The sequence below is a fragment of the Styela clava genome, chromosome 7 (genome assembly GCF_964204865.1).
Source record: "Styela clava chromosome 7, kaStyClav1.hap1.2, whole genome shotgun sequence".
NCBI classification, from domain to species: Eukaryota; Metazoa; Chordata; class Ascidiacea; order Stolidobranchia; family Styelidae; genus Styela; species Styela clava.
In genome coordinates, this window is record NC_135256.1 from 16542876 (window position 1) to 16614964 (window position 72089).

The following is a 72089-nucleotide window of genomic DNA, read 5'->3' on the forward strand; positions in this document are numbered from 1 at the left end:
TCCCAATTACTTCTTCAAAATTTGAGAAAATTTATCTAATTTTTTTTACAGAACTTTTTGCTGAAACCACTAATCATCAACGTCGTTTAAATAATGTCCAGCACTTCTCCAGCACCATCACACAGTGTTCCACATTCACCGTTTGATATTCGTTTCCATATTCGTACGGAACATTACTTACGCAAATGTCTACACATGCCGCGCACTGGGTGTGGCGTTCTCTGTAAGACTTCCCAATGTGCCCCTCCCTGTAAACAATATTTTTGCTATTGACATGCCCAGGTAGCAGGAAGTGCGCTTCAGCCTAAAACCAATAAACCAAGACCACAAAACCAAGACAATTTTGCGCAGCGTATACAATGCTGTCCCCAACATCATGAAGATAGTTTAGATTATATAACATATATATATTCTAGAATCTAGAGCAGTGGTTCTCAAACTTTTTTAGTCCCAGAGCCGCATTTCAAACCTCAAAGTTATCAAGAGCCGCACACAAACAACGTAAAGTAAAATAGAAACAAACCTTAAGCGCGTATCTAAAATACCAAGTCTTCGTAACAACAACATGCGTAACAACTAGGGCTGGGCAAAATATTCGAATATAATAAAATATTCAAATGACATTGTACTATTCGAATATCCGGTAGAACGTGACCTGTGCCGCTCTGCTTGGACACCGAACTCGCTCGTCTCCAACTCAATCGTGAATTGTGTGAGATTTCCCTACGGCGGTCACTGTCAGGAAAGAACGACAAATTTGAAAAGTCGTTGTCTTTGCGTTATGCAATTAACGTATCGTTTCAATTCCATATTTTGACCGTTCCGTAAATTTGGAAACGTCAAACCAGATTAGGTATTTAAAATAAATTTCTCAGATTTTGAACTCCGCATGCTTGGTGACATGTCATTAGCCATTACTTGCATTACCGAACATAAAGTTGATTGAAATTGAATGTTAAAATGTCTTTTCGGCGTTTCATTGTAAAAGAGACGATTTTAGGTCGTTAGAAAACTCTAGTTACATAAATAGCATGGATTCAATAATGACCAAAAGTTTTTCCATGGTATGAGTTACTTGTATGAAAAACACTCATTAAGTTTTAACCAGATAAGAAATGTCCTACTCCATTTAAAGCACTTTGTATTAGCTCTTTAGTGATTCCTTCCATCCTTGGCCAAGTAATGTTTCGAATATGTAAACATTTTACTCGACTATGCATGGCCGTTGAGCCAAGAGTAGAACGTAAAACCAATCGTGAATTTCGTTGTAACAATGCACACTGACTCGTTCACGAGTTGCTGCATCTATTATCATCCAAAATGATTACCATTGTTAAATTTTGAAGCATTTGGGCAGTAATAATTACGGTAAGCCTTAAGGCATGACATAATCAAAATCATTAAGTGAAGTGCTGAATTTGCAAATTCCGTGAAGAAAAGAGAGCATTACTCAGTAAGTATTTTAGCTATAATAACCATCGGGGTGTTGTTTTGTTGAAAAAAGAAACTTAAAACTTGAAGAAATTAGTTATAATTAGCGTTTGACCTTCTATTAGGCACAGAGGTCTAGGAATGCTTTTAATGCCAATTTATTAATCAACATTCAGAATTCACGCAATCGTAAATTGGCTAGGTTTATCTATCTAATACTAAAATAACACGAACACCATAGAAAAGCATGAGAAACTCAATTATCATTTTAATAAATATCTGCATCTCGGTTACCGTTCTCTTCAAACAGGCACGGTTAATTTACAAACGGTGATAAGGGAAATCAAATCCAAGGCAGAAGATCAAACTCAGAATAAAATTAATTTGGTTTTGAAATCAGCCCTTGTATTCAACAGCTGTCGCTGATGTAAACCGCAAGGGTATACTAGAAATATGAAACTTCGATATCCGGCGACACCTTATTCTTGCAAAAATCGAGAAAAGGGCGGGAATATCAAATACCAAGTTTAGGATATCGCCGCCGAAACGATCGCGGTGATAAAGACAATCAGCGATTATGATGAAATTAACCTTTAACCAGTAAAAAAACGCTTTATTGCCGACTTTTCAATGTTTCTATGAATTTCACAATGGAGATCGACCTCCGTCGTTCGGGACCTCTGTTATGTATGAAAAATATTTATTATTCGACTATTAGGTATTCGTTAAAAACATTCAAATTATTCGATTCGAAAAAAGATTCGATTTTGCCCACCCTAGACTAACAGCCATTTAATTTGGCTTTGATTTGTAATAAGTTTGTCAAAGAAGGTTATAATCGTGGAGGATGCAAGGTGCAGTAGCTGCTTGAGATAGTCGCCAGATATTTCGGGACTATTTTCGAATACTGGAACAAAATTAAAATGCTCTAAAAATTGGAATAATCATTGAGGTATTTGATTTATACATGATATTCGGAAATACGACAAAAACTGAAAATCCACGAAAGCAAGCCAATGATTACAGCCATGTCTAACATTTTTCCACGTGAAAAGTGTCCGAGTGGCCGCAAAAACGCTTACTGTTGCGTCACTATTGCACCTTGTAGATTAGTCAACGCTACGCAAATAAACACGGGGGAATCCATACGACTAACTAATACAAAATAGACAATGATTAGTTTTCAATGAAAATTTTTTTTTGAAAGTAGGTAATTTCCAAAGCATTAACAAGAGCCGCAGGAAAGGTTGTTGAGAGCCGCATGCGGCTCTCAAACCCTAGTTTGAGAATCACTGATCTAAAGCAATGGTTCTAAATCTTTTTTCATTCGTGGCACATTTTCTCTGCACAATAATTCTGTGGCCCACTAACTTTTTCATGCTGGGGAAAAATTTCACGAAAAACATAAAAAAAAATTCTGCGAAAATTGACACTTTCACTTTAATAATAATTAGGTGGAAATTACCAGGTACCAATTAGCAATTTCTAATAGGTCTGTGGCCCACCTTTAAATGTTCCTGTGGACCAGTGGCCATGGTCCACTGGTTGAGAACCAGTGTTCTAGAGCAGGGGTCCGCAACTACGGGGTCGCGACCCAAATTTGGGTCGCAAAGCCCTCGGCTCTGGGTCGCGAAACAATTTAAATTTTCCATAAATATGAGCATCGCGTCTGTGCAGCGTATTTATGTATAACAACTTTATAAATCTCTGATTATAATTATGAATGTTCCCCCGAGTATACACTTCCTTATTTACTGCCGTAACATTGGCCTATCAGCATAAGTGCAAAATTGAAGTAACAATAAACGTTTCAGAAGCGCTCAGATACTTTTGCCATTCAGACAGTCCTTCGCGGTTGTGATATTACCTCGTTTTGTCGGTTTTGATAAATATATAAGTCCTAAACTCGCAAAACCATTCTTGAAATAAGTACCAATAATTTTGCAATGGTAGAGTGTAAAGAGAAGAATTCAAGAGATCAAAAGTCGGGAAAACATTCGTTACTTAGTTATTCGCATTGTTATATCCAACTACGTAGACTTTGGGTTCTCAAAGTGCTCCGTACGGAGCCTCATGACTCTGTTGAAGACACTTGAAACTGTCCTCGACCCACTTCCCTATCTCCATTTACTTACCTATACTCGACCCACTTCCCGACCTCCCTCAACTTTCCTATCCTCGACCCACTGCCCTATCCTCAACCCACTGCGCTATCTCCCCAACTTTCGCATTCTCGACCTACTGCCAAATCTCCCTCAACCTACCTATCCCCGGACCCGCTGCCCTATCTGCCACAACTTACTTATCTTTGACCTACGGTGCTATACTACTCGGTACCTGACCTGACGGCGCTTTATTCACGACACGATCGCTACACTGAACTTTACTATCTTGCGACCAACTTTCATGGGATATACTGGTCGTGTATGCCAATGAGATGATTCAATCGTACGTCGACAAAACATGATTGACAGCATTCGTATATGTAGGCTGGAATCTCAAATAGTAAACAATAACCTTAATTGGCAGTTTAAAAATGTTTTACTAATTGGGCTACTGATTGTTTTTTTTGTTGGGAATAACAGTTTTCTAAATTCTAACAAGCCGTTTTATGACCTTAAAAAAGATAAAAAATAAAAAAAAAATTGGCCATGTTGTGAGTCTTGTGACAATATGATGCTGATCCGAAATAAGCAATAGTGCTCTGGTCCGTATAAAGTATTTTTCCTCAACATTTTATAGTAAAAGCGATGCCAAAGATTACGTACTAACTGCGTCCTTTGCAACTTAATTAAGTTGTAGATAAGATAAGCACAATTTTGGGACTATACGCTGAATTAAAGGGCAGTTGGCAACGCTAGCTACGACAAAACATTTCATGGCTTAAAAATAGTTTGGAAGGGATTACACTCACTGAACGACTTATATTTTTGACTGTTTTTGACTTTTCAGCCTTCTCAGTCACGTAAAAGAAATTTGTATATACAACAGAATATGGCAGAACATTCGTTGAAAATGACCAAGCGTGCAAATATTTGATTATTTCCTCATCGTTTCGCCTTACACGGAAATACAGGCGACATTGAATGAGTTTCTGAAAATGAACTCAGGTATGTCGATATCGAGTGGCCTTTCAAAATTTTAAAAACAGTCACCTCAAACCCGATGCCATCAGTAGCTTAATTAGTAGCACATTTTTAAGCCACTAATTATGGTTATTGATTACCAATTGAGATTCCAGCCTACATTTACGAATGCCGTCAATCATGTTTTGTCGACGTACGATTGAATCATCTCATTGGCATACTCGACCAGCGTAAGACATGGAAGTTGGTCGCAAGACGGTAGAGTTCGTTTTGACGATCGAGTCGTGATTATAGCGCCGTTAGGTTAGGTGCTGAGTGGTATAGCGTCGTGGGTCGAAGATAAGTAAGTTGAGGGAGATCCGACAGTGGGTCGAGATTGGGAAATTTGAGGCAGATAGTGCAGTGAATAGAGGAAAGAGAAGTTAAGGGAGATAGGGCAATGAGTCGAGGATAAAGGGATTGAGGGGCATAGGACGGTTGGGGGAAATAGGGCAGTGGGTCGAGGATAGGACGGTTGAGGGAGATAGGGCGGTGGGTCGAGGATAGGAAGGTTGAGTGAGGTGAAGCAGTTGGCCGAGGCGAGGGAGACAGGGCAGAGGATCGAGAATAGGAAAGTGGAGGGAGATTGGGCAGTGGGTTGAGGATTCGAGTTGGGATGACTGTATAACTTCATCGGCTCTAAAGTCTAAACCAGAAGTCGGCAAACTTTTGTCGTTTGCGGGCCGAAATTAAACGTTGCAAGTCATTGGCGGGTAGCACGTATTTTAGAAAGTTAAAACCAAAGGAATGGCCAATGGATCACATTTTTTTACTCGGAAATTTTAAGCAGTGCGCGAAGACTGATCATTTGAATATTTTCAGCGTCATTTAACCATTTGCGCTCAGCATCAACTTTTTTACGATCTGTTGCCATTTCTCTAATTATAATCAATTACAGGCTCATTAAACGAGTGATTGTGAATTATATACTTGTTAGGTTATAGTATAATTTAGTTTCTCAAAACAAATTTTGTCACGTCAAGAATATATTCGTCAATAAAGCTGTTTTGTTAATATAATTCAGTGAAGCGTCGCGGGCCGAATCCGGCCCGCGGGCCGTAGTTTGCCGACCCCTGATCTAAACCCTTCAATGAAAGTTTGATCATTTTACCGAGTCGGCCGATGTTTGTCCCATCACTGCATCTAGAAATCACTGATACATTTATGCATAGACCGAATTCGATATGAAGGTATCAAATATAATTGGCTTCATAACTGCAAACTCTCCCTTAACAACGAAACATTGCGATAATCCTAAGTGCTGAAAAAGCAACTCAAAAATACGATTTCAATCCATTCATTGCTAGTAGACGGTTTAACAAGTATTTCATGGTTGCCGTAATATATTAGTTAACTCAAAGGCGAGCAACGATGAACACAATTGAATTGATATGACATGACATTTTAAATTCTCGGGTTGGCCATGGATTGAGTGATGAGTGTTGCTCGAAAATTTTCTATTCTGAACCCCCTCCATTTTAGAAAACCATGGCTGCTGCGCCCTTAGGTATAGATAATGTTATATTTGAATCACTATCACATTACGACACCATCATCGTCAAATTTTATTAGTGATAGTGACGTTAATGCTTCTTCACAAATACAAAATTAACCAAGTCAGGTTTTTAAGTGAGCGAATAGCTCGCGGAGCCCTGAGGCTCCGTACGGAGCACTTATAGCAGTGGGGATCAACGCCCGTCAAAAGACTCTTCTTCTCGCCCTCATCGGATAGAAATACATCACTCAAACCATACATATAAGCGGAATAACAGCGAATAATGTATAAAGATTGGTTTCACGTGTAGCTTACAGGAAAGCATCTAAAATTCATTAAAAAACCAATACATTTTCCCCGCCTATCAGCGTTTTCATACATAAAATACAATTACAGATCAAGGTTAGAGGTAGAAAAATATCTTATAGTTGCCGTCTCCCAAATTAAACCTCGATTTGATATGTATTATACACAAAGCTTATAATTTGCATTAGTCATAATAAACGCTATTATTCACAATTTTATGTGATAAGTTTCATATAATTTTTTGCAAGAAAAATGCTAGTGTCGACAATAGTCTTAAAATCGATAACTAATTACATGTTTACCAAATGTTTGGGTCGCGAGAAGTTAGAATTTATTTTGGGGGGGTCGCGCTAAAAAGTGGTTGCGGACCCCTGTTCTACAGAAAACCTGTTTTTTGTGCAAAGCGTCCTAGACTACTGTAACTTTCTGGTATAATCATACACAAACGGAAGTTCATAGGTAAACAATGTTTAATAAATTTACTTCATTTTTGTACAAGTATGTGTTCTCGCTGCAATATGGTGCTGCAATGCGTGCTCAGTCTCACAATCATTGAAACTATAAAAATATGTTAATTCTGGGAGACAACAAAAAAATATTTTAATTAAATATTTGTTTTAATAGATTTCATTGTCAGATTGGTATCTTTCATTCAAATCATCAGATGAAATATTTTCGAAAGTTGTCAATTGTCAAGTGGTAAAAAAATATCACAAATGACTTCGAAGTCATGTGAAATTGCATTTTAAGAACTATTATTATTCTGGGTAGGTTACTATGATAATGATATTGTTGAGTTTAATCGTCATTTTGATATCGCATTCCCGCGGCTGCAACATTCTGTTATTAGGGCGCCTAAGCATATAGATTGTGCAGATAAATAAATTTTGAGTGTATCCTGTGAAGGATTGTGCGAAGCACATTAACAAAATTGGATGTTCACCTGCTATTTCTTTTCAAGTAGATAATGAGAAACATTGTTTTAGAAAGCTTTATATAAAATGAATCTAAAGCAGCTTCATGATTGTATTTTGACAAGCAATCTACTACACGTTATTTATATTTTTAAACATAGATCTGAGCCTAAAGAATTCGTGGTCGCACTTTCAAAACCAAGGAAACAGCAACATATCGAGGAATTCGTGAGTTCTCAGTCGTTAAACACTACCTGATTTATTAGTTGTAAATTGTAACTATTCCTATAAATACATAAGACGCAGAGAATAGAGAAGCCGACTCTCGAGCTTCTTCGCCCGTCCATGACACAGCAGCTGCGCAGGAAGGTATTGTGTTATTTTCAAAAGGAATTCATCAGGATTTAACGGCGATTATGTTTCTCAAACTTATAGTTATCATGAGGCATTTCAAATAAGTACACAAAATATATACATGTTCGAATGCAGCAGACGGGGTAGCTGAAGAATGAGCTTTTTCGCGAATAGAGCCTTGCGTGGAAATGAATATGTGAAAATGTTGTATTGGGACAACGGACGAGATACTAAAATATTCGACGTATTTAAAAAGTAACTATGCACTGGAATCCATTTTTAGCAAAAAAGCAATATATGATATCTAATAAACCAAGCAACTCATTAGTCAACGAGGGCAGTTTTAAGAAATAACATTTTATAATCTGATTGATTCAATATTTCTATATAGTGTGAACAATTACTTCGATTTTGATCACTATGGTAACACAGCCGTTTGTATAATCCATGTGTGTACGTACGGTTACAGTTGAATCTATTGAAAATGGCGACACGGAGATCATGGTTGCAACCGACTATTCAACATACATCGTTTGTATAGATTGTAATATATTTGAAGGTAATTTGTTTATGATTTGGAAGTGGCAAGAAACGAATTAGTTTTTTTATTCATACACAACCGTAAGTTTATGAAAACGAGTGAAGCATCTTATTTGTAAATTAACTGTTTCAAGTTACAGCAAATGCGTTAACTGAAATCGAGGTAAAACTTTGAAATGTGGTTTTGAGTATTGTGCTGCCAGGGCAATCAGTCATGCACAAGATAAAAGCTGCCATTATCATCTACTGCTACATAATATCTGAAATGGTATGCCACTTATTGTTGATCAATTCATACCAATATAAAATATGTGATATTTTAAAAAACAATGTCAATAAAAACATAGTTAATATCTTGCAGGGATTCGGTTGATCGGAGTGTATACATCAACACCATATCCATCAGCAAAAGACCTTCTTGACATTAGGAATGCTTTGATTGATTTGAACGTGACATCACGTCTAAATAATTCTCAATGCTCAGATGTTATTGTTGCTTCCGACCAGGGTTGTCCAAAACGAATCGAATATTCGAATATCATAGTATTCGAATACCTTTTCGGATGATTTTCGAATAATTCCGAATAGTAGCCACTTTTCGACGTAAACGTGGTGTTTCGTTTTACGGGAATCTTCAAACGTCTTTTTACGCTGTCTCACGTATTGTAATGACGATGAAATAGAATCGGCACTTTGATTGTTTATATTCTGTGCGATCGTACGTCGCATAGTGTTGCGACACATTTGCACGTTTGCGTGGGTGGACATTGCCGACATTCGTCTACGAGGCTTTTAATTTACAAATTCATTTCCATCACGTCGAAAAATTGACAATTACCGCTTTTCTAGGCCCAATTTTTCGGCCTGATTTTTTTGGGGGGGGAGGCGTCTAATTGAGAAAGTATGTTTATTTTATTTCTATGTGGCCTGCTTATTAGTCTTCTCAAGCATGATTTGTGTAACCGTATATTTGGGTCTTAGGGTCTGCCAATCATGATATTTAATCGCAGGCCGGTTATCGTTACTTTAAAGAGAAACATGGCCACCGAGTGAAAGTGATTTGTGACCCTTTCGATTTGCCGATTCAGCAGAACACGACAGGGACAGGAAAACACAGCTGTGAAATAACCCGTGGACGTACAGTGTAGTAATTATCACATTCCAAAATTATTTTAACATTCGGGTTAATAGGTTGTCCAAAATGATTGCCGCTTTACAACTTAAATTTACCGCTCAACTGTTAAAAATAGTTAATTCTGTGAGTATGATTCTACCAAACTAACATGATCTGGTTCTAAACATATAAAATTATTAGCGCATATCACAGGGACACAATTTTTCTACCAGTCTTATTGGAGGCCTATATGGAAAAAAACCTTTTTTGAGTGCTAAAAATAGACATCGTCCTATTTGCCACGTGTACTCATTAGCCGGGAAATACGGTATTCATAGCCGTCATTGTTACGATATCCAATGAATTGGCACAAGTTGGAAAAACAAGTTGATTTATTAGAAAATAATTACTGGCAAATAATTTTGATAACGATAGTTAAAAGTATCGATCCTTTACCAGGATGATTTTTTGTTGCGCAAAATAATCCAATCCATGACTGGTACCAGCATTTAAAATGTCATGTCGTATTAATTTAATTCCGTTCAACGTAACTCATGGTGTTATGGACAATCTGTGGACATAAAATGTGTGGTAAACTGACCGATATTATTAAATATTGATTCCTATTTTCATATTGATAAAATATTGAAAGTATTTATACCAAATACCACGGGTATTTGTGGACATGAAATACGTGGTAAACTGCCCAATTATATTCAATTTTGGATTCGTATTCACAAAATAATAAAACTATTATAATTCTAAAATGCAACGGCGATCTGTGGCCTTAAAATGTGTGGTAAACTGCTCGATTTACCAACATTTGAGTTATGATTATAGAACTAAATTAACACGGTAAGGCATTTTAAATAGTGGTATCAGTCATGGATTCGAATATTTTACGCAGCACAAAATCATCCTAGTAAAAAGTCCATACTTTTAAATACAAACCAATGGCAACCATTATCCAAATAAGTATAAATTCTTTCTCCGACTTGTGACAATTTTTTCGTGAGTACGAAAATAAGAATCAAAAACTAATTATATTCGGCACAATATCACGGCAATCTGTAGACATAAATTGTGTGGCAAACTCGCGATTAATATTAATTTTTGATTCCTATTTTTGTATTTACAAAATACAACGGCGATCTGTGGACTTAGAAAAGTCGGAAAAATAACTCATACTTTATCCCGCTTTTTGGCAAATAATTTGGATAATGGTTGATATTTAAAAGTATGGGCGTTTTAATAGGATGATTTTGTGTTGCGCAAATATTCAAATCCATCACCGATACCCCTATTGCCGTATTAATTTAATTCTGTTAACATGACTCAAGGTATATAAAATATATACTGCAATAATCTGCAAATATGAAATGCCTGGTAATATAACTAGGTTGTAACTTGTAGATAACAGTTATTCCATTGCTTATTGTATGGAAATTCCTACATACATTTAGATAAGCTTCAATTAGTGAATTTTATTTTCGAAGTATTCGAAATTTCATATTCGAAAAAAATAATTTCGAATGTATTCGAAATAGTGAACTATTCGGTATTGGCCATCCCTGTTCCGACATCTCAACAAAATAATGCATCGACACAAATATTACATTTTCTAACTTATAAATATCAACTTATTTTATTATTTTAGAACAATGGAGCAAATGAATATTCAGACGTAGGATATAGTAGAATGTTTCTTTTGGCCTGGGAAGCGTTATTTTTACCTTTTGTATAATCTGATGCGATCGCTTGATTGTGGAAGTGGAAATAAGTTGAGAGCCAACAAACGAAAGACGATAACTCGGGAGAGGTAACAAAATTTGTCGCAATACCACAGGAACTCTAATTAATGCTTTACATATTATCAATAATTCGCTATATCACAATGCGAAACATATTGAACATAATTGCTTTTGGGTCACCAATTTAAATGCTCGTTCGATATACATTGTTTAGAATAGCCTAATTTCCATATTTCAAAGAATTTGATTCTATTTGATTATCTAGGAATTTTGGTTTACATAAAGTCGATCAAGTTTCCAAGTAATCAATTTTTAAGGAACACTGAGGGAAAAGTGTGCGAAATGAACTAGAAAGTGCTTTGTTATATTTAACAGCAATGGTCTAGGTCTAGGTGAAGTATAGGGTCCCATAGTAATCGAGGAAAAATTTGAAAAAATGAATAAATTTAATAAAGCTGCTCATGCTGCTGCTGTTGACCATCTATGTTAGGGTCGTCAAACCCGTGGCCCGCCGAAGGTTTCCGAGTGGCCCGCGTGGTATCATTCAAATCCCAATGTCTTTCACAAATCTGAGCCTTTATTGAAACCTCTAATAAAAAAATATCGTTCAAATGCACGAGAAGCACCACCTAGCTATCGAAAGCTTCTTTTATGTCCATTTATGGTCGTTATTGCTAGTGAGACATGTTTGAATTTATTTTTATCGTCTGCCATGTATTTCAATCTGTTTCCTGTATTTTTTCTGTGAAGCTAGAAGAGGAAGTTTTATGACCTCAATATTTGACAGCATTCACTTTTACGAGCAATTTTTTTCACGAATGAACCAAGTAAAATCCCCCGTGAGACACTAATTTCTGACAGCTACGTGAAAAATCCGCTCCGCATTTCTACATTGTCCATTGCACCTATGATTGACAAATCTGTCAGATAAACGCAGTGCTTCCCATAAATATTTATGTGTGGTTAAAACTTTTGACTTTACTGTATCTTCGTATTTTCGTTGTTCTTATAATATAGGTGCTTTGTTTGTTTTTTCTTCGATCTGTAGTCGGTGAAACTAGAATATAACTACCATGTCAAGTGGACCGCGCAATCACTCGTAAACTAAATGTGGCCCTTCGTCCAAAAAGGTTGGACAACCCTGATATATGTTATGAGCTTATGTGCCTCAATGATTTATGTTACATAAGCTGAGTGAGGCCACACTTCAATGGTGAAAAAGATGATGCACCCCGAAACAAGTTTGAGACCAATCATATTCATAACTCATTTGATATTGGTCATGAAGGTTAATAACAGTACTGCAAGCACCAGCACAAATGGGGCAACAATACTCCACAATACACTCCATCTTCAGATTGGTATCTTTCGTTCAAATCATCGAATGAAGTATTTTCGAAAGTTGTCAGGGGATAAAAATTATCACAAAATGACCTCGAAGGCAGTGCAAAATTTTAAGAATTATTATCATTATGGGTGAGGTACTAATCGTCCTAAGCGTTAGGAATACTCTAATCATCTCTAATTACTCTGTATGGGTTCCCAGGTTCAAATCCCATGCGGGGATAGTTATGTGCGAGAGGATTGCTGGACTCCTAGCCACCGTAGGATGATTCACGTTACCGCTGATCGGATACGCCTTCCTGCACCAGCAAGTCTATGGTACCGAAGACAAATAACTAGCTAATCCCATACCCGACATGGAATAGTAAGCGGACGAGAGGCCGTGGTTCGCCAAATGGTTTAAGCTTATTTTAAAAAACAATGTTAATAATGACATAGTCAACATCTCGCATGGATTCAGTGGATCGAAATGTACACACCAACACCATATCCATCGGCAAAATACCTTTATGACATTAGGAATACTTTAATTGATTTGGACGTGACATCGACACTAAATAATTCTCAATGCTCAGATGTTATGAGTGCTTCTGACTTCTCAACGAAATAATGCAACGACGCAAATATTACATTATCTGACGGTTCTTAGGACTTATAATTATCAACTCATTTTATTATAGAACAATGTAGCAAATAAATATACAGACATAGGCTATAATAGAATGTTTCTTTTAGAATAGTAACGTAGATTTCGGCAGGCCTGGAACGCATTGTTTTTAACTTTTGTATGGTCTTATGCGATCGCTTCATTGTGGAAGTGGGAATAAGTTGAAAGCCATCAAATGAAAGTCGAGCACTCGGACGAAGTAACAAAATTTGTCGCAATGCCGCAGGAACGCTTATTAATGCTTTACATATTATCAGTGATTCGTTATGTCGCAATCCGAAACATATCTACCGTAAATACTTTTGGGTCACCGATTTTATTGTTCGTTTGATATACTTTGTTTAGAATACTTTCCATATTTACTATCTATTTTGAAGGTAGGTTACCACGGAAGATTTATTTTCGAGAATTTGATTCTATCTAATTATCCAGGACTTTTGGTTTACGAAAGGTCGGCTAAGTTTTCAAGAAATGAGGGATTTTTGAGGAACACTGAGGAAAAGTGTGCGAAATGAACTAGAAAGTGTCTTACTATAAGTAAACAGCAAAGTTCTAGGTTAAATATCGAGTCCTGTAAGAATCAGAAAAAAATTGAAGAAATGGATTTATTTGAAAAACGTTGCCTTAACTGCTGCTGCTGTTAACCATCGAAGTTTTAAGTCAATGTGACTCAACACTTCATTGGTGAGAAAAATGACGCATCACGAAACAAGTTTGAGACCAATCATATTTACAACTCTTGATATTGGTCATGAAGCTTAATAACAGTACTGGGAGTCACAGCTCAAATGTTGTAACGATACTCCATACAGCGTCAATTAAGTGAATAGTTCAAGTAATGCTCTAATTTCCAATCATTGTTCTATTTGGCTTAAAAAGGCTCTTTGATTATAATCTGAACCAGACCTTGTAATATCTTTCATCAAATTATGCGAGGAATTGTTTTTACGACCCATATATAAATATACAACTTTTAATGATATGTCAACAATATATTTTATATAAAAAGATGTCTGACATGAAACGTTACTAAACTTGAGATATATGAACATTGACAGCTTTTATCCCGAACGTTATTGACATCGATATGAATTTATTTAGTCCGAAGAAATGAGTAAATTCATATATTATGGTTAAAATAAAAATAGCTTCGGGAATGAAACAACATTTTTCACGGCGTGACTGGGTTTTCCTTTAAATTATATTCGTGCCAATTGTATACCGTCAAAATATCAAAAACTTGCTGCGCATGTTATCGTTGTTTTTGTTTGATTTTATGAGCATTACGCTTTTTTTTATTCATACAAAGCATATTGAAATATCTAAAATAATATTCTTTCAGTTGTGATTTTGGAACCTAGTTTTGTAAAGTGGGACCTCGAAGAAATATATCTTGGGAAAACCCGAAAACACAATTGCAATTAAGATTTATGGTACGATTCAGCGGGTTCGTGCGAACCCGTTATTGGAATGAACGCGTTCTTGTTTTAGATGATAAACTAATGCAACACCGTAGTTAACGATTACGATTATATTTGGCGTTCCGTAGAACCTGTTGTTGGTGAGTCGATACACGAGAAAACCCATTTTTAAGTTTTCGAACCCAGCACTGATTAAGATTCAATAATATTTCAACTTCTTTTAAAGGATTTATTTCTCAGTGGTATTTTTCATCTAAATCTTCAGATGAAATATTTTTGGAGGTTGTTAATTGTCAAGTAATAAAAATTTTACAAACGATTCAATAGGTGCTTTGAAGTTTCATTTGACAAATTACTATTATTCGGGGTGAGTCACCGTGAAAATAAGATTGTTTAGTTTGAAGGACATTTAATCATCCCACTTCCGTGGCCGGAACATGCTTTTGCTTAGTTCCAGAAACAGATCAAATGTGCTAATAAATAAATTTGAGTGTGGATATAATCAATATTGCAGGGGAAGATGGGCCACGTTGGGACATGGGGCACAGTGGAAAATCAGCTCTCGCACTGATACTATATCCGCAATCCCGTCCGCGGTTCGATGTTTCAATCCGCCCTTCGGTGAGTTACAGCGTCCTCGCGAACGGACAACGGACGGGTAGAGCGGCGCAAGCTATGAGGTGAAATTGGTTTTGGGAGGTTGAAACTAAAATTTCACCGTTCCAGTTTTTTTTTCTACTTTATTTAGCCTTTTCAACATGACAAACCACCGTCTGATAATTTTCAGCTTTAGTCCACTGTAAAATATTCATAACGTTGGCGAGTGGATGAGCCTTCCGAATTTCGCCGTGGGATAGTCTGAAAATATTTGTTTCCTATGGGGAACAATGGACCGGGGTTCAGTGGGACATGTCCTACAAGGCACAACTCGAGAGTGTTTGATACAATAAGTGCTCAGAGACCTAGAGATGCGGTATATTTTGTGTAAGATTATGATTTCTTTCGACCCATGGCCCAATATGGAATATATTCGAGAATCAATAATATTTCCAGATTTAGATTCGAGAAAGGAAATAACAAATTTGTTTGCGAAATTTTTTTTTTAAATATTTGAACTATTTCAGTTGAACCTTGATTTTAAAAATATTAAATCTTCAAATTTGAAGTCTCCCTGTTCTTTAGACGATTATGCTGATTAATTGCTTATTGCTTATTGCTTGTGCCCCAGGGTCTGTCCGAATGTGCCCCACAAGTGGGGTACAGTGGGATATTTGACATACGTTTTTCAAAGCATTTTGGTAGTAAAGTGTGTGTCGCAAGGGAATTTCTTAGTCGCTGAATAAAAACTACATTTACCCCACTATGCATTAGTCCCGTCAACTTAACTTTTTATCACCAGGTGTACCCAAACAAAACGTTGTAGCTCATGATTAACTTCAATATCAGGTCTCTCATCAACAAGTTCCAGTCAGTCATTTGCTTAGTTTATAATACAAAATATCGAGTTAAAATAAACTCAAAATGGACCAAGACCAAGAAGAGCCGGAACTCGGGCACATAGGAGAATAAATTGCCTTTCCCATCAACTTGTCGTTATTCAGTGATAATGCATGTATTGATCCAAATTTTTCAACTAGTATTGCATTGTATTTTGCAAATTCGAGTCCGTATACAGCCACCAAATCAGTGGGCGCTTTGTCTATGATTCATGTTTTTTTGAAGAGAAATTATAACAGTTCGATGATTGAAATCTATCCATCTTGATTTTTCTCAAATACCGATGGGCCGATTATAGAGTGCCTTTTATTTATTTTTAAAAATAGCACATTGCTCGCTTGTACGTATTGTGCTATAAAATCTAATCTATTACCCAATCGATTCCCCTACTAGTTTAGACCCGCTTTATGGTGGCCACCCGTTATTACCCGTTGCATATTCATTTATATATAGGTGAGGTTTAGAACATCAATATTTTCTTAGATATTTGTACCAGTGTATGAACAATTGTTACATTGATGACAAAATAATTTTAATGACGACACTAGGGGTGATAATCTGTAATATATTTCGAATTTTGAACAAACATACTTATTCATACTAGACTTAAACCAGGAGAAATTTTAGGCGTTTTTGGATATTGAGATGTGACGTTAAAACAAAGTAAGGCCTGATATATTCGAATACGAGAAAATTGTTTGCGAAACATCTAACCTTCCATGGCCATATAATTCCGTTTGGTATCCATGTCTTGCAGTTGCGTTTCGTTCTTACTATCTAGCAGAAGGAAATGAAAAGTTTTGACTTACGGATTCCGGTTCTTCTTTAAACGACATTTTCTGTCTTTGAAATCGTCTTTTTCTAAAGCTTCCGGTTTTTAAAGTATACTATACCATCACGATTGGAGACAACACTGGTGGTTTGTTGTTGTATAGATGTTATAGATTCCATTTTGACATATTATAGTAATTAGACGTATTGATGTACTGCCTAATTCTAAACTGCTCTCTGTGTCCTAAAGTACCATTAAGAACGGGTATATAAATGACATCCTCCATCACTCAATGCTGTATGCATCAGTTGAATGCTTGATCAAATTTAGCTTTCGACCGATATATCTCGAAACAATATGAGCTAAGAGGTCACTGATGACACACTTTTTTATACAACCACGAATTTCCCTATAATTTGCATTTACGTTGTTTAAATTATAGGTGAATTTCAAAAAGCAAAATATATGAAGTTACAACACATTTTATCTAATAAAACAATATTCTTTTCTTTTATTCGCAAACTTTTCAAAGTTATTTGCTATTATACTGTATATATACTACGTTGTCGAGTTTAAGGAAATGTTAGGTATAGTCATAACATAAGGTGTTTATTAGTCACTACTCAGCTACATTCAAAAGGCGGTAGACATAAACGGTAAAGTGTTGAAGGTACCGACTAGGTATTTTCCATATGTTAGTACTCTAGATATAAACTCTGCATAAGTAACAATTAAATTAGTAGATATGTATATGTCAAAACATATTTAAACTTCACCTGCTGTGTACCAGTATATCATAAACCTAATTGTTCATTAAAACACATAAAGACGCAAATCTTTAAAAAGGTATGGCTTTTAATAGACTAATACTCAAAAATCTGAATTCGGGTAAATTGAAAATGGTTTGAAATTAAAAATTAAATTCCGATTCCGAATCGGACAATGAAATTATTTGAAATAAGCATTAAGGGGGACGAAATAATTTTGATAACAAATTCACTCGAACAATGTGTATTTGGCAGCAGAACCTTCTATCACCAACTTAAAATCATTTATAAACCAATATGTTTGTTTGCTTATTCACAATATTTTTTCAAGATAAACTCAATCTGTGCCCCGACCTGGAATACCTTGTGCGACTTATAACTTCGTACCTGTTCTCACTTCCTTATGCACTTTAAAATAATTTCTTTGGATTATCTTATAATTTTAATGAATTTCTGCAACAACAAACGTTTCTTTACGACATTCTGGCACGGCTTATTTTATATTTACCTGAGACTCGCAACAATTCTTTAATCGCTCGGTTTCTACCTTTCATATGGTTTTGACCTCGCAACCAAATGGCTTTACATTCCATAACTCAAACCTATAGACAATGTTTTGATATGTAAGGCCGATGAAAATTCTTTTTTTTAAACTCCAAGCAATTGCAGGTTTCTTACTTGGTTAGTCATAATAATTTGTCTATGACATGAAAGGTAAGGTGATCACGAGCAAAGGTAAAATAGATTTAGCATGGTTTAGGTTATTTATGCATCAAAACTTGTATACTCCACGCTTGGTATATATATATAGTAAAAAGATATCACCTATAGGGAAGTTGATTAAGACGTGGGTTCCTTCGTGTTGTCATCAAATTGTTACAGGCTGATATTTAAATTTCTTTCCCGGTCGTTGCTAATATACTTAACCGACAACACAGTTGCTGATGCATCATCGGCACAGTTTTGAAGACAATAAGTTATAGTAGGGAATACAGAATTACCGTAAGCACAATTACCTGACCAAGGTAGCCGCTGACAGGTAGACCGAATGGTCATTTTGCGGTTATCCTGTCTATTCTGGGCAAAGTCATGAAAATGTATATATATATTTTCAATTTCGCTTCAACTTTGTTGTGCCCGTTTGCCTGCATAGATGGCTAATAAAAAACGGTTTGATTGATTGATTGAAATATTCGTGATTATGATTATTTCAAGTTACAGTTTTTAGTTGTGATAATTTTGATCCTTTAAGAAATCATATAGCACGGGTAATATTATTTTTAAGATGCAAAGAATTTCAAAATAGCGTAACACACGCATTTATAAGCAGGTTTTGTGGTATTAACCATGATAACAAGTAACCTAATTTAAAAGATTCAAGTCCCGTTTACTAAGACAATTCAGGAAAATGTAAAATGCCATTAAGGTACTAGATCAGACCTGCACAACATACGGCCCGCTAGATACTTCTGTGCGGCCCGCGGGTGATTTGGAAACAAATATTTGTTATTGTTTTTTTTGTTACATTGTTATTTATGCAAGCGCGCCGCTACTCCGATTATATTAGAAATCATGAGATTTATGGTTTGCACTAGTTTCAAAAAATATTGAACTTGGTGTAAAATTGGTGTGCCCTTCGCGACCCTTAAAATTCGTCGCTCGACCTCTCGACCCCCAGTTTGGGAAACCCTGATTTAGATATCTCGGTATTCAAACTGAATCAAGCTCAAAACAATATCGGTATACAATCTCACACCCATTAGTGCATATTAGCAACCTATTAATAACCCCACTATTTTTTACTAGCAGTTTATGAAACTGAAGTTTCTTTTTCAAATTTAGAACTTGAAAAACAATTTTTTCATTTATGAATGCTGCAGAAATTCTCGCACAAAAGATATTGCTATTTATTGTAAAACTTCAAAAATTTGGAGCAGATTTTGTAGAAAAATGTAATTTAACAGTCGAAAAAGTACAACAGAGAAAGATCTATCGCTACTAAACGGATTGTTTGTCCAGCCTGCAATGGAAATATCTAAAAATGTTAGATATGACTGAATACCTATATGTTGGACGATTTTACAAAACTGAACCTGAGTAAAATATTTTCCTGCAGTCAGTTTATACTGCAACACGCAATACCTAATTCTAATAAAAAAAAAATATTGAAAATGAAGGGTGGGTTTTCAAGGTAGATGAACCACTAAATACTCAAGAAAATAGGATTCTTCATATTTTTTTTAAGCTTTCCAGTAATGAAAGTGTTTCATCAAATTTAACTGTTTCACAATATTATTCTGATTTGAAGTTCATCTTGTGAAATATGTATGTGGCAAAGTTGGCGGCCCGCCGGGCCTTCAGATTCATCCTTGCGGCCCTCGTGGTAATTTGAGTTGTGCAGGCCTGTACTAGATCCTCAGCTCTAGCTCCTTAAAGGCAACACGGCTTTCGCCACCAACCCAATCAATGTATGACGCCGGAACATTTATATATATATATGACTCACCATATTCCTTGTCGACGGTGTTGGTAATCGAGCAGTAGACTGCGTTTGAGTGGAGTTGTAGCTCATTATACTTTCATCGAAGAAGAATATCACTGGGCAACTGTATTTTACTAAATAGGCTATGTGTTTCAGATGATGAAGAAATGTTGTCTTTCAATCGTGGGTTTACATTATCAAAATAGTGTATTTACCAATCAAAATCATATTAAAATTAAGAATATATCGATTTAGAGGCGGTATTTTTTATATAAACAAAACCAGCTACCCAAACTAGTAAATATCTGACATGTGGGATAGTATGAGTTGGACCCTTTGTACAATGCTATTAGACGTACGGTCATTTACATACAACAGATTGAAGAATTTGGGGAAATGTAAAGGACAAAGAAATATTTTACATGTCCTTTTGATTATAATTTTACGCCACGATTTAAATCAGATGCTAACCACAAGTGTTTATGTGTTATACGGCTATGATAAATTTAGCTTTCAATAACGCACCCAGAATAATAGTAGATTTTCGAATCATATATATTGCACACCGTCTTCGAGGTTATATTTATGACTTTATCATTGGCACGTTATGAATATACCTCACCTGAGGATTGAAATGAAAGATACCAGGTATCTATCCAAAGTGGTGTGCTCTGTTGCAAATAAGCTAAAAATAAACACGCAAGCGAATCTATCAATATCGCGATGGGTAGGAAATGAGGCTTTTCCCATTTTCGATATCTGTCTTATTTATTTGGATATATTTGTACATGTATCATGTGTATGGTGTTAGTTTATTTTAATTTTTTTTTTACAAATCAAAATAGACGAATAGAATTAAGAAGCAATTTGAAAAGACTTTTCCAATGGTTCTGGAAAAATTCGAGATGAATACAATTCAGCAGCACTAAAGTGGTACTCTGTCCACCATTTCATATAAAACTTGTTTTCGCATCTGGTTGGTACGCTTGCACAGAAAATCGTTTGCAAATTGTCATTTGCTAACGAGCCAATTGCTTTGAAATTTTCAGTGGTTAAAGATTCTATTTTTGCTAGAAGGCTATTTATTACTTTTATTTGTTTCTTAGTTTTCTGTGAGATCTGATATTTCATCCAAATTGCGCTGTATAATTTTAATTACGGGAACACGGTTTTATGACATCGGGAAGACTGGTACAGGTAGTCTAATGTGAAAGATTGCATACCCGTACTACGGCATTTTGGATTTCATGTCCATATATATTTGGGCATCGCTCTCTCGATCTCCTGTTGATAGTGTAATGGCCACATTGGGACAGATGACGTGACATCGCTGTGGGTTATATTTAAATAAAAGAAAAAAAAACTATATATATGGTTTGAATTCAAATAGTTTGTTTACTTTGGAATAACAATCAGTCACTTTAATTTGATGATTAAAAGACGTTGCACTTTTGTAACTGGCATTTAGTACATTCAGGAACCCATTGCTTCAAACTTTTTAAGATCCCTTTGTATTCGATCCGTTTTTGATTGACTGTCGAGACTGAAAATGCTATTAACGCTGATGCTGGGAAAATTGAATTAATTTGAATGCGAGATACAGTATTCGGTGAGGCCTTCAAATGACTAAGGTCATCAGTATACTCGGAATTTACGGTAACTTCAAATGCCGTGCATGTCTAGTAGGGCTGGGCAAAATATTCGAATAACGAATATAGAATATCGAATCAAAATATTCGAATGGCATTTTACTATTCGAATACCCGCTACCACGTGACCTGCGCCGCTTTGCTTCAACACGGAATTCGGAATCGTGAATTGCGCGAGAATTCACAAACGGCGCTCGCTAACATACAAAAGCGACACATTTTCTTTGCGTTATGATGTTATTTGTTTTCTTTTATGCCTAACGTATCGTTTCATTTCCTTATTTTGCAAAATAGGTCCCCACCGTTGCTTTACGTTGCTTCAATTTATGAACGTTCTGTGAATTATAAACATATGACGATGTATTTAAAAAATCGGAAATTCTCATTGCCGTCTGTAACAGTCACCGCGATTACGCGCTCGTTAAAGAGACGTTTTTTCAGCGAATAATGATTTTTCTGTTGCGTAAAATGATAAATCCATGTTAACTACGGGATTCCAAAATTTCTTCATATATTAATTTAATTATGTCAAACGTAACTCGCGGTTGCTTCTTCCTAAGTCGAAATTAAAACATTACTTCACTGAAATGCCACGGCGATCTGTGGACATAATAGTATGACATAATTTGCCGGGTGTATAGAATTTTATTGCGTATTTTTGGAATCTTGCGAACTCGTTATCGCCGTTAGAAAAATCTCAATAACTGATATAAAATCCCGTAGAGTACATTTCATTTCGTACAATGAAAATACATGTAAAGTATATCGTTTAAACAAAAATACATATTTCTCGCCGCGATTAGGCCACTTGTTAGAAGAGCAGACTTTTGCAATGAATAATGAGTTTTTTCAGGACTTGTAACATCATAAAATTCATAAATCTGCTGTAATATCTCAGATTAAAATTTATTTTAGCACAATAAAAATTGATTGAATATACATTAGATTGATTATCTTATATATATCATCACAACCCGGGGAAAATTGTCCGTTTCAAACCTTATATAATGTTGAAAAAAAAAATTTCGACGGCAATTTAAAGTAATGGATAATATGGCCAATCCCGCCCACAATTACCAGTGCTTCGATTTTAGTGATGATATGTTTTCTAAACGCCGGCCAAACATAATGTGTGCGAGAGGCACACGAAATTTTGCGATTTTCAATGTCTATAAAGGCGTTTTTAAACTGTCGCAGGCCTCAATAAAACTCATATCGTTTAAAGTTTTATTTTCAGTATTTTATATTGCCGCTTGTCAATCAAAAATTTGGCGTTGTCCTCAGAAACTCGCCGCCGATGAACGTATATCAATTAAACTATATAGCCGGATTCGCAATTCCGCGTGTGTACAAAAATAAAATAATTATCATCGTTAATGTCGCACACATTGTGGAAAATTTTTGATTTAGATAAGATAAAACCAACATAAAGTTGTTTACGGCCTAAATACCACGGCACGCTGATAATAACAATCGGCGATTATAGCAAAATTCTATTGCACGCGTTATTGGCGACTTTTACAGTTTTAAAAAAATTCAACGGCAGCGAATTTATACTTTCAAAAAAATGAATCGGGCGGGAATACAGATTACGAACTTTAGGATCGCGGCGACAAAAATAATAAGCGATTTTGATGAATTTAACCAGTAAATAAAAAACACTTTGTTGCCGATTTTTCAAAGTTTCTTCTAATTTTCGAAGGGAGTATCGACCTCCGACGGACCCCCCTTTAAAAATATTCGTTATTCGACTATTCGGTATTCGTAAAAAATATTCGAACTATTCGATCCGAAAAAAATATTCGATTTTGCCCACCCCTAGTGTCTAGAAACAAATCGTTTGGTTGAAATTTTTTATGGCTCTGACAAGAGCATCGTTCTCTATGTTACAAGTTGAAATTTCCACTGTTTCGTCGGTGTGCTAAAATGAATTATTGCAGTGTACGCTGCTAAAAGCTCAAGATCAAATGTTGAGTTTGTTCAGCTGTTTCGACTGTGTGCTAAAATGAATTATGCCGTGTACGCTGCTAAATGCTCAAGATCAAATGCGAAGTAGTTGCTTGTCCTATATTGAATGGTTTTGAAAAAGAGGTGACCAGTATTCTTCAGATGGACAAGCATTATTCCAGATGCTAGTTCTGAATTAATCCTTTGGAACGACTGACGCGTGTTCTTGCTCTAACAAAATAGTGGGGTTACTGGTTCAAAAATCCCTCAGAGCAGATGAAAGCAGCCTTGATGATATGCTTTCAAAAGGTCGCGTTTGCTAAAATATTGTCAACCATGAAATATATTAGTGAAATTTCGCATGTGGGGAATAAGGTTGCTAATTATGACTACTTACAACTTACAAGTAATCGATTCTTATCCGATTCCTATATACCTCAGAACCCACAGAGACTTTTAAAACAAATTCTGCCATCCCTAGTGAGGAATTGATTATCTGTCTGTAATCGTATGATTTCATGGAGCTCTATAATCAACGCAAATACCCACCGCATCGCTAACCTTTTTTGATACAATCTATGGGAGACGAATAAGAGGAAGCGGAAGGAGCTGTTTCTCAATATTTTTATGGGTTTTTAAGTTGGTCCCTGACTTTTTGACGTAAATAGAGCGGGAAAGGTGTAGCTTTAGAATGCACTGGTTGCCCGGTTGTAATATTACGGTGGATCGTGTTATGTTTTGCTCTAACATCTGTCAGGGCGAAACATGAAGTTGAAAGAAATGAATGAAGTTTGCTATTGATTTATTGTTCTGACAGAGAATTCCATACAAAATATGGGGGTATTAGAGTTTGGGATAAAGCAAAGTGACTATAAACCGCCTGTTACTTTTTTCGCCTGTTACTTTTTTGACAGATGAAGTTGCTTGAAATATAATTTCCCATCTTGCCACAATATCGCTTTTAAAACTTTGAAACGTTTTCCCAATTTAAGTTTAAATATTCTCGCGAAAGAGGAGACAAATAAAATTATTGAAAAACGGTATGCTAGTAGACCTGCGGCAAGAGCTCAAGTCAAATAGATAATATATTATTTTATACACTCCAGATTATTAGATGTTCGTGTAAACTTGATATACGCCGTTATCATTCATTCCATGCATGTAGTATATTTTTTTAATATTGTTTTGGCAATGTACACCTTGTTGAAAATTTGCAATACGCATATTTTAATATCATGACGTACCGCAAAATTGTGCAAGTTTCTGTAGTATAAGTTGTATTGCAGTTCTGTCAGTTTGTTAAAATAGGTTTTGTACAAGTAGCGATACTTACTTTTATAATAAAATGTGTATCTTTTGTTTAATAATTAGGTTTTATTGGGTGGTGATTTATCGAGTGAAGTTGGATGACTTTAACCTTAACTCCGTATATGCTCACCATACCGCCGAGCCGAGTTATCCGAGAAACATCTGCGGATAATTAATTTTTCAGAAGAATGTTCATTCGTTTTGCCGCTGCGAAAGTTTGGTCCAAATTATTGAGCATCGTTTTTTTTATTCAGCTGTCGATCGCAGGTTTAAATCACTTAGTTGGGATCAACGACTAACATACCGGTTGGGATCATCAGCGATAGAATTCTGGACACAAAATGGCTGGTGTGACGTCACACGAGCGCTTATAACGTTACCAATGTATGTCCTCACTTGTGTTATAGTCACTTTGGGCTAAAGAGGCGTAAGTTGCGTAAGTCGACCAAAAGATCGTGTTCTGATAAAAAATCATCTCCCAATGTTGGTTGCGTAACACGTGCTATTTAGAAAATGGAAAAATTTGTGATATTTCCATATATTGAGAGAGTCAAAACTTGTTGACCCTACCATGTTATTGGTGTATCGTTGGTCGAGAACGTTACAACTTTCTAATGTGGGGGATCAAAGAAACTGTTGCTCCTGTATCAAAAGGAAATTTTCGACCGCCCTTTCTATCAAATAGCTAGAAAACGTTTGTGTGTGAAGAACTGGAATCAAATTTACGAACTGAATTTATATGTCGCTGTGATGGTCTTTACTACGCCCTGGGCAGAAAAAATAACCTCGTTTGCAAAAGGTAACGGGCTGATAGTACCAGCAGGACGTTGTAGAATTGGATAAAGATTGGTGATTGGAGTGATTGACTTTGTTATTACTGCCACTCCCATAGGAGTATTGATGAGTTTGTGCATTGGGCGACGACGAATTCATAAAATTCATGCGCTGTCCGTTTCTGTTACGTGTCGTACAGCATGCTGGGTTAAAGCATTAGAGCCGACAGAAGTATGGGACCCTTTCGCAAGACAAATGTGTCGAATGATGTTTTATACTTTCAATTTCTTTTCGAAGATTGCCGGGTTTGTCAGATAACTTTGACATGATTGAGATAACTTTGACATTGAAAGAATGAATATTATTGTCAATACAACAGTCAGGGTTTGACATATTGTTGTGATTAAGAATACTATTGTGAAGGTCTTCTGGCGAACTTATTAGCAGCTCTAATAACCCATTTAATGACGGTATTAAACTGTATATAACCCCCATTCCAAATAGGGTGCAGAAATACTAGATAGAAAGATTTCATGGTAAATATGGGAAGTATTCCAAACACTGCACGGTATATCGAACGAACACTGAAATTGGTGAATATTCAATATAGTATGCGTCTGAATATTCATTCGTATCGTTAATAGGTATGAGTGTCTAATAATATATATAGGCCAAACAATCTAATTTTGGGCCGTGGCATTATTTTGTTGAGATATCGGTTTCAACAGCAATCTCTGAGCATTGAGAAATACCTAGAGACAGGGGCGGATTAAGCCTCTTTGGTTCCCTAAGCACTGAAGACTTTGGTGCCCCCTCATGTGTAATTTAATTATAAAAACTATAAACCACATAAGTGTATTATCCATTAAAAATAATCACAACCAACAGTAAATAAAACTTTTACGAACATTTTCAGGTTTTTCAACTGTTATATATAGCCGATATATATATCGGCCGTTTACTGACAATATTAAATATATGCAAACACGCAATATCGGGCCGATATATCAGTTGGGCTCTAATCCTGAGGGAGTGTGACAATAAAGATTCATGGCTCCAGTCTCAACGTGAATCGAAATACCAAAGGATACAAGTCACAACTGCAGTTTGAAATTTCACCGGTACCTGTGGGTGGCGTTCGTTTAAAAAAGATATATTAAGCCTTCAGTTATTTTAAAGTTAATTCCCGAGAATTACCGTTGTATTTTGCGCATCTCGCGTTTAATGTCGCTTCAAATTATATTCTTTCGTGACAGATATTACTTGAAATCAAACCAGACACTGCGTGATGGACAAGGAAATACATTTTCTTATGTCATCTTTCTTGCGACACTCATTTTATTACGAATTGTTATATTGAGTAATTTAAAAACTTGCAGCATCAGCAAGCTTAGTGACATCGTCATACCAATACCAACCAAGTCAGTCTAAGTTGGTTTTCGGGACCTAGCTAAAAAAAAAACTGGGTTACGCGGCGTTAAGTCGGCTCTGCGTTTCGTCACTACTGTCACATGGCCGACGCGAGTGTTTTTACTAAAATAAAGGCACAAAGCGTTAGAAAAAGGGTTTGAATTTCGGGATCCCGACCCCATCTAAAAAAAAACTCAAAAACGTTACTCCATTAGATACAAATATACGCTAAAATTGTTCTGTGAGCCGCACGGAATGTATCAGCATGACAGAGTTTGGACCACCACGGTCTGCCTTATCAAGAAACTCTCGACTTTGCTGACCAATATATCGTTGAAATGCGATCGTGGAACCGCCACATAGTGTAAATAGTTCATTGGTCCAATTGTTGAAGTGAATAGAAATTTTTTCAAAATAAAAATGCAGCAACAAGGTGAAAACTAGAAAGAAAAAACAACAACAATTTAAGAAAACGACTCATAGGCCCATTTCGTGTCCAATAAATAAGTTTCAGTGTTTATTTTTAGTAAAGAAGGTTAATATGATACTTGAAGACAAAAAATAGGCGAACATTTTGAAGTTTGAGTCGTCTGGTGAACTCGTAATATTTTAATAAATACCGATAAACTATATAAAACTCTGCTCTAAAATTTCTGTGGTGCCCCTCTTGCTTGGTGCCCTAAGCACGTGCTTATACTGTTAATGGTTAATCCGGCGCTGCTTAAAGGTGATGTCACATTCAAATCAATTAAAGTATTCCTGGCGCCAAGAAGATCTTCCGCTGTTGGATATATGATGTTGGTGTATACACTCCGATTCATCGAATACCTGAAAAATTTGAGACTATGTTATAAATAGCGTTGTATTTCGAAAATAACTATCATAGTGAATATTGGTATGAACTAATCACGGCGCCACGGGGTCAGTTTTAAGACCTTATTTTATACACTTCGGAGTTATTTCATTTTATATGATTTGTGCTGAAAAAATACTATAGTTTTATTTTATTTAATGCGCTTGATGTTTCCTGAAGCGGTTACTTAATAAATAAGATCTTCGCCCAAGTTCCTAAACTTGCGGTTGTATGCAAAGTAAAAGTTAATTTGTTTCCTGCACTTGTTACACTTCAAAAATTACCTTCAAATTTATTACAATCAACAGTCAGGATAAATGTTAAATAATCCGATGCAAACACGATCTTCGTGTTGCCATTTTCATAGGACTCAGCTGTGATAATAAACACATAGATTAAACAAATGTTTGTGTTACAAGTGGTCACAGTCGAAAGTAATTGTTTACTTACTGTATACAAATATTGAAGGGATTAGATCTTAAACAAGAGAGCTATGCTCAAATATATAGACACGTTACGCTGAAATTCACTGTTGTACGGTACGGTAACTTACCAGCAGGCTTGACCACGGAACCTGTTCGTTGATCAAGTGATCGATATATGTTTGCGGAATCGGCACATGGTGGCAAATTTTGATGACGTCATAGCTCAAAATAAAAAGCTCATAAAGCTCACAGGAATATTTGAAATTAATAAAAGTAATAGCCTTCTAGAAAAAAATTCCATCTTTACCTACTGAAAATTTCAAAGCAATTGGTCCAGTAATCAAAGAATAACGCGACTTTTCAAAAACGTGTCAAAGAACAAGAACAGGAGCAATAAGAACAACGACTATATTGCGGAAACTGGCTGTAATCCAATCACAGTGTTTGGTTGCATTAAAAAGTACTCCTATTATAGCGTTACAATCCCAGTGTAACGAAATGCCTTTACATATTATACATTATAGAAAAGGTCTACATTACAAATGCAGAATGATTCCTCATGACAGCGAAATTACAGCACAATTATTCAAACAGTCGTGGGAAGAATATTTTCCTGACAAACCGTCATTTGCAACGTTTATTATGAAAACAACCAACAGCTTTTTTACCGACTTCTCTGTTGCAAAAGATGTCAATTTCAAGATTCCTCCCTGGATAATGAAGCCATCGCAAATTGATACATCGTTAACTATTTATGGTACAACATGTTCACCAACAATACTTCAAACGTCATTTCTTGACCATATACACGAAAACTATCGAGACTATGTACAAGTATTTACTGACGTTTCGAAAAATCCATTTGGCGTAGGTGCTGCATATTATGTGCCTCAAGCGAAAGTAGAGACAAAACTGAAATTACATCATAAAAAGTATTAACATTCCGTGGCGAAATAAGTTTGGGAAGCGCTAATCTTAGGTTAGAAATCAAGCGTAGTCCTAAGGCTTAGCACGATGCGCCACTCAACGCGAACGTAGTCAACTGCAGTGCATTGGCTGACATAGATACTAAACACATTGATATACGTCTATACCCTTACGCTGGATGACGAAATCTCAGGATTGTTCTTTATGGCCGTACATACCTGTATCATGATCGCTTTTTACCAAGAGGTCTACTGTTGCGACAGACTCAAAGTGCTTCATACAGAGCCAGAGTCTCCGCGAACTATTCGTTTACTCAAAATGACATTAATAAAATTTAAGAAGCAGCAAATACATCCGAGTTATTAAATAGAGTAATTTCAAATCACTCATTAATATTAATCGGTAAGTAACAATTTGTTTTTTGTTACGTTCTTGTTGTGGGGCTCCGTAAATAACAGTCTACCCCTTCACGAGCTTCATAACACTAAATATGTGAATCAGTCGTCGTCGATATGCACTTGTCTTGAGCAGTCAATTAACGTATTTACTTCACATAGAACCGTGATTAATGCTGTTGCTGATGTTTCTCTGCCATTTGGTTTGGGCGGAGAAATTATCTTACTGTAGCTGTAGGGCAGTAGGCATCGAAACACCGTCACATTGTGACTCCACTTTAAAGGACATCGCCGGCACGTTATTGTATATAAACATTCTTGGCTGCGAAAGTCAATGAGCTAAGATTTGTACGTCAATTTGGAGAATGCATTGATATTAAGCTAAACACGCCGTTATTTTTTCATTGAGTGGAAGGAAGGTTACATTTTTGATGACATCCACGTGCGCGTTTACTCGACAAACAAAACAGACAAATATAATGGAAATGCTGAATTCTTTGTACTAAGCTCCCGTCACTGATGTAAAAATGTGAGATCTGATACAAACGGTTCCATTACATTTGAACCCGTGTACATTTGAACCCACGTACATTTGAACCACGTACATCTGAACCCACGACAATTGCACCTGCGTGCTATTGCACTTATGGAATTTTTTTTTTGTTTTACGGATATTTGAACCCATACTAACCCTAACCCATGGGTTTTAGCTCCTGCATATAGATTGATCCCGCGGATATACACATGGGTTCAAATGTACGTGGGTTCAAATGTACGGTCACCGAGATAAACACCCCCGAAAATACTATGAACTAGGTATTATGCGATCAGAAAATGTATGAAGCAAATCCCAACCGTCATCTTCATTCTGCAACTTTGAGATCAGGCGTTAGAAGCGTGATCGACTCGTAACGGCAACCTGGAGTAATTAAAGTAATCAGTTAAAAATATTTGATTACAACAATCAGTTACCCTTTTTCGTCAAATATTTGTGCGCGGGAAGCCACAAGCGACATCGCAGTCACAAATGTTCGTCGTAGGATAAGGTTTGATTTTGTGTAGTATGTATGGATAAGCTGACTGTTGGGTTATGACAGCGAGTTCGAAACAATATTCATGTGAGCTAAATGTTCTTTATACTTATTGTTTTCATTGCTATTCTATTGCTTTCATTTTACTATTGTATAAGTGGTAAATTAGAGGTTTTCGGGCCTATACGAAATGTAATTATTAACCTAATACAGAAGTCTAGATTGGCGGGTGATTCTTTTTAATATCGAACTCACTAACATCGGGTTCCATCGTTTTCTCACAACTGGTCGAACTTAAAAACTATATGGCAATACATAGACTTATCATATTAAGAAACTTACACGTAATATACTAATCTACGTCACTACGTAAGCTGCATTCAACAGGACAAGATTTACATGAATGTAATGCATAATTTTCAAAACTTTCGCAAATGTAGCGCAAAATCAATGGTTTATTAGAGATTCGCCGTAGCCTTTTCACTTTCATATTTTATTGTGTATAGGGTGCTCCCATAGTATTCGTACCAAGATGGCGCACAACCTGAACACAGTATGTGTACCTGGTTAGGGTTCAGTTGTGCGCCATCTTGGTACGAATACTACCGGATCGCCATGTATAGATTGGATCTTTGTACAAAGACCCTATCAACGTTCAAAATAAGAGAATAAATTATTATTCAGTTTAAGTTAGGAATGCAGATTGCGCTGGAAATTCAAATTTTCAAATCATTCCTAACCCCGAATGGATAATTACTATTATGTCATTTTAGAACGTGGCGGGAGCTTTGTGTAAAAGATCCGATATGAATATGCTAGCTACAGTTCTGCGACAGTTTATTTATCAATATTTTAACTTTTTTTCAGATGCAAAACTATTAAAGGTTGGTGATTCAAAGACACAAAGTAACGAACGAGGAATAATACAAGTAAATATCATTTAAACATTTTATTTGACTTTCGACGCCTATTTTATTCCTGTACACCACTGTTTTCGTTTAGAATGCTAAACAATTAGATGCGAGCGCACCGTGTCTCGGGTCTTGCGATCAAAGTCGGCATGGTTATGCCACTTATTTGATTGTGTGTTTTCCCTTGAAATTGTAAGATTTATATTTTTACAAGTTTTAATAATTGTCTTTCGAATCAAAATTCCAAAAAAGTAAGTTCACGTTTATTAAAATGCTAAATAGTTCGATGCAAGCCAACATTAATACGCTGCTTATTTGATCCTGTGCATTCTATCGAAATTGAAGATTTAGATTCTGTACAAGTTTTAATAATTGTGTTTTGAAGCAGAAGTCCGAAATAGTACTATAAATATAGTACCTTGTATCAAATTGGTGTACTCTTTGCGACCCCTAAAATTCGTTGCTCGCTTCTCTGATGGATAGCGATCTCCAGTTTGCGATCCCCACCGTGAACAATGTGATAATTCTACAAGTTACTGATCAGAGTTAATTAGTCATATACTTGATGTAGGTGTTTTACTGTTATTGTAATATTTGCAACTCGTGCAGTTTGAAAACTACACCTGATATGTTATAAAATATTAAGCTGAATTTATGAAATTGAATGATTACATATGCCTGTAACTGTAGAGTCGATGAAAAGCAATTTCTATGGTAATCTATAATATTTGAAATTTAATGGCAATCGCTGAATAAATTTTATTCGTCTAAATTTTCTTAGTTCTGTGTATTTAATTGAAAAAAAAATCGGAGAAAAGTTTGGCTTTTATGAAATCAAATGTTGAAATTTACCCATTACGTATTTTATTTAAACTAACGTCTATTTTTTTGCTTTGCAGTGTCTCTGTCAAATAGCATTTGTCTGAATTAACAACCTAATGACATAGATGGCTTAACGAAATTTAGTTAATTTTAAATTTAGAATTGGCTTGCACAAAATCATGACATATATATTGATTTTCAGCTTTTTAAAACACTGCTTGAAAGTTGACAGGACAATTTATCATTGTCCAAAAGAAATTCGTCAAGTGCCAGCTTTTCATCAGTGGGTGAGATGGAGGCCTATCAAGTCTGAAGAGCAAGTATGTAACTAAATCATTTGAAATATTTTCAATTTAGATGTCTATAGTATAAATAAATGATATATATATTGTATTTTTTTCGGGAAATCTACATACAAATATTACTTTCAATATATTGAGTGTAAGCTCAGTTTTGGTTTGTGGGTCAAATGAAATTTTCTAAAAATTACAACCTTAAAATTTCATCATAACATGATTTGCACAACTACCGTTTTATTCTGGCTGTTGAGTCGGTCCAGTGAATAAGGCTAGGGCCATGTTTTAGAAATAAAAATTGAGCTTTTTTCGTTCCGCCCAATAGTCGAGGTACAAGAATGATTAAATTGATCTTATTTTTGTCAGTTTGGGCACCAATGCGCGCTCATAATTGTTTATGGCAAAATCTGTTAAACCAAACCATGCTCATTTCGTAGAATCGCGGAATTAAATATTCTGTCCTACCAATTAACTGTAGCAATACCCGGTGAATATTGGCATAGTCAGTATAGCGCAGGGGCTAACTGCTGTGTTGTCCCATCTGCTGTCGTTTCGTTTAATCGTCCAAACCGAAAGGCCAATTACTATCTTGTAATTTAAAGGTTATTAGGCCAACATAAATAAAAGGCATTTCACCGCAATATAGTGTCACGTTGTGATTACGACAAACAGTGAAATTTTTTCCTAGTGATACTTTTAGTTCAGCAGTGTATATCTGCAGAGATACTGGAAGAATTTGAACTATGCCTCGTTGAGTGCAATTCGGTTAAAACACAATAACCATGCAAATATTAAAACTCATTGTTTAACTTGTTGTTTATCATAGGATGCCTATATATACTAATTTGTCTGACATGTTTGGAAACGTAGTCCTGGCCTTTTTCATTAATCTGATGAGCGTTTTTGCCACAAATGGTAATTGACACTAACTACCATACTATATAAAGTAATCAGGCTAATTTTTTGGGGCTCCTGAAGTATGCGAACCAAGATGGCGGACATCGGAATGTAATATGTGTACTAGGTTAGGGTTAGGCCATAATTTTAGGTACAAATACTACGAGAGGCACTTGGCTAGTCTTCGAACTCATAGTAGGACTAAAATAAGGGAAATTGGATTAAAATTGGGGCCTAACCCTAACCCTGTTACCCATGCTACGTTTCGATGTCCGCCATCTTGGTTCGCATACTTCAGGAGCACTAATTTTTTAAATGTGACCTGTACGCTCTGGTAGTTCACAGTTGATATTCATGCCAATGATGTTCCCAACTAGATCAAACTGGAATCGCCCCAAATTTCCCATAATGATATTATAAGAGTGAGCCATACTATGTGAATTAAGATAGCCGTTAATCTTACACCTTTAAGAACTCGTGTTTCAACTACAATTTCCAAAAACGATACTGTATAAATTATATTCAACCAAGTGTAAACTTCTTTTTGATTCTTATCCACTTGCTAAAAGTCCTAACTTATCATATCATCCATGTTCATAACTATTTAAAAACAGAGACATAGAAATATGTGTCATATTTTCCCTATTGTTAGTGCGGGTCACGTCATGTTATGCCTAATCATGTGTATTAAGAAGAGCTTAATTAATGTAAACTCTCCAACATAATTTCTACTGAATGGTCTCTTTCATATACGGCACTCACCGTCAATATAAGATATAGTAGTTTCAAAACTCTAGAATTCTTACTTTTTAAATTAGATATTAGGAACTTGGGTGTCGCTGCTCGATAGCCAGTTTAGTTCCCCGCGACGTCCCTTCCCCAGTAAAACGGTGTAAATTTTCTTTGTATCGTATTTTATGGTTGTAATACTTTTTACTGGTTGGAAAAAATAAACTTGACTTGACTTGATTAATCGTGTATCTTACCCCCTTTGGTACTAGTTAACCATGACATTCGTGGTCACATGTGTTTCGAACTAAAATCGCATTAAGTTTCCAATAACGGTATTATATGAGTGAGGAGAATCAAGTGCATCTATATGCATCAATATAACCGGGAATCGTACACCCTTTAGTACTGGTTAAATGGGATTTGTGTCCCAAACTAAAATTTCGAAGGTCACTATATATATACATGAGATCCCACTAATTGTAAATCTACTATAGTCAGCCTATATCCCTATTGCTAGTAGCCTTATGCTCATAAGTGTTTGAATCTAGGAATATATTCCTTATTTCTCTATCGTTTATTCCCTAGTTATGATCTGTCATGTTTTTATATTTATATATATAATGTCTAAAATGTCTTTGGATGAAGTTATTTATAAATGTATATTTTCAGGTCTCTGGGATGGGAAGGAAAGATAATAGAGAACTTGAAGGTAAAATATAACACACTAATAAATAATTCACTAGTTAAAATTTAGATAATGAGATACAACATAGCACACTGACAGATCATTTCGAATAAGTAATATTTATAATATTGAAAATCTGCAAATAATATAGAATGAACGTAAATGAATATCAGTACAAGTTGTCGTCCTTGTATCTTTCGAATAAGCATAGCTTATCACAATAGCGTGGACAATTTTTTGAGGGGCGTAAAGGTAATTAGAAACAGAAATATTTGTTAAATTTTATCTGCACCGCCTTATTTTTGATATTTACATTTCTTAATAGCCGTATCTTCAACGTGCTTTTCAATGAATATAAATATAATTTATATGATGTGTTGCAATATTATACACTGACAAATCATTCCAAAGTAATGTTAGTAAATAAGGGGGAAATCTGAATAATTTGTCAATGAACTGAAAATTATTATTTTTATTTTATGTATCCAAAGTATAAGCATTGCTTCTCTGTGCTCCTGTCAAATCATATTTTCCGTAACTTATAAATCTAAAACTTAATAATGACTTAGTTCGAACAACTATATTTATTCAAATCAATATTATACAAAATTTACTTACAGTTCATTATCTCGCATAAAGTTCAGCTTTCTGAAACTCTTCTTGAAAGCGGAAAAGACAGTTTATCATTATACATCAAAAGACATACGAAGTTATTTGTCCGATTATGCATCACTGAGGGAGGTGGATGCATCGAGTCTAAAGAGCAAGTATGTTACTAAAATCTTCTGAATCTTGCTAATTTACATTCATCACAAACAAGTTAGAATACTATATTATAAAAATCGGTGAAGAAATAAATGATAAAGAGGTGAATCCGCAACCCAATTTCTTGATTGCGGCATTATAAAATATTAAAATTAAAATATAAAACGGAAGATATCACCATAAGTTTTGTTTTAGCAGTCTCGCAGCAGATTGAAAACGCTTTTTAGACATTGTAAATCACAAAATTTGGTGTTATGTTAGGATTTCTTTAAAATATATACCATATTAGTAACTGAAATCGAAACACAATAAATTAACACGCGATGTACCTTTTGTCTACTTTTAAAACTAACTACCTATTGAGCCGCATACGACTTTTTCTCGGTATGTGACGATATATAAAACGAGAATATCGGTTGGAAACCGAAGACTTATCGATCGATAGTTAGGGGATCGTAATTACAATCGTTCGTGTTTTTTCCATATCTTGGGAAATTCCAAACGATGAAACCTTAAAAAGAATCAGAGTGACAGGCCTGCGGCGGGGCGGATTCACTGTTGTTACTATTGGTTTCATTGTTCTTCATTTCAAGTTCGCTGATTGACGCGGTAATTTTGAGTTGTGAAGTTTGAGTAATGATTTTATATTGTCGTAAGACGTAAGTCGTCGCAACTACAGGTTTCATTGAACACAATTAAGCCAAAAAATACCGCATTTTAAATATTGTCGCATCCAGGGGCGCAGCCAGGATTTTCCAATGGGGGTTACGATGAAATTAAAAATGTGCGCCAAAAGTGCAATTCACGACGACGTAATGCGTTTAATGAACTAAAATGTATGGTCGTTCACAGCGAAATTTCACAGTTACGTTGTAGCCCGTCTCTTTTTGCCTGATGGTGTTGGTGAATATTTTTCAAGTCGTATTTCAAACGTCGACTATTAATCCGTAGTCAGCGGGTACCCGTAGAAATAAAACATCAAAAATTCGGGAAAATTAATTTCAGAGAGAACTAAAACTCGCAGATGTCAGTAGTGTCATAATGGTTTATATGTACAAAAATACGCTCGCATGTAGCGCCGATCAAATGCATGAAATGTGAAACTATTACTTGGAATTATTGGTATGAAGTTGAACTTTTATTTCCATTCAATGATTAATTACTGGCGCCGTGATCAGTAGCGGGCAAAATCGTGTTTTTTAATTCAGTTAACCGAATATTTTTAACGGACACCGAATAATCAGTATTGTCATTTTGAACGACATCAATTGGGATGTCGGCCGCCGAAACCACCGCGGTGACAATATTTATTTTTTTTCGGATTTTACTAGAACAGTGTGGCGTTTTTTATTTCATAATTTTGTCGTAATCGAAGGCCTCGGTGAAATATTAGTCACCGCGATCGTTTTGGCGGCCGACATCCCAATTAATCTTGTTAGACTATATTAAGGCCCTTTTTTATTCACTAGTAAATATTAATTATCACGGCGGATATCGTAGTTTTTATATATCGGACATGATTGTGAGTTCACATCGGCAAAGAGGGACAACAAGTGCATTCACAACACAAATTATTTTCATTATGATTTCTATCTTCTATCACAGTTTGTAAATTACGGTCCCAACTTTAAGCTGACAATATCATTATTATTTACCCCGGGATGCGATATTTGTGACGCGGATAGTTGACATCTCTATGCGTTTAATTTTAGATCGTGTCCGTGTTACTTTAGTAGTAAATAATAATCGAAAAACTTCGCAAATTGGGTATCACCAGAATACATAGTGTTGAATGTTCACGTAACTCAACTTTGTTAAAACACTTTTTTCATTGATACTAATCACATGAATAAATCGGCAATAATGCCATTCTTACGTGGTCAAAATAATATTTTTCCTAATATCTCGAGAAATTTCCATAAAATACATTATTTACCTGTGTCACTTATCTGGTTCGACGTTTCTAAATTTACAGAAACGGTGTTCAAACGATATATGCAAAATTAGGAATTGAAAAATATGACGAAAAAAAGCAGAAAATTTTTTTTTCAAAATTTCCTTTTAAATTTTTCGTTTCTACCTGTTAGCGATAGCCGTTGGTAACTTCTTACTTGTAACAGGTTGTAATTTTTTTTCACATTTATCGTTTCTACCTATTAGTGATAGCCTTTGGTAAATTCCTTCCCGTAACTCGTTGTAAATTAATGTTAATAAATTCTAACTTGCTTCCCAATGCGCTGTGATTTGAATTAATAAAATGTGAACCCCCCGCAACGGTCATGGATTTGACTAATCTCAAAAAACGATTCCTGTCTACTTATAGTTGGCAGTTTGGCATGCAGTTTAAAAAAGTGATTTTAAGTTTTCTAGACTAAAATTCGAGTAACAAAGAACCCAATAAAATTATCATACTATAAAAAAGAATTCGACTAAGCTCATAAATGTAACTGTAAATTAAGATCCCCAAACATTTTAGTCGCCTTCCTACAGCAATATAAACAACTTCACCCCCAAGTTTACAAAAACATTTGAGGTCAGAAACGCATATAATACAGAACAAATGAACAAGATAAATCATAGTTTATAGTGTTTTCAATGAGATAAATTAACTCAGTGGTCTTCCAGAGAGTTTTTTTTAAATTTTGGTGACATTTGCGTCAGCCACAATCTCAACACCCCGTTTACTAATTGAATGGCAATTTCGATGTTTTGATAGCACTAGTTTCATTGTTACAAACCCCTTTGTTAGCGAGAATCATTACGTGTTTATAATTTGATGACGTTTTACGTTGTTACGCAGCCGTTGCAAACGTATCGACGCAGCATTATTGCGACATGGTTCTGTTTCTCGATTAATCCCGGGAATTCTAAATTATCACCACGCTGCTTCGATGAGTTAACACCTTCTGTCTTGTATCCAGTGTAATCTATTTCGCTAGGAGTTGTTTATCTTGTTTAATATTGGGTTTACTATTCGCGGTCAGGATAAACGATTCGGATTGAAATTATTAATTGGGTTTAATCAAGGGTTTTTACTGGAGTTGTAATATAATTTAGGGATACATTATAGTCCAAATAGAAGGATAACTGCTGTTCTTCGTATTTAGTCCATAAATTAGGTTGTATTTACTTTGGATTATAATTTGTTGAATTGAGTTGCCTGGAGATCCTAAACATTCGGTATGTAAATATTGTTTTATCTTGTATGATTTATTCTGTATTTTAGTATTGTGAATACTATTTTATCCTATGTGATTTAATCTGTACCTAATTGTGACATATGGTTATCTGCTAATTGCTGTGAATTGTTATTGCTTGTAAAAATGGTAATACTGTTATATTTGATTAATTGTGCCATATAAGCTATTTATTGGCAGAAAACCGTTCCATATATGTTCCTTATACTCGGTATCAAGATTTACGTTACGTTCCATTAACAACATTTTCGTTGAATTATATTGGGGTAGCACTTAAAAGGCACAGCAGAATCTGGGGGCACTTTAACCGCTGTTTACAAACTTTTATTGCATGAAAGCACGGACTAGTTGTAACAATTAACCGATATAGGTTTGGGGTCAGGACTGGGGTATTGGGACGCGTTTTTGAAGTCTCCAATCTCTTAATGAGCGTAAGAAGTAACCAGGCTACATAGAATCGAACGCAACACCCTCCTCCACCATATATAAGAGGTCGTAAATGAAAGAATCCAGGGTTCTGCCTTCACAAAAATTACATGGTTTGCCAAATTATGAGATATTTCAATTGAAAAGATACATTTTACATATATATAAATCAAGCAGTGATGTATCTCTCGAATATAACATGACTTTTATTTCCTCATTTCATTGCATTTCAAGGAGCTCCATTTGAATATTTTCTGCGCTATTTCCTGCACAGTGCATTCAGCACCAACTTTTTTGCGTGTTTTCATTTGTCCAATTATATTTAAATTGTAGGCTCGTTAAACGATTAACTGTTCACTAAACTATTAGGTTATAATAAATTCTGTTACGTAAAAAAACATAATCTACTCTTCGAGTGTAGATTGAATAATTAATTCAAACCCGCCGTTTCGTCCCTATAATTAAAGTGAAGCGTCTCTAGCCGGATTATTTTACTCCGAGGGTCGTATCAGGCCCGCGGGCTGTTGTTTTCCGACCCATGGGCTACGCGAACTACCTACGTGGAAGAATCCAGCAATATTATCGCATGTGATTATCCCCCTCACAACTCAAATCTACAAACTCGCACAGAGTACAGTAATCAACTGCACAGTGCGCAAACAAAAGCAGATTACAAGAAATCACCCCCTTCTGTATCGATTTCGCCCACTTTGGAAATCACTGGTTTATACCACCTGGTTGTAAACAGTTAATAATAACCATGCCATTCATGTTCCTATCCAGAATCTCAATAAATTTTTAATACTGGTAATATTGGATCGAGTCTAATCAAGCACATTCATATAATCGTAAGTCTTACTACCTTCGGTACTGGTTAACCATGTAATTCGTGTCCCAAGCTGAAATTTTATATAATGAGACCCGGCCAATTGCACCAATTTAGCCGTAAATTCCCTACACCCGACTACACCCTTCATATTGATGACTGTTCGATTCTGGCAATCCTTGGTAGTCCAAGCAACCATACGATTCATATTGATAAGTGTTCGAATATGGCAATCCGTGGTACCAAGTAACCATACGATTCATGTTGATGAGTGTTCGAAGCCAGCAATCCTGAGTAGTTCAAGTAACCATGCGATTCATATTGATAAGTGTTTTAATCTGGCAATCCTCAGTAGTTCAAGTAACCATGCGATTCATATTGATTAAGTGTTCAAATCTGACAATTTTTGGTAGTCAAGTAACTATACGATTTATATTGATGGGTATTCGAATCTGGCAATTCTCAGTAGTCCAAGTAACCATACAATTCATATTGATAAGTGTTCGAAGCTGGTAATCCCTGTTATTCCAAGTAATCACACGTTTCATGTTGATAAGTGTTGAAGCTGGCAATATTCCTAATGCGCTGTTATTAAGTGCGAGTATTCATATATTATATTAATGCGTGTATGTAAATATGTATGACGCTGTAATAATGCAAAAATTACGACTCTAAAATCGTTTATCATGAGGTACCCAAGCTAACATGTCTAACTTCGTTAAAAGCATAGTTCTTATCATTCTGCATACCATATACCATTTTTTTATTATTCTTGACACCCGTTTTCACCACAAATGATAGATCACGCGAAGTACCATACTATGTAAGTGGATCTGACAGAGGGTATACCTACATCACATATATGTGATTGTTAAACCCGAGTCTGTTGATACCCTTATCGATACTCAGTTGAGCGTTGGAAGCTGAATTATATTTCAAGTAACGATAACATGATAGTGCATAATAGTACATATGATAGTACATAATAGTAACATAAGTCTCACACCGTACTGGTTTAAAAAATATGGTTCATGTCCTAAAATTGAAGTTCCTATAATATACAGGAGGACCTTGAAATTAAGGTAAATATAACGCACAATGCCTGTGGTACACAAACATTTTAAGCCGCCTAAGTTTGGAATTTCTCAAGTCTCGCGCCCCACCTCAAAATTACTAGTTAACAATGTGCAAAAACCCAGATAGTTAGGGCGGAAGTTTTAGTCAAGAAGCACGTTGCAAATACGTGGATGGAACGTAGGTAAATAACGAAATAAATTGGGAAATGAGGCGAACAAGATTTTATGCTTTTTTTTTAAGTTTCATCAATCAGCTTCACGTCTAGTCTTCTTGACGTCAATTGACTAGTCAATATTTATATGATGAGTTACAATATAATGCACTGACAGATAATTCAAATTAAGTCAAGATTGTAATTTTTGTAGGGATCAGCAAATAATTTTAGAATAAATGGAAAATTAATATATATATATATATATATTTTTTATACTTCTAGTAGAAGCTTAGCTTCCTGTGTCCCAGTTATTTACAACTCCAGAGATTGATAATGACATAGTTCGAACAACTATATCTCTTCTCTGTATTTTTGTCAAATAGCATTTTTTGTAAATTAAATAACTTGATAATGTCCTAGGTCAACGAAATTTGGTTCCACCTAAAGTTAGATAGACTCGGCATACACATAACCATGACATTAAATTAATTTTGTTTCCGTATTTTTAATATAAGCTTACCTTTGCTTTACTTCAAAGAGCATTTTTTGTGATTTATAACTCCAAAACTTGACAACGAAACTATATATCTATTTTCAGTTTCCTAAAACACTGCTTGAATGAGTCATGCATCAAACGGAATGAACATTGTTATTAGTCTAGTGCATCACGGAGTGAGAAGGAAGACTATATAGTGTAAAGAGTGAAGAGCAAGTATGTAATCTTATAAATCTTTCAATTTATATTTTGTCAGGTATAAACTGATATATTATGTTAAATCCCGCTAGTCAAGAAGAGCTGCAAATATTTGAATTATTTTCACAAGATGTCCATATTATTTCGCCCAATTTTATTTATATAATTTCGTAAAGTCATGTAATGAAATGGTTTCCACCCGCTAGTTCACGGACAGGTGTGCAGTTTTTAGTTGGCATGCAATAAATGTTGCTGCTTTGTTAATTCCGTATACATAATTCCCGAAAAGACGCGGGTCATGTTTCTTTTTGGACGTTCTCCCATCGTTTGACAAGTATCGAAGTATGCGCCAGTCCGCCAGCAATGAGGTTATATTACTGGTAATGCGGCAAATGCGTATGCATTAATACAATTGGTCGGGCCGCATTCTATAGTATTTATTGTATTCGTACTTTATGGGTTTGTTTCGCCGTCATAGCGTTTTGTTCGTTTTCAATAGTCTAAAACAGTAGTTTTTAACCAGGGTTAAATCGAATTTTTGGTTTTTGTTGGGGTAACGGGTTTGACGATATTTAAACGTACACGTTCAACAACCAATAAATTAGCGTTGCTGTTTGTGTAGCGTTGTAAGTTTTAGTGAACACGTCATCTCCACGGATGTCGCGCGCTTTGGTGTTTGTGCTTATATGATAGTGCCCTTAGATGCTTTCTGCTTATGACTTTGAAACATCTTGGGTTGTTTTGGCAAACCAAGGATTTTCAACCTGAATCTTTTCATTTTCTATAGCCTTGCACGAAATTATTCTTCCCCTTTATAAAGTTGAGATTGGGCTTCTAATTTCAACCGTTCGGTACAATGGGATTTGGCGGAAGCTTTCAGGATAACAAGGGGTTCGACAGGCTCGGAATGGTTAAGGTTAACTAGAATTTGAAAAATCAACGTAGTATTATTTTATTTGATGTTGTCATTTCGCTAGAGCAGACAGGTACGAATAGATTTGTTTAATTATATATCCAATTCATATCTAATTTATCAAATTACATTTTTGGTTATTCATAAACCCAAAACTTGACATAGTTCATATAGTTCACATAATGTCATAGTTCGAAAAATTATTGGTACATTCAAATTTTAACCCCAAGCCGAAATTAGATCGAAATAATTAAATATTTTTCTGAAATCAATCATTTTTTGTAAAATTTACCATCTTCGAATACCACATTGTGCCACCGCAAGTTTTTGTTGAATTAAGTTTTTGGACACGTCAGTGTACATAACGATCGTTTCAATATTATGTTGTTGTTCTTGTTAGTATTCTTCTTTCGTCATGATGAAATCTCTTTTCTTTTCGAATACTGGACCAATTGCTTTGAAATTTTCAGTGGTTAAATATTGTTTTTTTGCCAGAAGGCTATTACTTTTACTTATTTCAAAAATTTCTGTGGACTTCGGAAAATTCGCGTGTTTTATGTGTCAGAATGAAAAATAGCGACACCTTGTGACGTGTCCATATATTTGAGCAAAGCTCTCTTGTTTATATTAGTCCTCGATTTAATGGAAATATATGAATTTTATATCCGCTAGATCGGAAAAGTTCGAAATAATTCAATATTTTGGAAAAAACTTATAGTGCAATATACCAATTATCTAAGTATATTACCACAGTTGTGAATGTTTCTTTGAAAAATGAGAGATTTGATTTGAAATTAATGCTTCCATTGAATTGAATTTAAATCCGTCGTTAATTTAAAATAACAAATTAGTGGTTGTCCAGCTTGGGTTAGGTTTCGGGTTAGGAGAAATTAAAAAATTTGAAATTTGCATTCGGGGGTGTTTTTTGAAATAAATGCTTTCGTTGAATTGAATTGAAATCTGTTGTAAATGTCCAACCCAGATTTGTGTTTGGTAAATTTTTATTTAAATACAAAAAATTCTGATTAATAATAATTTATTTCTAAGTCATTGTCGCGTGAATGTCTTAGCCGTACAAAAATACAATTGTGAATGCTAAATGATGTGCATTGTTTTTTACTTTGAGTAAAACAGTAAAGATGCAAAGTAAGAATGTTAAGCTAACTAGTGGGGAAATGGAAGAAAACGTATTAACAAAAAAGCGCTGGATGTTTCCACGAATTTAAGAAAGAAATGAAATGGTCACTTCTAATTCTCCGAAGAGGCGTAATAAATTGGTAGATTTGAAAGCACGCAACATGAGGACTTTTTATTAAATTTTCAGAATTTTCTGATTTTGTCGCAAGGACACTGATCAGTTTGTTCTTCATTAGGGATTGCGAATTATTTAGAATAGTTCTGTTTTATTAGCTGAATTGGTATTTCTCCGACGCTGACACTGAATATTCATAGTTTCTAATATGTGTATTGAAATGGTTTATTTTTGAACAAAAAGTTAAAATGTTTGCAAGCTGACAAGCCAGAAAAATCCTAGTTACACTGCACGCACGCCAGGTCATATTTATTAATCCCTCGCTCAAATGCTATGTTTTTGCTTTTTTAGCTGATCCTCTGCTAATAAGTGCTAATACAATACAATTCGGCAATAATCGCGAAAGTCGTTCAGGTTCATTCGTGGGCCGTTTTTCCGGAGTTCCTAACATTTCAAATTTTTCATTTTGTCAAGGCTAGTTTTTTATTTCACATTTTGTTTTGTCTCTGTACAACACATTTCATATAGTTTATGATTGTTATCAAATTGCTGTGTTTGATTATTGCTCGATCTGTTTACCCTCGGTTTGTGCGCTCGATATTCCAACGGTTGTTGTTCTGACTCCTTTTCAGAAGGTGCAGTCTGGCTGTCGGGTATTCAATGTAGTAAAAAGAAGATTTCTTGTGATTGGTTGCTAAATCTGTTGTAGGCTGCACTGTTGTATATTTGACGCTTACACTGGATATTCATATTTTCCAGCGCATAGAAAACAGTTCCAAACAGGCTGGCAAGGCAGAAAATATCCAATTTACATTGCACACATGCCGAGCCATATTATTTAAGCCTTTGCTTAATCGTTTGTTCTTCTATTTTAGCTGATCCTCTGCTAATAAGTGGACATTTATAAACTGTTTTACTACTTTACCTTGCTTCTAATTTTAAAGATGGAGAGTGTTAGAATATAATAGGATAAAACACGTCCATTCAACTGTTAACTGAAGGCGCTTGTTGGATGTAATTGTGACAAAATTATATCAGTTTGAGCTTTTAAAAAAATAAAAATGCGAATTCTAGTGATGGCTTTCATGTAGGTACATCCTAAAACTCTTATTTTAGTGCGATTGCTTTAACATATTTTAAAATATGTTAACGTGACTATAGGTATTATAGAAAACCAATCTCCCAAATCAAATAAACCCTCTTTGGGTTTAGTACAAAATATAGAACGCCGTTAACATTATAAAAAGGAAAATATGGGATACCTGACTTCCAACTTACATTCATCACAAACAAGTTAGAATACTATATTATTAAAATCGGTGAAGAAATAAATAATAAAGAGGTGAATCCGCAACCCAATTTCCTGATTGCGGCATTATAAAATTTTAAAATTAAAATATAAAACGGAAGATATCACCATAAGTTTTGTTTGAAAACGCTTTTTAGACATTGTAAATCACAAAATTTGGTGTTATGTTAGGATTTCTTTAAAATATATACCAGAAACACAGTAAATTGGCACGCGATGTACCTTTTGTCTTTTTTGAAACTAACTACCTATTGAGCCGCATACGACTTTTTCTCGGTATGTGACGATATATAAAATAATTAATGCAAAATATATCGATCGATTTTTTTTACAATAATTCAAATTACAATCGTTCGTATTTTTTCCATATCTTGGGATATTTCAAACGGTGAAACCTTAAAAAGAATCAGAGTGACAGGCCTGCGCCGGGGCGGATTCAGTGTTGTTACACTTGGTTTCATTGTTCTTCATTGTTCGGATTTTACTAGAACAGTGTGGCGTTTTTTATTTCATAATTTTGTCGTAATCGAAGGCCTCGGTGAATTATTAGTCACCGCGATCGTTTTGGCGGCCGACATTCCAATTAATGTTGTTAGACTATATTAAAGCCCTTTTTTATTCACTATTAAATATTAATTATCACTGCGGATATCGTAGTTTTTATATTTCGGACATGATTGTGAGTTCACATCGGCAAAGAGGGACAACAAGTGCATTCACAACACAAATTAATTTTATTATTATTTCTATCTTCTGTGTAGAATTTCTATCACAGTTTGTAAATTACGGTCCCAATTTTAGGCGAACAATACAATCATTATTGACCCCGGGGTGCGATATTTTTGAAGCGGATAGTTGGACATTTCTATGCGTTTAATTTTAGATTGTGTCGGTGTTACCTTCGTGTTAAATATTAATTAAACAACTTCGCATTGGTAAATTGGTAATCACTTCAATACTCACTGTTGAATGTTCACGTAACTCAACTTTGTTAAAACACTTTTTTATTGATACTAACCACATGAATAAATCGGCAATAATGGCATTTCTACGTGGTCAAAATAATATTGTTTATGTATTTTTAATATAAGCTTACCTTTGCTTTACCTCTGTTAATAAGCATTTTTTGGGATTTGTAACTCCAAAACTTGATAATGAAACTATATATTTATTTTCAGTTTTCTATATCACTGATTGAAAGAGTCATTGCATCAAACGGACATTGTTATTAGTCTGGTGCCTCACGGAGCGAGATGGAAGCCTATATAGTGTAAAGAGTAAAGAGCAAGTATGAAATCTTATAAATCTTTCAATTCATATTTTGTCAGGTATAAACTGATATATCATGTTAAATCCCGCTAGTCAGGAAGAACTGCAAATATTTAAATTATCCTCACAAGATGTCCAAAATATTCCACCCAATTTTATTTATATAATTTTGTAAAGTCATATAATGCAATGGTTTCCACCCGCTAGTTCACGGAAGGTGTGCAGTGTTTAGCTGGTATGCAATAAATGTTTCTGCTATGTTAATTTCGTATGCACAATTCCCGAAAAGACGCGGGTTATGTTTCTTTTCGGGCGTTCTCCCATCGTTTGACAAGTATCGAAGTAGGCGGCAGTCCGCCAGCAATGGGGTTATAATACTGGTAATGGGGCAATTGCGGCTGCATTAATACAATTGGTCGGGCCTCATTTTATAGTATTTATTGTATTCGTACTTTATGGGTTTATTTCGTTGCCATAGCGTTTTGTAGTTTTTCAATAGTCTAGAAGAGTACTTTTTAACCAGGGTTCAATCGATTTTTTGTTTTTTGTTGGGGTAACAGGGGTTCGACGAGGTTCCTTTGAATTAAAACAGTTTTCTAATATGGGAATTTCTATCACATCGTCCACTAATTATGCAAATTTAACTACAGTTCATCCTAGATATTTAAACTTACACGTTAAACAACCAATAAATTCGCGTTGCTGTTTGTATAGCGTTACGCAGTTGTAAGTTTGTAAGTTTTAGTGAACCCCTCATCTCCACGGATGTCGTGCGCTTTGGTGTTTGTGCTTATATGATAGTGCCCTTTGATGCTTTCTGCTCATGACTTTTAAACATCTTCGATTGCTATGGCAAACCAAGGATTTTCAATCTGAATCTTTTCATTTTCTATAACCTTGCACGAAATTATGCTTCCCCTTTATAAAGTCTTAATTGGGCTCCTAATTTCAACCATCTGGTACAATGGGGTTTGGCGGGAGCTTTCAGGATAGCGCAGTGGTTCGACAGGCTTGGAATGGTTAGGGTTTAGAATTTGGAAAATCTACTGTGTATTATTTTATTTGATGTTGCCATATCGCTAGAGCAGACAGGTACAAATAGATTTGTTTAAATATATATCCAATTCATATCTAATTTATCAAATTACATTTTTGGTCATTCATAAACCCAAAACTTGACATAGTTCATATAGTTCACATAATGTCATAGTTCGAAAAATTATTGGTACATTCAAATTTTAACCCCAAGCCGAAATTAGATCGAAATAATTAAATATTTTTCTGAAATCAATCATTTTTTGTAAAATTTACCATCTTCGAATACCACATTGTGCCACCGCAAGTTTTTGTTGAATTAAGTTTTAGGACACGTCAGTGTACATAACGATCGTTTCAATATTATGTTGTTGTTCTTGTTAGTATTCTTCTCTTTCGTCATGATGAAATCGCTTTTCTTTTCGAATACTGGACCAATTGCTTTGAAATTTTCAGGGGTTAAATATTGTTTTTTTGCCAGAAGGCTATTACTTTTACTTATTTCAAAAATTTCTGTGGACCTCGAAGATTCGCGTTTTATGTGTCAGAATAAAAAAATAGCGACACCTTGTGACGTGTCCATATATTTGAGCACAGCTCTCTTGTTTATATTAGTCCTCGATTTAATGGAATATTCATATATATCCCCGCTAGATCGGAAAAGTTCGGAATAATTCAATATTTTGGAAAAAACTTATAGTACAATATACCAATTATCTAAGTATATTACCACAGTTGTGAATGTTTCTTTGAAAAATGAGAGATTTGATTTGAAATTAATGCTTCCATCGAATTTAAATCCGTCGTTAACTTAAAGCTTCAAAATAACAAATTAGTGGTTGTCCAGCTTGGGTTAGGTTTCGGGTTAGGAGAAATTAAAAAATTTGAAATCTGCATTCGGGGGTGTTTTTTGAAATAAATGCTTTCGTTGAATTGAATTGAAATCTGTTGTTAACTTTAATGCCCAACCCAGATTTGTGTTTGGTAAATTTTTATTTAAATACAAAAAATTCTGATTAATAATAATTTATTTCTAAGTCGCGTGAATGTCTTAGCCGTACAAAAATACATTTGTGAATGCTAAATGATGTCCATTGTTTTTTACTTTGAGTAAAACAGTAAAGATGCAAAGTAAGAATGTTAGGCTAACTAGTGGGGAAATGGAAGAAAACGTATTAACAAAAAAGCGCTTGATGTTTCCACGAAATTAAGAAAGAAATGAAATGGTCACTTCTAATTCTCCGATGAGGCGTAATAAATTGGTAGATTCGAAAGCACGCAACATGAGGACTTTTTATTAAATTTTCAGAATTTTCTGATTTTGTCGCAATGACACTGATCAGTTTGTTCTTCATTAGGGATTGCGAATACTTTAGAATAGTTCTGTTTTATTAGCTGAATTGTTATTTATCCGACGCTGACACTGAATATTCATAGTTTCTAATATGTGTATTGAAATGATTTATTTTTGAACGAAAAGTTAAAATGTTCTAAGCAAGCTGACAAGCCAGAAAAATCCTAGTTACACTGCACGCATGCTAGGTCATGTTTATTAATCCCTCGCTCAATCGTATGTTTTATTATTTTTTAGCTGATCCTCTGCTAATAAGTGCTAATACAATACAATTCAGCAATAATCGCGAAAGTCGTTCAGGTTCATTCGTGGGCCGTTTTTCCGGAGTTCCTAACATTTCAAATTTTTCATTTTGTCAAGGCTAGTTTCTTATTTCACGATTTGTTTTGTCTCTGTACAACACATTTCATATAGTTTATGATTGTTATCAAATTGCTGTGTTTGATTATTGCTCGATCTGTTTACCCTCGGTTTGTGCGCTCGATATTCCAATGGTTGTTGTTTTGACTCCTTTTCAGAAAGTGCAGTCAGGCTGTCGGGTATTCAATGTAGTAAAAAAAAAGATTTCTTGTGATTGGTTGCTAAATCTGTTGTAGGCTGCACTGTTGTATATTTGACGCTTGCACTGGATATTCATATTTTCCAGTGCATAGAAAACAGTCCCAAACAGGCTGGCAAGGCAGAAGAAAAGACCAGATCTTGGTTTAAAAAAGACCATAATATTATAGTGTGAATGAGTCTCTCGCTTATCGTCTGTTCTCCTTTTTTCCCCTAACAATAGGTCATCTATAAACTTGTTTTGGTATCATGATGCCATGAAAAGATAATGTCATTTGCACTTACGGGTTATGTTCTGATAGTCGCGTTTTTTACTGTAACTTGGTTCTAATTTTATTGCTCGATTCAAATTAGAATGATTTTAGGTCGAATCACGTCCAAATATTAACTGAGGACAGCTAAACTAACCCAATATCATATGTTCATTTTGCAATATTATTTTTTGCCTTGAATAGTAATTTTTTAACAAATGTTCATATTACTATCGTGTATTGTTTAATTGTTTTATTTTATCATTAATTGCGTTATATTGACTTTTCATTTATTTCAATTTCGGTTTGGAATGATTAAAATGAGTGTTTTACCTTCTGCTTAAAACAAACATCAATGTCGTTATACAGTCAGTGCTGGTCAAAACTAATTTAAAAAGCTTTTAGTAAAAGGTATCAGGTATCGGTAATATCGGCAATTTTTTTGGTATCGTCATTCGTATCGATATCGGCTAAACGTAGACTGATATATTCAAAATAATTAACTTTTTATCTATTCCAGAATGTTTTAAAAAGTAGGTTGAAATACTGACATAAAAATTATTTTTTGCTTGGAGTGATCGTGTTCGCGGTATTAGCCTCGTTAGGTAGGAGCAATGTTGTTTCCCAACCGCGCGAATAAAAACGGGAATATGATTATGACATGATTTTAGCCATTTATCAGCCCAACTAATTTGGCTATTTTTACAGCCAATTTTTTATATTGACATATTTAACATTGCATGGAAATTATTAAGAAATATATCGAATGGGAATTTTTCGATTTGTAAAATACAAAATACGACGTTATACGCAACTCGATGTATCAGTTAGATAGAATGAGTGAACATTTATTTATTTTACCACCCACAGTAGCCAAACCCGAATAGATAATGACATAGTTCGAACAACTATATCTCTTCTCTGTATTTCTGTCTTGTGAATTAAATAACTTGATAATGTCTTAGGTCAAGAAATTTAGTTCCACCTAAAGTAAGATGGACTCGGTATGCACATAATATGGCATTAAATTGATATTTTTATCTATTTTTAATATAAGATTACCTTTTCGCTCTGTCAAACAGCATTTTTTTGTGATTTATGACTCCAAAACTTGATAATGAAACTATATATTTATTTTCAGTTTTCTAAAACATTGCTTGAAAAAGTCATTGCATCAAACGGAATCGACAGTGTTAATAGTATGATGCATCACAGAGTTAGATGGAAGCCTATTTAGTCTAGAGAGTAAAGATCAAGTATGTAATCTTATAATTCTTTCAATTCATATTTTGTCCGGTATAAACTGATATATGATGTTAAATCCCGCTAGTCATGAAGAGCTGCAAATATGTGAATTATTCTCACAAGATGTCCAAAATATTTCGCCCAATTTTATTTTATAATTTCGTAGAGAGATGTAATGCAATGGTTTCCACCCTCTAGTTCACGGGCGAGTGTGCAGTTTTTAGCTGGTATGCGATAAATTTTTCCAATTTGGTAATTTCGTATACATAATTCCCGAAAAGACGCGGGTTATGTTCCCTTTTGGGCGTTCTCCCATCGTTTCACAAGTATCGAAATATGCGCCAGTCGCCAACAAAGGGGTTATAATACAGGCAAAGAGGGCATTTGCGGTTGCATTAATACAATTGGTCGGCCTCATTTTATAGTATTTATTGTATTCGTACTTTATGGGTTTATTTCGTTGCCATAGCGTTTTGTAGTTTTTCAATAGTCTAGAAGAGTACTTTTTAACCAGAGTTCAATCGATTTTTGTATTTTTTGTTGGGGTAACAGGGGTTCGACGAGGTTCCTTTAAATTAAAACAGTTTTATATTATGGGACTTTTCTATCACATCGTCTTCTAATTATGCAAAATTAACTACAGTTCATCTCAGATATTCAAACTTACACTTTCAACAACTAATAAATTAGCAATGCTGTTTGTATAGCGTTGAGCAGTTGTAAGTTTCAGTGAACCCGTCATCTCTGCGGATGTCGCGCGCTCCGGTGTTTGTGCTTCTATGATAGTGCCCTTAAATGCTTTCTGATTATGACTTTGGAACATCTTGGGTTGTTATGGCAAGCCAAGGATTTTCAACCTGAATCTTTTAATTTTCTATGACCTTGCACGAAATTATGCTTCCCTTTTAAAAAGTCGGGAATTGGGTTCCTAATTACAACCATTTGGTCCAATGGGGTTTGGCGGGAGCTTTCATGATAGCGCAGGGGTTCGACAGGCTTGGAATGGTTAGGGTTTAGAATTTGGAAAATCTACGGAGTGTTGTTTTATTAGATGTTGCTTTTTTGCCAGACATGTACGAATAGATTTGTTGAAATATATATCCAATTCATATCTAATTTATCAAATTACATTTTTTGTCATTCATAAACCCAAAACTTGACATAGTTCATATAGTTCACATAATGTCATAGTTCGAAAAATTATTGGTACATTCAAATTTTAACCCCCAAGCCGAAATTAGATCAAAATAATTAAATATTTTTCTGAAATCATTCAATTTTTGTAAAATTTATCATTTTCGAATACCACATTGTCCCACCACAACTTTTTGTTGAATTAAGTTATTTATTCAATTATTGATTTATTGGAATATTCAAATTTTTCCCCGCTGGGTCGAAAAAGTTCGGAATAATTCAATATTTTTGAAAAAACGTATAGTGCAATATACTAATTATTTAGGTATATTACCACAGTTGTAAATGTTTCTTTGAAAAATGAGAGATTTGATTTGAAAAAAATGCCTCTATTGAATTGAATTTAAAACTTAAAGATTTAAAATAGTGGTTGTCTAGCTTGGGTTAGGATTCGGGTTAGGAATAATTAAAAAGAATTGAAATCTGCACTCGGTGGTGTTTTTTGAAATAAATGCTTTCGTTGAATTGAATTTAATTCTGTTGTTAACTTGAATGCCCGACCCAGATTTGTCTTTGGTAAATTTTTATTTAAATACAAAAAATTCTGATAAATAATAATTTATTTTTAAGTCATTGTCGCGTCGCGTTAATGTCTTAGCCGTACAAAAATACATTTGTGAATGCTAAATGATGTTTATTGTAAGAGTAAAACAGTAAAGATGCAAAGCAAGAATGTTAAGCTGGGGAAATGAAAGAAATCGTATCAACAAAAAAGCGTCGGACGTTTCCACAAATTTAGGAAAGAAATGAAATGATCACTTCTAATTCTCTGATGAAGCGTAATAAATTGGTAGATTTGAAAGCACGAAACATGAGGGCTTTCAGATAAATTTTCAGAATTTTCTGTTTTTGTCGCAACGACACTGATCAGTTTGTTCTTCATTAGGAATTGCGAATACTTTTGCAGAGCAATGCTGTATTATATAATGATATTGTGCGAGAATCTTAAGCTATGTAATGAAGAGAGGTAAATGAACTGCAAACTTCTTGTTTCTAACACCCTTTTTTATACAAAATTCCTCTATATCCAAAAAAACTATAAAAAAATTCCAAACTATATCTCCGCCATAACAAAAACGCTTGATCAGATGTTTGAAAGCTGCACAGCAACAGATTCATAAAAAAACGCAAGTTACTTTTCGGATTTTGTCTCCCTTTGTCAATTCATTAGACACGACTTAGTTTTAGTGGTAAAAAATGTAAATCAAACAGCAGGGTTGTACAAATTATAATACAGAAGGACCAGATACAAATAACTGGGTGAAAAGTAGTTACTTAGTATCTCACGAGCCAACATTGAGGTTCTCGTGGAATTTTATCGTATTTTCAACCCTAAATATTAACTTTTTAATATACCTGTAGGAAGTAAAATGATATTTTCTGTTGTTTGCTGTCTAGTTCTGTTTTATTAGCTGAATTGTTATTTATCCGACCCTGACACTGAATATTCATAGCTTCTAATATGTGTATTGAAATGGTTTATTTTTGAACGAAAAGTTAACATGTTTTAAGCGAGCTGACAAGCTAGAAAAATCTTATTTACACTGCACGCATGCCAGGTCATATTTATTAATCACTCGCTCAATCGTATGTTTTTCTTTTTTAGCTGATCGTCTGCAAATAAGTGGTCATTTTGTACACGAAACTGGAAATAATAAAATACAATTATATGCAACAATAATCGCGAAAGTCGCTCGGGTTCATTCGCGGGCCGTTTTTCCGGAGTTCTTACATTTCAAATTTTTCATTTTGTCAAGGCTAGTTTTACCTTTCACATTTTGTTTTGTCTCTGTACAAAATATTTCATATAGTTTTTGATTGTGATTAAATTGATGTGTTTGATTATTGCTCGATCTGTTTATCCTCGGTTGGTGCGCTTGATATTCCAACGGTTGTTGTTCCGACTTCAGTCCCAAACAGGCTGGCAAGGCAGAAAATATCAAAAGTTACATTGCACACATGCCGAGCCATATTATTTAAGCCTTCGCTCAATTGTTTGTTCTTCTATTTTAGCTGATCCTCTGCTAATAAGTGGACATTTATAAACTCGTTTTACTACTTTAACTTGCTTCTAATTTTAATGTTGGAGAGTGTTAGAATATTTTAGAATAAAACACGTCCAACTAACTGTTAACTGAAGGCGCGTGTTGAATGTAATTGTGACAAAATCATATCAGTTTGAGCTTTTAAAAAATTTAAAATGCGGGTTCTACTGGCTTTCATGTAGGTACATCCTAAAACTCCTATTTGCAGTGCGATTGTTTTAAAATCATATTTTAAAATATGTTAACGTGACTATAAATATTAGAGAAAACAAATCTCCCAAATCAAATAAACCCTATTTGGGTTTAGTACAAAATATAGAACGCCGTTAACAATATAAAGAGGAAAATAGGGGATACCTGTAAAGAAGAAAAATGTCTGTCTATTACATACTTCTACGAACATTTGTTTCTGTAGTTCTTTGCGTTTCATACTTTTTCATTTTTTTTGTTGTCAAGACTTTATGATAGTTTTTGACTTACAGTTTTTTGTTCTTGGTTTAAGAAAGAACATAATATTATAGATTGCATTTTTACACGCATTTTCTGCTTGTTCTACTTGTTTCTACTACACGTCCAAATATTAACTGAGGACAGCTAAACTAACCCAATATGATATGTTCATTTTGCAATAATATTGTCTGCCTTGAATAGGGATTTTTTAACAAATGTTCATATTACTATCGTGTATAATTCACTAATTTTATTTTATCATTAATTGCGGTATATTGACTTTTCATTTATTCCAATTTCGGTTTGGAATGCTTGAAATGAGTGTTTTACCTTCTGCTTAAAACAAACATCAATGTCGTTATACATGCAGTCAGTGCTGGTCAAAACTAATATAAAAAGCTTTCAGTAAAAGGTATCGCGTATCGGTAATATCGAAAATATTTTGGTATCGGTATTCGTATCGATATCGTCTAAATGTAGACTAATATTTTCAAAATATTTAACTTTCAATCTATTACTGAATGTTTTAAAAAGTAGGTTGAAATACTGATATAAAAAGTATTTTTTGCTTGGAGTGATCGTGTTCGCGGTATTAGCCTCGTTAGGTGGGAGCAATGCTGTTTCCCAACCGCGCGAATAGAAACGGGAATATGATTATGAACTGATTTTAGCCATTTATCAGCCCAACTAGCTCAACTAATTTGGCTATTTTTGCACCCTATTTTTTATATTGACAATTTTAACATTACATGGAAACTATGAAGAAATATATCGAATGTGAATTTTTCGATGTGCAAAATACAAAATACGACGTTGGCATGGCATAAAATTCTGCGCACACAACTCGATTTATCAGTTGGATAGATTGAGTGAACATTTATTTATTTTACCACCTACAGTAGCCAAACCCGATGAGTTTTCTAACCGAACACCGATGTAATTAACATCAGTGTGCAATGTATTTAAATCAAAAAACGTATCAGGATCCAAAACATTAATTTCTTTTTATCTGAAATATGGCTTTTTCAAATCTGAAAAATTGTGTGGCATTAATAATGCTTGCAAACTGTTACTTTAACTTGTTTGGACTGCACACTTGAGATAATAATTACATAGCATGTAAATGTCGGCAATTTCTGCTCTAAAATATTAATATCGTCGTTTTATCGTTGTTGTCGGATCGGTATCGGCGACAAAAGGTATCGGTACATCTCTCTAGTTGGAATCTCTAGTATATTGTGATGACCGTTAATGTAATGTTCAAAATAGATATCCACTTCATGCGTTATTGTATCAAACGATGTGTTGTAAAACAATGTACTCTTTTACTGCAAACCCAAAAAACTCGTATGATATCAAATAGCATCTTTTTAAGCCATCTCAAGCATGTAATAGTATGTTACACATACTACTACTAAGATTTATTTCCTCAGCAACAGACAAAGTTTAATTGTTTTCTTCCGTATATATAACTGACCCGGGGTTATTTCGAAAGTTATCGGGCATGTACTTTCGGTGAATGACCGCTCATAGACTTTTCTCTTTAAGGCAAAATCTTGTATCGGTCTTGTCTCCTCATATTCTTGTTTGTTTATAGTTTTTTCGGAGCATTGCAGGTCGGCTATTTAAAAGTTAATTCGCATTAGAAGTTTGTCGCTCAAGTAGTGTTAATTTAATTGCTGTATAATCGGATTGTTTGCTTGTTTTATATTTTGGTTAAATGATAGGATTTATTCATATTACATAAATTAATGTTGCTATTGTTTGCACCTTTTTGGAATTAAGTATGTTGTCGACATACTTAGGTTGGTCGTAAACTTTAGCAACCCAATACATTATGACCAAGTATGACAGATGTCCCAATATATTGGCATATGTGAAAAGTAGGGTTAATAGTTTTGGCATCCACATTATGCGTTACGACCTCTACAATAATCATTTTAATTAGCACACTATTTGACGTTTTTCATCACATATTATTTGTTTTCGTACTTTGTTCATGTAGACTGGATATTTCATTGCCAGTAATAGACTTCAATCATATTCAAAGATGTGGAGTTGTTAATATCGAGAAAACTAGCAGGTAATAAGTCTTAAGGGAGTTGATGTCGCGCAGCGTCACCGCCCAACACGTTATAGGCGTCTTGTAGAGACTCATCATATGTAATAAGTTGCTCATAATTTACTTCCTCTACTATAAAGGTGCATAATAACTAAATGCATATATATTATTACAGGATTCTTCAATTATGGAACTTGACGAATCTTTCTGTTTTTCAAAAGAAAATACAACTCAAATAATTTAATATGAAGAAGAGTTTTATTAAAGATAAGTGAGATGTGCTAGCCAACAAATGCATCGAGTCCACACACAAGACTTTGATATAGAAAAATAGACTGTTGTTTGAGACTATATTTCATTGCCATGCGTACTTTAAGCTCGTATGCATGTGCACTGATTACTAATATGTGATCGCAAACAAGTGCATTGGGCAGCACACACATGCCTTTTATATCAAATAAGGCTATTGTTTAAAACGATACCAAAATGTCATACACACTGTAAAAGGATTATATGCGGAAGTTTAACATGGGTCGACCCGTGAGGAACTAACTATTTATGTATTTTGAATAATTGCAAAGAGATTTTGGATTGTATATTTATTAATAAATTGAATCATAGCTCAGAAAACTAAATACAATTGTTATTTGTATTCTAACAACCTGCAATGCAATCCTGTATTTGATGTCCTGGTATGATAAGTTTAAAATGATTCTTTCGTTTTACGTTATTCTTATATTTTTACTATCGTTATTGTATATTACTGATTTATTAATTATATTGTAGTTTATTACTGATATTGTATATTTTATAAGCTGTTTGCATATTTGGCTATCTTCTTTGTCATATTCATTATTTTCTATTGTATGTTTGGAGATATTTTCAACAGGAAAACAAGATATCGTGACAACGACGAAGGAATGAAAGTATAAACAGGGCTTGTCATCTATAGTGTTCATTTTGATTTTAGTCGATATAACATTTTTTTGAATATATTAATACTGATACAATAATGCACGAAGTATTATGTTTATTGCTGATATTGAATATTTATTAATAAAGCTTTTTCAGTAATATGCTTTATTCATATTTGTCTATCTTATTTGTCTTAATCATTATTTTCTCTTCTATTTTTGAGGTATTTTCAACAGGAAACAGAATTTCGTGACACCGACCAAAGAAGAAAAGTATTGACAGGGCTAACCATGGCATTTTTGTTTTTAATATTTTCTTTGTTAGAGAGAGATTTAGACCCATTCCCACCGTTAGAAATACCCGCCATTAGGATTAATAGGGTTTTATTAGGCTCAGATATTTTTAATGGTTTTCTAGATTCTCAGGCAAAGAATTATGACGGCAATGGGAAATTTAGGAAAAGACTGACACAAGGAAACAATGAAGAAAATAGGAAGAGACTGATACAAGGATATCTACAAATTGAATGTAAATATTCTTACAAATTTTAATTAGGCTTAGATATTGTTAATGTTATCTTAGCTTCACAGGCACAAAATTTTGAAGACACTGAAGAAATTTAAAAAAGACGGAACCAGAGACAAATCTGAAATACCGGTAAATATGTTACATGTGTTTCATTAGGCAGGATTACTCTTGCCATCTGGTGTTCATTAATACTGATACAATAATGCACGAAGTATTATGTTTATTGCTGATATTGAATATTTATTAATAAAGCTTTTTTAGTAATATGCTTTATCCATATTTACCTATCTGTGTTTGTCATGGTCATTAATTTCTCTTCTATTTTTAAGATATTTTCAACAGGAACCAGGATATCGTGACACCGACAAAAGAAGAAAAGTATTAACAGGTCTAGCCATGGCTTTTTTGTTTTCAATATTTTATTCGGTATAGATAGATTTGGACCCATTCCCGCCATTAGGAATAATAGGGTTTTTATTAGACTTATTTACTTTTAATGTTATTCTAGCTTCCTAGGCACAGAACTATGGAGGGACTGAGAAAATTAGGAAAAGACGGATGCAAGGAAAATCTACAAATTACATGTAAATATTTTTACGAATTTTATTAGGCTTAGATATTGTTAACATTATCTTAGCTTCTCAGGCTCAGAATTTTGAAGGCACTGGAGAAATTGAAAAAAGACTGAATCAGAGACAAATCTGACATTCCAGTAAGTATGTTACAAGTGTTTCACTAGTCAGGCTCACTCCTTCTATCTAGTGTTTATTTTGATTATAGTTCGATATAATACTTTTTTGATTATATTAATACTGATACAGTAATGCACGAAATATTATGTTCATTTCTGATATTGAATACTTAATAATAAAGCTTTTTCAGTAATATGCTTTATTCATATTTGCCTATCCTATTTGTCTTAATCATTATTTTCTCTTCTATTTTTGAGGTATTTTCAACAGGAAACAGAATTTCGAGACACCGGCCAAAGAAGAAAAGTATTAACACGGCTAGCCATGGCATTTTTGTTTTTAATATTTTATTTGGTATAGATAGATTTGGACCCATTCCCGCCATTAGGAATAATAGAGTTTTCTATTAGGCTTAGATACTTTTAATGTAATTCTAGCTTTCTAGGCACAGAACTATGGAGGGACTGAGAAAAAAAGGAAAAGACGGATGCAAGGAAAATCTACAAATTACATGTAAATATTTTTACGAATTTTATTAGGCTTAGATATTGTTAACATTATCTTAGCTTCTCAGGCTCAGAATTTTGAAGGCACTGGAGAAATTGAAAAAAGACGGAATCAGAGACAAATCTGACATTCCAGTAAGTATGTTACAAGTGTTTCATTAGTCAGGCTCACTCCTTCTATCTAGTGTTTACTTTGATTATAGTTCGATATAATACTTTTTTGATTATATTAATACTGATACAGTAATGCACGAAGTATTATGTTCATTTCTGATATTGAATACTTAATAATAAAGCTTTTTCAGTAATATGCTTTATTCATATTTGCCTATCCTATTTGTCTTAATCATTATTTTCTCTTCTATTTTTGAGGTATTTTCAACAGGAAACAGAATTTCGTGACACCGACCAAAGAAGAAAAGTAATAACCGGGCTAGCCATGGCATTTTTGTTTTTAATATTTTCTTTGTTAGAGATAGATTTAGACCCATTCCCACCGTTAGAAATACCCGCCATTAGGATTAATAGGATTTTATTAGGCTTAGATATTTTTAATGGTATTCTAGATTCTCAGGCAAAGAATTATGACGGCAATTGGGAATTTAGGAAAAGACTGATACAATGAAACAATGAAGAAAATAGGAAAAGACTGATACAAGGGAAATCTAGAAATTGAATGTAAATATTCTTATAAATTTTAATTAGGCTTAGATATTGTTAACATTATCTTAGCTTCTCAGGCTCAAAATTTTGAAGGCACTGGAGAAATTGAAAAAAGACGGAATCAGAGACAAATCTGAAATTCCGGTAAGTATGTTACAAGTGTTTCATTAGTCAGGCTTACTCCTTCTATCTAGTGTTCATTTTGATTATAGTTCGTCTAATACTTTTTTGATTATAATAATACTGATACAGTAATGCACGAAGCATTATGTTCATTTCTGATATTGAATACTTAATAATAAAGCTTTTTCAGTAATATGCTTTATTCATATTTGCCTATCCTATTTGTCTTAATCATTATTTTCTCTTCTATTTTTGAGGTATTTTCAACAGGAAACAGAATTTCGTGACACCGGCCAAAGAAGAAAAGTATTAACAGGGATAGCCATGGCATTTTTGTTTTTATTAATTTTATTTGGTATAGATAGATTTGGACCCATTCCCGCCATTAGGAATAATAGGGTTTTCTATTAGGCTTAGATACTTTTAATGTTATTCTAGCTTCCTAGGCACAGAACTATGGAGGGACTGAGAAAAAAAGGAAAAGACGGATGCAAGGAAAATCTACAAATTACATGTAAATATTTTTACGAATTTTATTAGGCTTAGATATTGTTAACATTATCTTAGCTTCTCAGGCTCAGAATTTTGAAGGCACTGGAGAAATTGAAAAAAGACGGAATCGGAGACAAATCTGACATTCCAGTAAGTACGTTACAAGTGTTTCATTAGTCAGGCTCACTCCTTCTATCTAGTGTTTACTTTGATTATAGTTCGATATAATACTTTTTTGATTATATTAATACTGATACAGTAATGCACGAAGTATTATGTTCATTTCTGATATTGAATACTTAATAATAAAGCTTTTTCAGTAATATGCTTTATTCATATTTGCCTATCCTATTTGTCTTAATCATTATTTTCTCTTCTATTTTTGAGGTATTTTCAACAGGAAACAGAATTTCGTGACACCGACCAAAGAAGAAAAGTATTAACAGGGCTAGCCATGGCATTTTTGTTTTTAATATTTTCTTTGTTAGAGATAGATTTAGACCCATTCCCACCGTTAGAAATACCCGCCATTAGGATTAATAGGGTTTTATTAGGCTTAGATATTTTTAATGGTATTCTAGATTCTCAGGCAAAGAATTATGACGGCAATTGGGAATTTAGGAAAAGACTGATACAAGGAAACAATGAAGAAAATAGGAAAAGACTGATACAAGGGAAATCTAGAAATTGAATGTAAATATTCTTATAAATTTTAATTAGGCTTAGATATTGTTAACATTATCTTAGCTTCTCAGGCTCAAAATTTTGAAGGCACTGGAGAAATTGAAAAAAGACGGAATCAGAGACAAATCTGAAATTCCGGTAAGTATGTTACAAGTGTTTCATTAGTCAGGCTTACTCCTTCTATCTAGTGTTCATTTTGATTATAGTTCGATGTAATACTTTTTTGATTATATTAATACTGATACAGTAATGCACGAATTATTATGTTCATTTCTGATATTGAATACTTAATAATAAAGCTTTTTCAGTAATATGCTTTATTCATATTTGCCTATCCTATTTGTCTTAATCATTATTTTCTCTTCTATTTTTGAGGTATTTTCAACAGGAAACAGAATTTCGTGACACCGGCCAAAGAAGAAAAGCATTAACAGGGATAGCCATGGCATTTTTGTTTTTATTAATTTTATTCGGTATAGATAGATTTGGACCCATTTCCGCCATTAGGAATAATAGGGTTTTCTATTAGGCTTAGATGCTTTTAATGTTATTCTAGCTTCCTAGGCACAGAACTATGGAGGGACTGAGAAAAAAAGGAAAAGACGGATGCAAGGAAAATCTACAAATTACATGTAAATATTTTTACGAATTTTATTAGGCTTAGATATTGTTAACATTATCTTAGCTTCTCAGGCTCAGAATTATGAAGGCACTGGAGAAATTGAAAAAAGACGGAATCAGAGACAAATCTGACATTCCAGTAAGTATGTTACAAGTGTTTCATTAGTCAGGCTCACTCCTTCTATTTGGTGTTTATTTTGATTATAGTTCGATATAATACTTTTTTGATTATATTAATACTGATACAGTAATGCACGAAGTATTATGTTCATTTCTGATATTGAATACTTAATAATAAAGCTTTTTCAGTAATATGCTTTATTCATATTTGCCTATCCTATTTGTCTTAATCATTATTTTCTCTTCTATTTTTGAGGTATTTTCAACAGGAAACAGAATTTCGTGACACCGACCAAAGAAGAAAAGTATTAACAGGGCTAGCCATGGCATTTTTGTTTTTAATATTTTCTTTGTTAGAGATAGATTTAGACCCATTCCCACCGTTAGAAATACCCGCCATTAGGATTAATAGGGTTTTATTAGGCTTAGATATTTTTAATGGTATTCTAGATTCTCAGGCAAAGAATTATGACGGCAATGGGGAATTAAGGAAAAGACTGATACAAGGAAACAATGAAGAAAATAGGAAAAGACTGATACAAGGGAAATCTAGAAATTGAATGTAAATATTCTTATAAATTTTAATTAGGCTTAGATATTGTTAACATTATCTTAGCTTCTCAGGCTCAAAATTTTGAAGGCACTGGAGAAATTGAAAAAAGACGGAATCAGAGACAAATCTGAAATTCCGGTAAGTATGTTACAAGTGTTTCATTAGTCAGGCTTACTCCTTCTATCTAGTGTTCATTTTGAATATAGTTCGATATAATACTTTTTTGATTATATTAATACTGATACAGTAACGCACGAAGTATTATGTTCATTTCTGATATTGAATACTTAATAATAAAGCTTTTTCAGTAATATGCTTTATACATATTTGTCTATCTTATTTGTCTTAATCAATATTTTCTCTTCTATTTTTGAGGTATTTTCAACAGGAAACAGAATTTCGTGACACCGGCCAAAGAAGAAAAGTATTAACAGGGCTAACCATGGCATTTTTTTTTTTAATATTTTCTTTGTTAGAGATAGATTTAGACCCATTCTCACCGTTAGAAATACCCGCCATTAGGATTAATAGGGTTTTATTAGGCTCAGATATTTTTAATGGTATTCTAGATTCTCAGGCAAAGAATTATGACGGCAATGGGGAATTTAGGAAAAGACTGACACAAGGAAACAATGAAGAAAATAGGAAAAGACTGATACAAGGGAAATCTACAAATTGAATGTAAATATTCTTACAAATTTTAATTAGGCTTAGATATTGTTAATGTTATCTTAGCTTCACAGGCACAAAATTTTGAAGACACTAAAGAAATTTAAAAAAGACCGAACCAGAGACAAATCTGAAATACCGGTAAATATTTTACATGTGTTTCATTACGCAGGATTACTCTTGCCATCTGGTGTTCATTAATACTGATACAATAATGAACGAAGTATTATGTTTGTTGCTGATATTGAATATTTATTAATAAAGCTTCTTTAGTAATATGCTTTATCCATATTTACCTATCTGTGTTTGTCATAGTCATTAATTTCTCTTCTATTTTTAAGATATTTTCAACAGGAACCAGGATATCGTGACACCGACAAAAGAAGAAAAGTATTAACAAGTCTAGCCATGACTTTTTTGTTTTTAATAATTTATTTGGTATAGATAGATTTGGACCCATTCACGCCATTAGGAATAATAGGGTTTTTATTAGGCTTAGATACTTTTAATGTTATTCTAGCTTCCTAGGCACAGAACTATGGAGGGACTGAGAAAAATAGGAAAAGACGGACGCAAGGAAAATCTACAAATTACATGTAAATATTTTTACGAATTTTATTAGGCTTAGATATTGTTAACATTATCTTAGCTTCTCAGGCTCAGAATTTTGAAGGCACTGGAGAAATTGAAAAAAGACGGAATCAGAGACAAATCTGACATTCCAGTAAGTATGTTACAAGTGTTTCACTAGTCAGGCTCACTCCTTCTATCTAGTGTTCATTTTGATTATAGTTCGATATAATACTTTTTTGATTATATTAATACTGATACAGTAATGCACGAAGTATTATGTTCATTTCTGATATTGAATACTTAATAATAAAGCTTTTTCAGTAATATGCTTTATTCATATTTGCCTATCCTATTTGTCTTAATCATTATTTTCTCTTCTATTTTTGAGGTATTTTCAACAGGAAACAGAATTTTGTGACACCGACCAAAGAAGAAAAGTATTAACACGGCTAGCCATGGCATTTTTGTTTTTAATATATTATTTGGTATAGATAGATTTGGACCCATTCCCGCCATTAGGAATAATAGGGTTTTCTATTAGGCTTAGATACTTTTAATGTAATTCTAGCTTCCTAGGCACAGAACTATGGAGGGACTGAGAAAAAAAGGAAAAGACGGATGCAAGGAAAATCTACAAATTACATGTAAATATTTTTACGAATTTTATTAGGCTTAGATATTGTTAACATTATCTTAGCTTCTCAGGCTCAGAATTTTGAAGGCACTGGAGAAATTGAAAAAAGACGGAATCAGAGACAAATCTGACATTCCAGTAAGTATGTTACAAGTGTTTCATTAGTCAGGCTCACTCCTTCCATCTAGTGTTTACTTTGATTATAGTTCGATATAATACTTTTTTGATTATATTAATACTGATACAGTAATGCACGAAGTATTATGTTCATTTCTGATATTGAATACTTAATAATAAAGCTTTTTCAGTAATATGCTTTATTCATATTTGCCTATCCTATTTGTCTTAATCATTATTTTCTCTTCTATTTTTGAGGTATTTTCAACAGGAAACAGAATTTCGTGACACCGGCCAAAGAAGAAAAGCATTAACAGGGATAGCCATGGCATTTTTGTTTTTATTAATTTTATTTGGTATAGATAGATTTGGACCCATTCCCGCCATTAGGAATAATAGGGTTTTCTATTAGGCTTAGATGCTTTTAATGTTATTCTAGCTTCCTAGGCACAGAACTATGGAGGGACTGAGAAAAAAAGAAAAAGACGGATGCAAGGAAAATCTACAAATTACATGTAAATATTTTTACGAATTTTATTAGGCTTAGATATTGTTAACATTATCTTAGCTTCTCAGGCTCAGAATTATGAAGGCACTGGAGAAATTGAAAAAAGACGGAATCAGAGACAAATCTGACATTCCAGTAAGTATGTTACAAGTGTTTCTTTAGTCAGGCTCACTCCTTCTATCTGGTGTTTATTTTGATTATAGTTCGATATAATACTTTTTTGATTATATTAATACTGATACAGTAATGCACGAAGTATTATGTTCATTTCTGATATTGAATACTTAATAATAAAGCTTTTTCAGTAATATGCTTTATTCATATTTGCCTATTCTATTTGTCTTAATCATTATTTTCTCTTCTATTTTTGAGGTATTTTCAACAGGAAACAGAATTTCGTGACACCGACCAAAGAAGAAAAGTATTAACAGGGCTAGCCATGGCATTTTTGTTTTTAATATTTTCTTTGTTAGAGATAGATTTAGACCCATTCCCACCGTTAGAAATACCCGCCATTAGGATTAATAGGGTTTTATTAGGCTTAGATATTTTTAATGGTATTCTAGATTCTCAGGCAAAGAATTATGACGGCAATGGGGAATTTAGGAAAAGACTGATACAAGGAAACAATGAAGAAAATAGGAAAAGACTGATACAAGGGAAATCTAGAAATTGAATGTAAATATTCTTATAAATTTTAATTAGGCTTAGATATTGTTAACATTATCTTAGCTTCTCAGGCTCAAAATTTTGAAGGCACTGGAGAAATTGAAAAAAGACGGAATCCGAGACAAATCTGTAATTCCGGTAAGTATGTTACAAGTGTTTCATTAGTCAGGCTTACTCCTTCTATCTAGTGTTCATTTTGATTATAGTTCGATATAATACTTTTTTGATTATATTAATACTGATACAGTAACGCACGAAGTATTATGTTCATTTCTGATATTGAATACTTAATAATAAAGCTTTTTCAGTAATATGCTTTATACATATTTGTCTATCTTATTTGTCTTAATCAATATTTTCTCTTCTATTTTTGAGGTATTTTCAACAGGAAACAGAATTTCGTGACACCGGCCAAAGAAGAAAAGTATTAACAGGGCTAACCATGGCATTTTTTTTTTTAATATTTTCTTTGTTAGAGAGATATTTAGACCCATTCCCACCGTTAGAAATACCCGCCATTAGGATTAATAGGGTTTTATTAGGCTCAGATATTTTTAATGGTATTCTAGATTCTCAGGCAAAGAATTATGACGGCAATGGGGAATTTAGGAAAAGACTGACACAAGGAAACAATGAAGAAAATAGGAAAAGACTGATACAAGGGAAATCTACAAATTGAATGTAAATATTCTTACAAATTTTAATTAGGCTTAGATATTGTTAATGTTATCTTAGCTTCACAGGCACAAAATTTTGAAGACACTAAAGAAATTTAAAAAAGACGGAACCAGAGACAAATTTGAAATACCGGTAAATATTTTACATGTGTTTCATTACGCAGGATTACTCTTGCCATCTGGTGTTTATTAATACTGATACAATAATGCACGAAGTATTATGTTTATTGCTGATATTGAATATTTATTAATAAAGCTTCTTTAGTAATATGCTTTATCCATATTTACCTATCTGTGTTTGTCATAGTCATTAATTTCTCTTCTATTTTTAAGATATTTTCAACAGGAACCAGGATATCGTGACACCGACAAAAGAAGAAAAGTATTAACAAGTCTAGCCATGACTTTTTTGTTTTTAATAATTTATTTGGTATAGATAGATTTGGACCCATTCACGCCATTAGGAATAATAGGGTTTTTATTAGGCTTAGATACTTTTAATGTTATTCTAGCTTCCTAGGCACAGAACTATGGAGGGACTGAGAAAAATAGGAAAAGACGGATGCAAGGAAAATCTACAAATTACATGTAAATATTTTTACGAATTTTATTAGGCTTAGATATTGTTAACATTATCTTAGCTTCTCAGGCTCAGAATTTTGAAGGCACTGGAGAAATTGAAAAAAGACGGAATCAGAGACAAATCTGACATTCCAGTAAGTATGTTACAAGTGTTTCACTAGTCAGGCTCACTCCTTCTATCTATGGTTCATTTTGATTATAGTTCGATATAATACTTTTTTGATTATATTAATACTGATACAGTAATGCACGAAGTATTATGTTCATTTCTGATATTGAATACTTAATAATAAAGCTTTTTCAGTAATATGCTTTATTCATATTTGCCTATCCTATTTGTCTTAATCATTATTTTCTCTTCTATTTTTGAGGTATTTTCAACAGGAAACAGAATTTCGTGACACCGACCAAAGAAGAAAAGTATTAACAGGGCTAGCCATGGCATTTTTGTTTTTTAATATTTTCTTTGTTAGAGATAGATTTAGACCCATTCCCACCGTTAGAAATACCCGCCATTAGGATTAATAGGGTTTTATTAGGCTTAGATATTTTTAATGGTATTCTAGATTCTCAGGCAAAGAATTATGACGGCAATTGGGAATTTAGGAAAAGACTGATACAAGGAAACAATGAAGAAAATAGGAAAAGACTGATACAAGGGAAATCTAGAAATTGAATGTAAATATTCTTATAAATTTTAATTAGGCTTAGATATTGTTAACATTATCTTAGCTTCTCAGGCTCAAAATTTTGAAGGCACTGGAGAAATTGAAAAAAGACGGAATCAGAGACAAATCTGAAATTCCGGTAAGTATGTTACAAGTGTTTCATTAGTCAGGCTTACTCCTATCTAGTGTTCATTTTGATTATAGTTCGATCTAATACTTTTTTGATTATATTAATACTGATACAGTAATGCACGAAGTATTATGTTCATTTCTGATATTGAATACTTAATAATGAAGCTTTTTCAGTAATATGCTTTATTCATATTTGCCTATCCTATTTGTCTTAATCATTATTTTCTCTTCTATTTTTGAGGTATTTTCAACAGGAAACAGAATTTCGTGACACCGGCCAAAGAAGAAAAGTATTAACAGGGATAGCCATGGCATTTTTGTTTTTATTAATTTTATTTGGTATAGATAGATTTGGACCCATTCCCGCCATTAGGAATAATAGGGTTTTCTATTAGGCTTAGATACTTTTAATGTTATTCTAGCTTCCTAGGCACAGAACTATGGAGTGACTGAGAAAAAAAGGAAAAGACCGATGCAAGGAAAATCTACAAATTACATGTAAATATCTTTACGAATTTTATTAGGCTTAGATATTGTTAACATTATCTTAGTTTCTCAGGCTCAGAATTTTGAAGGCCCTGGAGAAATTGAAAAAAGACGGAATCAGAGACAAATCTGACATTCCAGTAAGTATGTTACAAGTGTTTCATTTGTCAGGCTCACTCCTTCTATCTAGTGTTTACTTTGGTTATAGTTCGATATAATACTTTTTTGATTATATTAATACTGATACAGTAATGCACGAAGTATTATGTTCATTTCTGATATTGAATACTTAATAATAAAGCTTTTCCAGTAATATGCTTTATTCATATTTGCCTATCCTATTTGTCTTAATCATTATTTTCTCTTCTATTTTTGAGGTATTTTCAACAGGAAACAGAATTTCGTGACACCGACCAAAGAAGAAAAGTATTAACAGGGCTAGCCATGGCATTTTTGTTTTTAATATTTTCTTTGTTAGAGATAGATTTAGACCCATTCCCACCGTTAGAAATACCCGCCATTAGGATTAATAGGGTTTTATTAGGCTTAGATATTTTTAATGGTATTCTAGATTCTCAGGCAAAGAATTATGACGGCAATTGGGAATTTAGGAAAAGACTGATACAAGGAAACAATTAAGAAAATAGGAAAAGACTGATACAAGGGAAATCTAGAAATTGAATGTGAATATTCTTATAAATTTTAATTAGGCTTAGATATTGTTAACATTATCTTAGCTTCTCAGGCTCAAAATTTTGAAGGCACTGGAGAAATTGAAAAAAGACGGAATCAGAGACAAATCTGAAATTCCGGTAAGTATGTTACAAGTGTTTCATTAGTCAGGCTTACTCCTTCTATCTAGTGTTCATTTTGATTATAGTTCGATCTAATACTTTTTTGATTATATTAATACTGATACAGTAATGCACGAAGTATTATGTTCATTTCTGATATTGAATACTTAATAATAAAGCTTTTTCAGTAATATGCTTTATTCATATTTGCCTATCCTATTTGTCTTAATCATTATTTTCTCTTCTATTTTTGAGGTATTTTCAACAGGAAACAGAATTTCGTGACACCGGCCAAAGAAGAAAAGCATTAACAGGGATAGCCATGGCATTTTTGTTTTTATTAATTTTATTTGGTATAGATAGATTTGGACCCATTCCCGCCATTAGGAATAATAGGGTTTTCTATTAGGCTTAGATGCTTTTAATGTTATTCTAGCTTCCTAGGCACAGAACTATGGAGGGACTGAGAAAAAAAGGAAAAGACGGATGCAAGGAAAATCTACAAATTACATGTAAATATTTTTACGAATTTTATTAGGCTTAGATATTGTTAACATTATCTTAGCTTCTCAGGCTCAGAATTATGAAGGCACTGGAGAAATTGAAAAAAGACGGAATCAGAGACAAATCTGACATTCCAGTAAGTATGTTACAAGTGTTTCATTAGTCAGGCTCACTCCTTCTATCTGGGGTTTATTTTGATTATAGTTCGATATAATACTTTTTTGATTATATTAATACTGATACAGTAATGCACGAAGTATTATGTTCATTTCTGATATTGAATACTTAATAATAAAGCTTTTTCAGTAATATGCTTTATTCATATTTGCCTATCCTATTTGTCTTAATCATTATTTTCTCTTCTATTTTTGAGGTATTTTCAACAGGAAACAGAATTTCGTGACACCGACCAAAGAAGAAAAGTATTAACAGGGCTAGCCATGGCATTTTTGTTTTTAATATTTTCTTTGTTAGAGATAGATTTAGACCCATTCCCACCGTTAGAAATACCCGCCATTAGGATTAATAGGGTTTTATTAGGCTTAGATATTTTTAATGGTATTCTAGATTCTCAGGCAAAGAATTATGACGGCAATGGGGAATTTAGGAAAAGACTGATACAAGGAAACAATGAAGAAAATAGGAAAAGACTGATACAAGGGAAATCTAGAAATTGAATGTAAATATTCTTATAAATTTTAATTAGGCTTAGATATTGTTAACATTATCTTAGCTTCTCAGGCTCAAAATTTTGAAGGCACTGGAGAAATTGAAAAAAGACTGAATCAGAGACAAATCTGAAATTCCGGTAAGTATGTTACAAGTGTTTCATTAGTCAGGCTTACTCCTTCTATCTAGTGTTAATTTTGATTATAGTTCGATATAATACTTTTTTGATTATATTAATACTGATACAGTAACGCACGAAGTATTATGTTCATTTCTGATATTGAATACTTAATAATAAAGCTTTTTCAGTAATATGCTTTATTCATATTTGTCTATCTTATTTGTCTTAATCATTATTTTCTCTTCTATTTTTGAGGTATTTTCAACAGGAAACAGAATTTCGAGACACCGGCCAAAGAAGAAAAGTATTAACAGGGCTAACCATGGCATTTTTGTTTTTAATATTTTCTTTGTTAGAGAGAGATTTAGACCCATTCCCACCGTTAGAAATACCCGCCATTAGGATTAATAGGGTTTTATTAGGCTCAGATATTTTTAATGGTATTCTAGATTCTCAGGCAAAGAATTATGACGGCAGTGGGGATTTTAGGAAAAGACTGACACAAGGAAACAATGAAGAAAATAGGAAAAGACTGATACAAGGGAAATCTACAAATTGAATGTAAATATTCTTACAAATTTTAATTAGGCTTAGATATTGTTAACATTATCTTAGCTTCTCAGGCTCAGAATTTTGAAGGCACTGGAGAAATTGAAAAAAGACGGAATCAGAGACAAATCTGACATTCCAGTAAGTATGTTACAAGTGTTTCATTAGTCAGGCTCACTCCTTCTATCTAGTGTTTACTTTGATTATAGTTCGATATAATACTTTTTTGATTATATTAATACTGATACAGTAATGCACGAAGTATTATGTTCATTTCTGGTATTGAATACTTAATAATAAAGCTTTTTCAGTAAAATGCTTTATTCATATTTGCCTATCCTATTTGTCTTAATCATTATTTTCTCTTCTATTTTTGAGGTATTTTCAACAGGAAACAGAATTTCGTGACACCGACCAAAGAAGAAAATTATTAACAGGGCTAGCCATGGCATTTTTGTTTTTAATATTTTCTTTGTTAGAGATAGCCACCGTTAGAAATACCCGCCATTAGGATTAATAGGGTTTTATTAGGCTTAGATATTTTTAATGGTATTCTAGATTCTCAGGCAAAGAATTATGACGGCAATTGGGAATTTAGGAAAAGACTGATACAAGGAAACAATGAAGAAAATAGGAAAAGACTGATACAAGGGAAATCTAGAAATTGAATGTAAATATTCTTATAAATTTTAATTAGGCTTAGATATTGTTAACATTATCTT

The 72089-nt window shown here is 34.0% G+C and overlaps 1 long non-coding RNA gene across 3 annotated transcripts; it reads left to right on the forward strand.

Moving 5' to 3' along the window:
- Positions 1-30685: 30685 nt before the first annotated feature.
- LOC144425230 (uncharacterized) lies at positions 30686-58098 on the forward strand. Of its 3 annotated transcripts, XR_013477391.1 has the most exons (9): positions 30686-30786; positions 31567-31628; positions 32635-32752; positions 35027-35066; positions 35663-35809; positions 42086-42199; positions 46834-46943; positions 51264-51378; positions 57294-58098. It is a non-coding gene; the product is annotated as an uncharacterized LOC144425230 (long non-coding RNA). The 3 variants fall into 3 exon arrangements; XR_013477392.1 differs by lacking the exon at positions 51264-51378; XR_013477393.1 differs by lacking the exon at positions 46834-46943.
- The last annotated feature ends 13991 nt before the right edge of the window (positions 58099-72089 follow it).